Raw genomic sequence first — 72089 nt, forward strand, 5'->3', positions numbered from 1 at the left:
AACTAGTAAAGACATCCCGACAACTGGCTCCAAACCTATTCCCCTACTTCCGTATGTAGATGATGCAGTGTTGTTTGCGAGGACAGGTGTAGGTCTTCAACAACTTTTTGACATTTTCATAGATTTTATGGACTCACCCAACCTTGCAACCAATTTTTCTAATTCTCATAACATGACAATCCGCACTAAGAAGACTGTAAGTGGAAGGTCTTCTGCAGGGGGAAGAATTAACTAAAGTTTCAACCTATTCTTATTTAGGTGTGCTGTTTAAGGAGAATGAATCTTGGGTTGCACAAAGAGCACACAAGAAGAACGTCTTGACAAGGGGGGCAGTGGTGTCTACCATGGACTTTGCAAAAAGACTCGGGAAAAAACCTGCTCCTGCAATCATAAAGGTGTATAGAGAAAAATGTATCCCTATGGCCACCTATGGCTGTGATGTGTGTGGGTATAAGAACAAGAAACACTTGCAGGTAGTGTAAAGTACATTTTGGTGTAGGCTCCTTGCTGTCCCAGTGCACCCAGCCTTAACACTGCATGAAGAGCTTGGCTCGGGATACATTTCTGATCACATTGCAGTTGTGCCTTTAGTGAACTAGTTTAGAATTTCTACTTTTCCAATTTCCACTCTGAATCATCTTTTTATAGGGGACTGTATGGCTCTCGAGGGGGTTATGCGTATCCCATGTTCAACGTATATATCAGAGCAGATGAGATAGCTAGGCTGTTCGGATTTGTACACTAACCCTAGACCTTTAAGACCAACTGACATATGGAGCACTAAGCCTCTGTTTCTGCACCGGTGGCAGGGGGACAGGGAGGGCAAAGAAACTGCTAAGCCCACTGTGAGAATTTACTTCACAATTAGTCCAAGCTCACAGGTGCACCCCTACTTGTCTCTTGTCAATAATGCTCATAACCGCTTTTTGATAAGATTCATATTGAATCTTATTCACTGGTAAGTTGCCTTTCCAAAAGGCTTTGTGAAGCATGAGGATTCAATGCCATGACCATTTGACAACGTTTGTGATCCGGACACTTTCCACTTAACCTTTTTCTGTGAATTTTATCTCTCTTTCTGGAAAAGCTATATTCCTCCGCACTTGAGAACAGGTCATTTTGTTCAAGTAAGGCCAGAATTTTTACACCTATAAAGTTTTTCTTTGCCCATGGACCCATCGTCTCACCTGGGGTTGCAAGTTTTTTATCATGAGCTACATGAATTAGATGAAAGATGCTTTCTGTCTAGCTGGATTTGCACTTTATATGATATATTTTATAAGCTTAATTTTCATTGTATTTGCTTTTAATAATGAGTCATATTGTTTTTTGTAAACATGGTTTTAGGAAAATATAAATGGCTAAATTGTACCCTCTATGTATCTGTAGTCCTTTTACACTGTGTTTTTATAACTGTCTTTTGTTTGTATTCTGTGCTTTTATGGCTTCTATTGGCCGAATACAGAGTTCTAAGGTTTTATTGTCACCCAATTATGTTCTCTAGAATTTCACACAGGTTTTAACCAAAGTTAGGAAACTCCAACTGTCTTAATGTCTTTTATGTCCTTTCTTTCCTTTAGGGCCAGCCCTGGTGACGCCTCCAGCCCACATCCAAGTTTCTCCCAGAACAACAAAGAAACCCAAGGGTAAGTCACGTCTCCTTTACCCTATTGAATAAGGATAGACTAATCACCAAGCAATAGGTCACCTGTCATCCTGTACTTTCTTGACAAATAAAACAAAGAAGGGGGGTGGTTTTTCACTTCATTAAAACAAGTACTAATTTGATAAGTCAGGAAAAAAGAATTAAAGAAAGTAGGGTCCCTCTTAGGTACAAAAAAATCTGCTTCCCTTAAAAACATGAAATGTTTTTGGTGAGGGAAGAAGAGAAAGAGGAAAAAAGAATTTGAAAATGTGAGGAACTTGTGAAAGGTTAGGTTCTTCTGCCCTCCCGTGTTCCCCAAATCCAGCGCAAACCTGTCCAAGACACATTTCTCTGAAAACGTAGTGGAGCAACTAGTCATTTGGCACGCTTTGCCCTAGTCTTCCACTCTGTGTGTAACTCAGGGACGCCAATTCCAAGAAGTTGCCCTTCTTCTTTTCACAGCTGTTACCAGGGCTGGGATTTGCTATCTGGCTTCCAGCAGCTACAGGGTATGTATGGCTGAAAACCCTGAGTCCTTCTTCTCTGCCAACTTCGAGAAAGTAAGTAGGTGGGTCTCAGCTCCTTGCGTCCCTGGGAATTCTCGATCACCATGGTCCTCAATTCCGGATTCATTTCTTCTTCTTTGTCCGCCGGTTCTTGATGGCCCTTAAAATTACCACTTTGTTCCCTGATTGGCTCCAATGGGTTCTCTTTACCGAAATCATCTGGTTCAACTGATGTTATCATTTCCTCTTCCGGTGTGGTCGAAAAATGGCAGGTAGGCTGTGGAGGAATTTAAGTGGGTTCAGGTAAGTGTGTCTCATTTTGAACCTCCCAGAGAATGTTACTTTCTCCTTCATTTATCAGCCTCTAAAAAATGGCTGAGGCTCCTCGTAGTCCAAACGGTAAAACAGTAATTTCAAGAAGACCGTCTGGGGTGGGAAATGTGTTTTTTCCTCAACTTCTTTTTTAGAGGTAACTGCCAATGCCTTTTTGTCAAATCTAAATGGGTGATGTATTTAGCCTCTCCTCACTTCTCAAGGAGTTCTTTCCTGGTCACTGGGTGCTGGAGGCCTGCAGCCCCAGTGTTTCTTGTGGCATTGACCCCACACCACACTGCCGCACCATGCCTTGAGGGGCATATCATCTGTGCTCAGGCTCCTTTGGATGTCTGTAATTTCCTGGTCACTGGGAATAAGAGGAGTGCAACACCCAGAGTCTCTTGCAGCATTGGTGTCACGACATGCTGCACGCAACACGGCTTGATAGGCATATCAACTGTGTGCGTAACACGCCTGGCTCGCACCTGGGTTAGTGCCTGGGCAAAGACCTGGCCAAGAGCGGGCCCCTCTGTCCCTATCTGATCAGACAGAGGCTGGACTGGGCCATTTCTCTATTCTTTATGTAAGGATCAAGGTATTGTTTCTTTTCTTCCTTGTATACTTTATTGATACCGTGCCTGATCTCTTATACCTTGCAAGGTGTAGCTCCCTGTTGGCCATGTTAGGTAAGCCGAGCAAGTGATTTGCCTCCATTGGTCTGTTTTTTGATTCCTATATAAACCACTTTCGGGGGCAGACCATCCACCATTTAGTTAACGTAAGACTTTATGGCCGATTGTGAGGCTGTATATATTCATCTTTTTCTTGTGATATCCTAACTTTTACCATAGGCATCCAAAAATTAGGGAAGTAGAAATTAACTTCTGCAGCTACAGTGGGGGACACTGCTACTACTATAGACTCAATTTTATTTAGGGAAGCTAATGTAATCTCTGAAGAGATAGCCCTGACCGAGAAGAGGCTTTCCCTAGAAGTGGCTAGGACTAGCTAGGATTTGTTGTCATGAAACAATCATGACAATTATGAGGCAAAAAGCGCAATATCTTGTTCCGGCTCCTGGGCGGTGCCAACATTACCTACAATGGCCACTAACCTCAAGGCAAACAGTTAAAGGCAGATTCAGATGGGCCCCCCATAAAAAGGAAGAAGACTAAAGAGAAAAGAATGACACGGTCCCAATTGCAGAACAAGTCTTCCTCAACTGCTAAAACAGATACGGAGAATTCTTTAGACATGTTACTCCCCAGGCTGGAATCTTTGTTTAACATGCTGATAGCCTACTTTTTGTCATGGCAGGAAGGCATTGAATTAAACCTGGAGTCTTTCCCTTTGCTTGCATCTGGGACCCACATTTATGGCATTAAGCCCGCAGCTGTGGGGACCAGCTCTGTAGATGGCACAAACATGCTGGATTGAATAGTACCGCTGCTCCTAGGTACATATAATGTAACTTAAATCAGGTGAATCATTTGAATAAGTATTTGACCCAGAGTGAGAGCCAAAGGACTGGAAATATTCACGCCACTAATGAACCAGATACTATTATTCAGGAGGCTCATGTGCCCGGAAGATCATCATTAAAGGGGAATCAAATTCATTCATTGATTATGAACACACACCCCCAATGCCGGGAGTAGGACTTTTTTCTTTCTTAGAGCTGCACCCTGAATCAGCACCCTTGGTGGCAATTTATCTAGGAGTTCCCCCAATCACCCAAATAACTCAAGAATATACATTGGACCTCATACACAAGGAAAGCCATTTGTGTGGCAGAAATTAAGCAAATGAACAATTTTTTTCTCCCCACATTATTATGGCTACTAGAGTAGGTTGGGTGGGCCTTCGGTTGGGGAAAGATGTGGCAGGGGACTGTGTAGTAGTTAATATAAGACATCCTTCACATGTTAAAGCTCTTGTTGAGACTATTTCTATGCAAGTCACATAAACATCAATTAAGGTTGTCCCCTTCAATACTTTTATACAACTAACTTTGTTCATCATGATTGCCCCAGAAACCCCATCCTAAGGACAGCTAGGGTAGCTACTAGGGATGATACTGGTACGTTTGCACTTCCCTTAACCAATAGACTTGATCCCCCTTTGGACCATGATGGGCTAGATGGTAACAAATGACTACCATTTGCTAGAGTTCAGTTGCTGGATCCCAGGCCTGTGTGCCAGATAGGTAATACTTTCTCCCCCTTCTTAAACCAACTACCATTACTCCAGGTTCTTCTTGTATGAAGATTTTGTCCTGGAATAAAGATGGACTTAGGTCCAAAAGTGATGATGTTTTATGGCAGATGTTAATCATTAGTTGTCATCTAATTGCTATGTCGGAAACATAGGATACGACTGAGAATTATTATTGGACAGATTAACTGCATTTTTTAAATGCACAGCTCCATTTATATTGAGTAGATCCAAGGGAGTCCTCCTTTTACAATCTCACTCCAACTCACTTGTAACACCAGAATTGTAGAGCGTCATTCAGCCCATCTGTTAGCAGAAGAGCTGTCATTAATTAATCCTCCTCCTCTGCTAGTATAACATTTTTATAATTATTATTGAAGAAATTCTGCCGTTGAACACTAAGTAGCACTCGAGAGGTTTCTCTAACAATATATGAAGAGGAAACATTCCCTATAGGAGGCCTCAATTTAGGTATTTGTAACACACATCTTTGTCATTTGGGTTCTGTGATGGGTTATGCGGATGCTCTACCTCTGGCTTCCCACTTTGAACATATGAAATCCAGCCATCTTTTAGAACTGGTCTTTGCCGCAAACAATTTGCTTTGTCTAGAGCAGATGGTAATGGATGCATCCATACCCACCTTCATAGCCAGGGGTTCCTCCAGTATTATTGATTTCATAATAATCTCTGCACCATTAGCCTCAGCAGTTCACAAGCTGACTGTCTCTTAGTCCTTGTGTAATATTCAATGTTAAGGGAAAAAGAAGCTATGATCCATTCAGCTTCCAGAGGTTACAGTAATAATCAGGGGGAGAATGGACCACTTGTCCTATGAAATCAGGGTCTTTGTTGGATTAGAGCCACATAAAAACCCTCATAAAAAGTACACAGGCAAGTGGCGGTATATCTTGATTCTCAACCTTGGTGTAACGTTACAGCATCAGTTCTTAGATTGTTTGCATGCTGTCTTCCACCCGGAGGTAGACCCACTGATTTTCCAGTAGTGTCCAGATATATAAGAACAGTGAAAAATGTACATGTGCTCAGGTGCTGTGAATGAAATTTCTCTACATCACTATTGCGCAAAAATCTATTCTTAAGAAGGTGATGTGAGAAAGTAAAAACAAATTAAGTGCGATAGTAGACCCAGTTACCAGTCCACTGCACTATTGGGTCGACATGTTTCAGCCTTCTTGTAAATTCTAACAGCTTTCTTCAGGACCGAGGTTCTTAGGTGACTTATTGCAGCCCCTAATTATAGTGGTTAACTTACCACCAACATTGTTAATTCAGAACCGTAGTATCTGGAATTATAAAAAGGAAAGATAAGATATAATCATATCTTAGTTCTTGCATAGGTACCCTATGTATCCAAGGTAATCAGTTTGTACCACTAATGAATTGATAATGCTGTTGCATTTTATTATGCATGTTATTCAAAATACCTTTTTGAATACACCTTATTAGTCTCAGTTAGGACGGTGTGCTAGATAGCAGAGCTTTTTTAAAATGAGAGAATATGGCAGATTGTTGAGTGGTATATGCAAATGTGTTTTGTGCATTATCGAGTCAAGTTAACCTTAAAGTGGGATTAATCTAGTAGGATAATTTACATTCAGCGCGTGGCGTGCATTAGGTACTTGCTGTAGTGTGCGCCTTCTAGGGTTCAGCTCCATTAAGTCAAAATGTGTTTTGACCCCGTGGGCGGCCATACTAATGCAGAAACAAGTTTGATGCGTTTATCACTAAGGTGTCCGTACGGACGGAAGTGTGATTATCGAGTGCAAGCAGTTTCTATTTTCAGCCATATAGGTTTCATGCAGTTAACAAAGTATTAGTTGTGCGGAAAGAATCGGCATTATGAGTTAGCGATGTCAAATAGATGTTTCTCTTGATCATATGCTATTACTTCATTCTTCAGGATGCCGCAGAGCGGTAAAGACCTTGTTCTGAAATAGGCAAGATTTTTAAATTCATAGATCTTACCTTAGTTGCTAACCACTGGGGGATGAAAGTCAACAGCTTACCGAAACTGACAAGTCACTGATTTGTTCTAGCTCTGCGCGGCTTCCCGGTAGACTGGGGGCCGAGTAGATGGCTCATTTACATAGAGATGTCTATGGACATGGTAGTAGGACTAAAGCACCCATGTTGGTTGGCAGCTTTTTGGTTGGCATTTCGCAAGATTAGTCTATTTAAAGCAATGTGACCGCTCGAACGGTCTAAATGAGAGCTTGTGTATATAGAACAAATTGTTTCCTCAAATTTCACTACATAATTACAAGGATGAAATTAAATTAATTCATTGATGTCTATTGTAAGGAGTAACCTAATATTTCAGTTAAACACATGTTGATAACCAGGTGTATATTTTATAGAACTGATTCTGTGTCGACTTGTCATAATACTTTCTTTGATTACGCCCTGGATTTTTCAGTTAATAACGTGTTGATGACAGGGACTATTTTCTCATGGAGCTAATTCTGTGTCAGCTTGTCATAACACTTGTTTGATTGCATGCTGGATACAGATAGTAGTGGCCAAGAGACTTGCTCACGGTTTTACAGCGTGTGCCACGGGATTGTGTCGTTCAGTCCAGTGATGTCAGTCAGTGAACCCAACGTTGTTCCTTCTCAAAAAGGACACGCTCTGCATTATGGGTCTTGGTGTACAGAGTCTCCAGGCCACAGACCCCCCGCCATATTAATATGGCGGGGGAATTGGGTGGCGGACAGAGTCGGATCGCAGGCGGATCGCCACCGCCATGCGGGCGTTGGCGATCAGCCCATGATCCTAATCGGCCCCCAAATCTATTCAAGGACTCATCTTTGCTTCTTAAAAAACGTGTGGATTGCTCCATACCCTGGAGGATCTAAAACACCTTTAGTTCCTTGAAAGACATATAAACCCCCAGACAACCCTAAAGATGGAATATGTACTTTTTTGGTCCTAAAGAAGGTGATAATAATTTGGTTTCGGCGAAACGCACGTAGGCCAGTGACACGCATCTGAGAGCCCCACCCAAGAATCAAGTCAAGAAAAGAAACATCTATAATCAAAGTGATTGACTTGTGTTTGTGTTTAAATTGTGGAACTTGCTAACATGACAAACAGAACTAGGGAGTAGGACTCTTGCTCAGATGTGTTTATATTGTGAATTTGTTTGTGTGGTATGATAGTTGGTATGTATGAGAGAAATGAAAGGTGAGAATGGAAGAATGATGGAGTAATCTTTTGGGGATTACCAAAATACAAATCACTGGTTAGAAAAGTCAAGGAATGCCTTTTTCTAATTAAAAAAATAATATGAATTTGTTTTATTTAATTTTCTTGCTAATATAAATCCCAAATAAGTGTGAAAATATAAAAAATTAATATATAATTTTTTTTTGATGAATAAACATAACTTAAAAGAAAGTTAATTTCTGTGTTTCTATGATGCAAGGTAAATATTTTGATTAGAGTCACTACCATTTGAGAAATCAGACAGGCTTGATAAGAGGCTGTTCTCTTTGTGTATCCATACCCACCTTCATAGGCAGGGGTTACTCCAGTATTATTGATTTCATAATGATATCTGCACAATTAGCCTCCGCAGATCACAAGCTGACTGACTCTTCGTCCAGCCATAGCGATCACAACCCTCTAATGCTTGAATTGATTCACAGCATTGAAAAATATGGAGCTCAGGGAAGTAGTATTTCAAACTCTGTTAGTAGCTCAATATACCAAGCATGCAGGCTAAAATGAGCAACCAAAGAATTTTTTTGACAGTCGGTATGCAGAGTGTGCAGATGAGATCCTGCTTTATTTGGATATGAAAACTCAGGATAGAGCTTTTAAAGATGATTTTGATAAATTAACAAAGCATAGTATCTAATATCTAATTAACAGCAGGGCCAAAGTTGCTAAGGAGATAAGGTGGCTCGACGGTACATGTTCTAGGGCTTGCAGGAATTTAATCCATGCCCTTAAGCAATGCCAAAGGGAAGATTCAGTGGTTAGGACCTGCAGGAGGGCCTACAAATGTGCAATCCAACAGAGGAAGAAGGCCATTAGGGCCCAGGCATTAGAAGCCTTTGATCAGGTAAGCGTGCTAACAGTCATATAAAGTTCAGGGGAGCGGTCAATAGTTTTTTTTTCATATACTCTAAACCCGAGAATAGTTGGCACTATAGCAGCCGAAAGATGTATTTTCCATTTTGAAGGGATGTATAGTGGTGATGATGCAAGAGGGTCTGACGTATAGTGAAACTTTGCACAAATACTGCTCCATTGCATTTTAATATTTAAGAGGTACACAAAGCTATCTTGGACACAGATGGGGGAATGCGCTGGGTCCGAATGGGGTCCTGGCAGATCTGTATAGAGCAGACCGCATGACCTCGGCCAGGACACTGACATGAGTATTTATTGCGGCCTGTTCTTGTGACCCCCCTAATTCCTGGTCAATGGATATTAGTATACCTATTTTTAAAAAGGGTTTGAGGAACAATATAGTGCACTATTGACCAATTTTGCTCTTAGTGCCTGCTGAAAAAATTATGGGGAAAGTTGTCCTGGTACGGATAACCTTCTGGCTAGATAAGTTTAAGATCATGTAAGACCTTCAGTACAGTTTTAGACAGAGCAAAGGGTTGCCAGATCAGTGCATTATCCTATATTTGGTGGTGTGGAAATACACAATAGCCAAGAAGGGATCCTTGCATATGTATTTATGGATCTAACATCAGCATTTAACCATTTTAATAGATCCAAGTTATGGTTGATTCTTCTGAAACTGGGTCTGAAGATAGACCATGTGACTTTTTTACAGTTTGCCCATATCAACACCAAGGCCACAGTGAGATATAATGAGGATGGTTTTGTGTCAGCATCCTAGGATGTCAAGAGAGGAGTCAGGCAGGGGTGTTTTCTTGCTCTACTGATGCTCACGCTGAATATCAACAAGCTAGGGGATGTTCTCTCAGGAACTAGTAAAGACATCCCGACAACTGGCTCCAAACCTATTCCCCTACTTCCGTATGTAGATGATGCAGTGTTGTTTGCGAGGACAGGTGTAGGTCTTCAACAACTTTTTGACATTTTCACAGATTTTATGGATTCACCCAACCTTGCAACCAATTTTTCTAATTCTCATAACATGACAATCCGCACTAAGAAGACTGTAAGTGGAAGGTCTTCTGCAGGGGGAAGAATTAACTAAAGTTTCAACCTGTTCTTATTTAGGTGTGCTGTTTAAGGAGAATGAATCTTGGGTTGCACAAAGAGCACCCAAGAAGAACGTCTTGACAAGGGGGGCAGTGGTGTCTACCATGGACTTTGCAAAAAGACTCGGGAAAAAACCTGCTCCTGCAATCATAAAGGTGTATAGAGAAAAATGTATCCCTATGACCACCTATTGCTGTGATGTGTGTGGGTATAAGAACAAGAAACACTTGCAGGTAGTGTAAAGTACATTTTGGTGTAGGCTCCTTGCTGTCCCAGTGCACCCAGCCTTTACACTGCATGAAGAGCTTGGCTCGGGATACATTTCTGATCACATTGCAGTTGTGCCTTTAGTGAACTAGTTTAGAATTTCTACTTTTCCAATTTCCACTCTGAATCATCTTTTTATAGGGGACTGTATGGCTCTCGAGGGGGTTATGCGTATCCCATGGTCAACGTATATATCAGAGCAGATGAGATAGCTAGGCTGTTCGGATTTGTACACTAACCCTAGACCTTTAAGACCAACTGACATATGGAACACTAAGCCTCTGTTTCTGCACCGGTGGCAGGGGGACAGGGAGGGCAATGAAACTGCTAAGCCCACTGTGAGAATTTACTTCACAATTAGTCCAAGCTCACAGGTGCACCCCTACTTGTCTCTTGTCAATAATGCTCATAACCGCTTTTTGATAAGATTCAGATTGAATCTTATTCACTGGTAAGTTGCCTTTCCAAAAGGCTTTGTGAAGCATGAGGATTCAATGCCACGTCCATTTGACAACGTTTGTGATCTGAACACTTTGCACTTAACCTTTTTCTGTGAATTTTATCTCACTTTCTGGAAAAGCTATATTCTTCCGCTCTTGAGAACAGGTCATTTTGTTCAAGTAAGGCCAGAATTTTTACACCTGTAACGTTTTTCTTTGCCCATGGACCCATCGTCTCACCTGGGGATGCAAGTTTTTTATCATGAGCTACATGAATTAGGAGAAAGATGCTTTCTGTCTAGCTGGATTTGCACTTTATATGATATATTTTATAAGCTAAATTGTCATTGTATTTGCTTTTAATATTGAGTCATATTGTTTTTTGTAAACATGGTTTTAGGAAAATATAAATGGCTAAATTGTACCCTCTATGTATCTGTAGTCCTTTTACACTGTCTTTTTATAACTGTCTTTTGTTTGTATTCTGTGCTTTTATGGCTTCCATTGGCCGAATACAGAGTTCTAAGGTTTTATTGTCACCCAATTATTTTCTCTAGAATTTCACACAGGTTTTAACCAAAGTTAGGAAAGTCCAAATGTCTTAATGTCTTTTATGTCCTTTCTTTCCTTTAGGGCCAGCCCTGGTGACGCCTCCAGCCCACATCCAAGTTTCTCCCAGAACAACAAAGAAACCCAAGGGTAAGTCACGTCTCCTTTACCCTATTGAATAAGGATAGACTAATCACCAAGCAATAGGTCACCTGTCATCCTGTACTTTCTTGACAAATAAAACAAAGAAGGGGGGTGGTTTTTCGCTTCATTAAAACAAGTACTAATTTGATAAGTCAGGAAAAAAGAATTTAAGAAAGTAGGGTCCCTCTTATGTACAAAAAAACTGCTTCCCTTAAAAACATGAAATGTTTTTGGTGAGGGAAGAAGAGAAAGAGGAAAAAAGAATTTGAAAATGTGAGGAACTTGTGAAAGGTTAGGTTCTTCTGCCGTCCTGTGTTCCCCAAATCCAGCGCAAACCTGTCCAAGACACATTTCTCTGAAAACGTCGTGGAGCAACTAGTCATTTGGCACGCTTTGCCCTAGTCTTCCACTCTGTGTGTATCTCAGGGACGCCAATTCCAAGAAGTTGCCCTTCTTCTTTTCACAGCTGTTACCAGGGCTGGGATTTTCTATCTGGCTTCCAGCAGCTACAAGGTATGTATGGCTGAAAACCCTGAGTCCTTCTTCTCTGCCAACTTCGAGAAAGTAAGTAGGTGGGTCTCAGCTCCTTGCTTCCTTGGGAATTCTCGATCACCATGGTCCTCAATTCCGGATTCATTTCTTCTTCTTTGTCCGCCGGTTCTTGATGGCCCTTAAAATGACCACTTTATTCCCTGATTGGCTCCAATGGGTTCTCTTTACCGAAATCATCTGGTTCAACTGATGTTATCATTTCCTCTTCCGGTGTGGTCAAAATATGGCAGGTAGGCTGTGGAGGAATTTAAGTGGGTTCAGGTAAGTGTGTCTCATTTTGAACCTCCCAGAGAATGTTACTTTCTCCTTCATTTATCAGCCTCTAAAAAGTGGCTGAGGCTCCTTGTAGTCCAAACGGTAAAACAGTAATTTCAAGAAGACCGTCTGGGGTGGGAAACGTGTTTTTTCCTGAACTTCTTTTTTAGAGGTAGCTGCCAATCCCTTTTTGTCAAATCTAAATGGGTGATGTATTTAGCCTCTCCTCACTTCTCAAGGAGTTCTTTCCTGGTCACTGGGGCTGGAGGCCTGCAGCCCCAGTGTTTCTTGTGGCATTGACCCCACACCACACTGCCGCACCATGCCTTGAGGGGCATATCATCTGTGCTCAGGCTCCTTTGGATGTCTGTAATTTCCTGGTCACTGGGAATAAGAGGAGTGCAACACCCAGAGTCTCTTGCAGCATTGGTGTCACGACATGCTGCACGCAACACGGCTTGATAGGCATATCAACTGTGTGCGTAACACGCCTGGCTCGCACCTGGGTTAGTGCCTGGGCAAAGACCTGGCCAAGAGCGGGCCCATCTGTGCCTGTCTGATCAGACAGAGGCTAGGCTGGACCATGTCTGTATTCTTTATGTAAGGATCAAGGTATTTTTTCTTTTCTTCCTTGTATACTTTATTGATACCTGTCCTGATCTCTTATACCTTGCAAGGTGTAGCTCACTATTTGCCACCTTAGGTAAGCCGAGCAAGTGATTTGCCTCCTTTGGTCTGTTTTTTGATTCCTATATAAACCACTTTCGGGGGCAGACCATCCACCATTTAGTTAACGTAAGACTTTATGGCCTATTGTGAGGCTGTATATATTCATCATTTTCTTGTGATATCCTAACTTTTACCATAGGCATACAAAAATTAGGTAAGTAGAAATTAACTACTGCAGCTACAGTGGGGGACACTGCTACTACTATAGACTCAATTTTATTTAGGGAAGCTAATGTAATCTCTAAAGAGATAGCCCTGACAGAGAAGAGGCTTTCCCTAGAAGTGGATAAGACTAGCCAGGATTTGTTGTCATGAAACAATCATGACAATTATGAGGCAGAAAGCGCAATATCTTGTTCCGGCTCCTGGACGGTGCCAACATTACCTACTATAGCCACTAACCACAAGGCGGACAGTTAATGGCAGATTCAGATGGGCCCCCCATAAAAAGGAAGAAGACTAAAGAGAAAAGAATTACATGGTCCCAATTGCAGAACAAGTCTTCCTCAACTGCTAAAACAGATACGGAGAATTCTTTAGACATGTTACTCCCCAGGCTGGAATCTTTGTTTAATGTGCTGATAGCCCCCGTTTTGTGGTAGCTGGAAGGCATTGAATTAAACCTGGAGTCTTTCTCTTTGCTTGCATCTGGGACCCACATTTATGACATTAAGCCTGCAGCTGCGGGGACCAGCTCTGCAGATGTGCACATACATGCTGGATTGAACAGTACCGGAGCCCCTAGGTACATATAATGTAACATAAATCAGGTGAATCATTTGAATAAGTATTCGACCCAGAGTGAGAGCCAAAGGTCTGGAAATATTCATGCCACTAATGAACCAGATACTATCATTCAGGAGGATCATGTGCCAGGTGCATCATCATTAAAGGGGACTCAAATTCATTAATCGATTATGAACACACACCCCCAATGCCCGGAGTAGGACTTTTTTCTTCCTTAGAGCTGACCCCTGAATCAGCACCCTTGGTGGCAATTTGACTAGGAGTTCCCCCAATCAAGGGACTGTTTCTTTTCTTCCTTGTATACTTTATTAATACCTGGCCTGATCTCTTATACCTTGCAGCAAGGTGTAGCTGTCTGTTGGCCATCTTAGGTAAGCCGAGCAAGTGATTTGCCTCCATTGGTCTATTTTTTGATTCTTTTATAACACACTTTCGGGGGCAGACCATCTACCATTTAGTTAACGTAAGACTTTATGGCCTATTCTGAGTCTGTATAAATTCATCATTTTCTTGTGATATCCTAGCTTTTACCATAGGAATCTAAAAATTAGGTAAATAGAATCTAACTACTGCAGCTCCAGTAGGTAACACTGCTACTACTTTAGACTCACTTTTAATTAGAGCAGCTAATGTAATCTCTAAAGAGATAGCCCTGACCAAGAGGAGGCTTTCCCTGGAAGTTAATAAGACTAGCCAGCATTTGTTGTCATGAGACAATCATGACAATTATGAGGCAAACAACGCAATATCTTGTTCCGGCTCCTGGCCGGTGCCAACATTACCTTCTATTGCCACTTACTGCATGGCGGGCAGTTAATGGCAGAAGATAACATTGCCTCCGATGGGCCCCCCATAAAAAGGAAGAAGACTAAAGAGAAAAGAATGATCTGGTCCCAATTGCAGATCAAGTCTTCCTCAACTGCTAAAACAGATACAGAGAATGTTTTAGACATGTTACTCCCCATGCTGGAATCTTTGTTTAACGTGCTGATAGCCCGCTTTTTGTGGTGGCTGGAAGGCATTGAATTAAACCTGGATTCATTCTCTTTGCTTGCACATGGGACCCAGATTTATGACATTAGGCCCGCAGCTGTGGGGACCAGCACTGCAGATGTGCACATACATGCTGGATTGAACAGTACCGGGGCTCCTAGAGATATATGATGTAACTTAAATAGGGTGAATCATTTGAATAAGTATTCGACCCAGAGTGAGAGCCAAAGGTGTGGAAATAGTCATGCCACTAATGAACCAGATACTATCATTCAGGAGGATCATGTGCCAGGTGCATCATCATTAAAGGGGACTCAAATTCATTCATCGATTATGAACACACAGACATAATGCCCGGAGTAGGATTTTTTTCTTCCTTAGAGCTGACCCCTGAATCAGCACCCTTGGTGGCAATTTGACTAGGACTTCCCCCAATCAAGGGACTGTTTCTTTTCTTCCTTGTATACTTTATTAATACCTGGCCTGATCTCTTATACCTTGCAGCAAGGTGTAGCTCTCTGTTGGCCATCTTAGGTAAGCCGAGCAAGTGATTTGCCTCCATTGGTCTATTTTTTGATTCCTATATAACACACTTTCGGGGACAGACCATCTACCATTTAGTTAACGTAAGACTTTATGGCCTATTCTGAGTCTGTATATATTCATCATTTTCTTGTGATATCCTAGCTTTTACCGTAGGAATCTAAAAATTAGGTAAATAGAATCTAACTACTGCAGCTCCAGTAGGTAACACTGCTACTACTATAGACTCAATTTTAATTAGGGCAGCTAATGTAATCTCTAAAGAGATAGCCCTGACCAAGAGGAGGCTTTCCCTGGAAGTTAATAAGTCTAGCCAGGATTTGTTGTCATGAGACAATCATGACAATTATGAGGCAAAAAGCGCAATATCTTGTTCCGGCTCCTGGCCGGTGCCAACATTACCTACTATGGCCACTTACTGCAAGGCGGGCAGTTAATGGCAGAAGATAACATTGCCTCCGATGGGCCCCCCATAAAAAGGAAGAAGACTAAAGAGAAAAGAATGATCCGGTCCCAATTGCAGAACAAGTCTTCCTAAACTGCTGAAACAGATACAGAGAATGTTTTAGACATGTTACTCCCCAGGCTGGAATCTTTGTTTAACGTGCTGATAGCCCGCTTTTTGTGGTGGCTGGAAGGCATTGAATTAAACCTGGAGTCATTCTTTTTGCTTGCACATGGGACCCAGATTTATGACATTAGGCCCGCAGCTGTGGGGACCAGCACTGCAGATGTGCACATACATGCTGAATTGAACAGTACTGGGGCTCCTAGAGACATATGATGTAACTTAAATAGGGTGAATCATTTGAATAAGTATTCGACACAGAGTGAGAGCCAAAGGTCTGGAAATATTCACACCACTAATAAACCAGATAATATCATTAAGGAGGATCATGTGAAAGAGCATCATCATTCAAGGGGACTCAAATGTATCCATTGATTATGAACACACACCCCCAATGCCCGGAGTAGGACTTTTTTCTTCCTAAGAGCTGCCCCCTGAATCAGCACCCTTGGTTGCAATTTGACTAGGAGTTCCCCCAATCACCCAAATAACTCAACAATCTACATTGAACCTCATAAACAAGATCACTCATTGGTGTGACAGCAATGAATGAAATGGACATTGTTTTTCTCCCCATATTATTAAGGCTACTAGAGTAGCTTGGCTAGGCCATCGGTTGAGGAAATATGTGGCAGGGGACTGTGTAGTAGTCAATGTAAGACATCCTACACACTTCAAATCTCTTGTTGAGTCTATTTTTACGCAAGTCTCCTAAAGAAACCAGGTGGGTCTCGGCTCCTTGCGTCCTGGGGGATTCTCGATCACCATGGTCCTCACTTCCTGATTTGTTTCTTCTTCTTTGTCCGCTGGTTCCAGATGATGGTCTTTAAATGACCGCGTTGTTCCCTGATTGGCTCCAAGTGCGTCTTGTTACAGAAATTATCTGGTTCAACTGATGTTATCATTTCCTCTTCCGGTGTGGTCAAAAAATGGCAGCTGGGCTGTGGGGAAGAGAAGAGGGTTCAGGTATGTGTAGCTCATTTAGAACCTCACAGAGAATGTTACTTTCTCCTTCATTTATCAGCCTTTGAAAATTGGCTGGGGCACCGTTTAGTCCAAACTGTAGAACAGTAATTTCAAGAAGACCCTCTGGGGTGGCGGACGTGTTTTTTCCTGAACTTATTTTTTTAGAGGTAATTGCCAATGCCTTTTTGTCAAATCTAAAAGGGTGATGTATTTAGCCTCTCCTCACTTCTCAATGAGTTCATTCCTGGTCACTGGGGGCCAGAGGACTGCAGTCCCTTGTGGCATCGGCTCCACACCAAGCTGCCGCACCATTCCTGGAGGGGCATATCAAGTGTACTCAGGCTCCGCTGCGGGTGATATCTGTAACTTCCTGGTCACTGAGCAGGAGTACTTCAACACCTAGAGTCTCTTACGGCATCGACGTCGGCGTAACACCATGCTGAATTCACAGCTGGTTGCGCATATTAGCTGTTTGTTTGACACGTGTGGGTCTCACACAGGTGAGTGCCTGGGCATAGACCTGGCCAAGAGCAGGCCCATCTGTGCCTGTCAGCAGCTGACAGAGGCTGGGCAGGGCCATGTCTCTATTCTTTTTGTATGGATCAAGGTACTGTTTCTATTCTTCCTTTTATACTTTCCTGATAGCTGGCCAGATCTCTTATACCTTGCAGCAAGTTGTAACTTTCTGTTGGCCATCTTTGGTAAGCCGAGCAAGTGATTTGCCCCCATTTGTATGTTTTTTGATTCCTATTGAACCCATTTTAGGGGGCAGACCATCTATCATTTAGTTACCGTAAGACTTTATGACCCATAGGGAGGCTGTATATATTCATCAATTTCTTGTGATATCCTAGCCTTTACCGTAGGCATCCAAAAAGTAGGTAAAATGAAATCAACTGCTGCAGCTACAGGGCGTGACACTGCTACTACTATATACTCATTTTTAATTAGAGCAGTTAATGTAATCTATAAAGCGATAGACCTGATCGAGAGGATGCTTTCCTTGGAAGTAATATGACTATCCAGGATTTGTTGTCATCAGACAGTTATGACAATTACGAGGTAGAAAACGCAAAATCTGGTTCCGGCTCCTGCCCGGTACCAACATTACCTACTATGGCCACTAACCTAAAGGTGGGCAGTTAATTGCAGAAGATAACATTGCCCCAGATGGGCCCCCCACAAAAAGGCAGAAGACTGGAGGGAAAAGAGCGACCCAGTCCCAATTACAGAACAAGACTTCCTCACCTGTTAATCCAGATACAGAGCAATATTTAGACATTTTACTCCCTAGGCTGGAATCTTTGTTTAACGTGCTGATAGCCCTCATTTTGTCGTGGCTGGAAGGCATTGAGGTGAAGGTGTATTCCTTCTCTTTGTTTGCACCTGGGAATCAAACCCATGGTATGAAGCCTGCAGCTGTGGGGACCAGACCTGTCGATGTGTACGTACATGCGGGATTGAACAGTACTGGAGCTCTTAGGGACATATCCTACAACTCAAATCAGGTGAATCATTTGAATAAGTAATAAACCCAGAGGGAGATCCAAGGGTCTGGAAATATTTATGCCACTAATAAACCAGATACTGTATTTCAGGAGGTTCATGTGCCTGCAGCTTTTTTATTTATCTAAGAATTTATAGAACGCACAGCTACGTAGCAGGATTTCCCGGTGCTGAAAAGCAGGAGAAGTGAGGTTGATGGAGGTCAGTTGGCCATTAAGCCTGACTAAAAAGAAAGGTATTTTGCTTTTTTCGGAAAGCAAGGAGAGATTGACAGGTTCTAAGTTCCAGCGGAAGAGAATTCCACAATTTTGGGCATAGGAAGGAAAACGAGTGACCACTCATATGGGTCAGCCACAATCTGGGAACTTAAAAGAGGGATAGGTTGGCTGATCTTAGATTGTGACAGGGTTGATAAGGCTTGACAAGCTTGCCTATATACACAGGGGCCAAGCAGTGCTGTACTCTAAACATATAGCAAAGGGCCTTGAAATCAATTTGCTTACTAACCCTGAGCCAGTGGAGTTGATGAAGCAAAGGAGAAAGAGAAGTGTAGTGAGGCAACCGAAAAGACAGGCGAGTTGCGTCATTCTGAATGAGCTGGAGACGGTGGACAGAGGTCTTGTCCGCCCCCAGATACAGTACATTATCGTAGTCAAGTCTGGAGATCACAAAGGCCTGCAAGACAGTTCTCTGAGCAGCTGATGGAATGAGCCAGAGGAATTTCTTTAGCTACTTGAGAGCTGCAAAGCAGGCAGAGTTGACTCCTGAGACTTGGGCAGCGAGAGAAAGCTTGCAGTTGATGGTAAAGCCTGAGTTTCTTAATCTTGGGGACCGGAGCCAGCAAAGGTCCCAGAGAGACAGGCCAATGGCAAGCTCCCCGGAACTCGGTATTTTTCCCAGGATGAGAACCTATGTCTTAGAAGAAGAGAAGGAGGAGAAGCGTCGCTCAGTGGTTAGAGGCGGCAGACCCGGAAGCTGAGATCGACCGTGGACCAGGGTTCGATTCCCCGGCTCGGCGGGTCTCGGGCTCAAAATTCCACGGACTCGACAATTCTCGCTCTGGTGCCTACTAAACTCACGGAGTCACACTCTGCGACTCTGGGCAATAGCTTGCTTAATCTCCACTACGGCCCCTCGCGGCGGGATGCCTGGCTTTCACCTTGTGGACACCCTGCCGGGCTTTCTCACAGGGGAATACCAGGACGGGTTCCCTAAGCAAGCGCCGGGACGCTTACGGGCAGCTGTGCGCTTTACAAGTCCAGCACATTTACATTTACATTTACATAGAACCATTCAGTCTTAAATCATTTCTAGATATCCATACAGAGATGTTCCGCAGGCCAAGTTTGAGTAGTGAAGGATCCTGGTGTTGAGCAAGTGACAGAGAAAAAATAATCTGTGTATCATCTGCATATGAAAGAAATGTTAACCCAGATTTTTCTGCAATGTTCGTCAAGAGACTAACATAAAGATGAAAAAACAGAGGACTCAAGATCCTTTAAGAAAGAGATCAGCATCATCAAAAATGGGGACTCAAATTCATTCATCGATTATGAACACCCCCCCCGGAGCAGGGCTTTTTACTTCCTTAGAGGTACCCCTGAATCAGCACCCTTAGTGGTAATTTTACTAGGAGTTCCCCCATCACCCAAAGAACTCAAGAATCTACATTGCACCTCATGCACAAGTTCACACATTGGTGTGACAGAAATGTAGAAAATGGACATTGTTTGTCTCCCACATTATTATGGCTAGGAGAGTGGGGTTAGTGGGCCATAGGTTGAGGAAAAATGTGACAGAGGACTATGTATTAGTCAATGTAAGTCATCCTGCACACTCCAAAGCACTTGTTGGGACTATATTTATGCAAGTCTCCAAAACATCAATTAAGGTCGTCCTCCTTCAATACTTTTATCCAACTAACTTTTTCCATCCTAATTGCCCCAGTCACCCTGTCCTAAGGCCAACTAGGACAGCCCAGGCTGATACTGGTAGATTTGTACTTCCCGTAACCAATAGATTTGATCTCCAGTTAGACCAAGATGGGCTAAATGGTAACGATTTACTACCATCTGGTAGGGATGAGTAGCTGGGTCCAAGGCCAACATGCCAGATAGGTAATACTTTCTCCCCCATCCTCAAACCAACTCTCATTACTTTTCCTGGAAAATAGCTGGACTGAGGTCCAAAAGAGATGATGTATTATGGCAGTATGTTAATCGATTGTTGTCATATAATTGCTATGCAGGAAACATAGGATACCAATGAGAATTATTTTTGGTCAGTTTCACTTCATTTTTTAAATGCACTGCTCCATTTATAATGTGTAGATCTAAGGGAGGCCTACTTTTACCGGTCTCACTCCAACTCACTTGTATCACCAGAATTGTAGAGCGTCAATCAGCCCATCTGTTAGCAGAAGAGCTGTCATTGATTAATCCTCCTCCTCTGCTAATATTACATTTTTATAATTATTATTGCAGAAATTCCGCCATTGAACACTGATTAGCACTGGAGAGGTTACTCTAATGATATGGTAAGAGGAAACATTCCCTGTGTGAGGCCATAATTTTAGGTGATTTTAATACACATCTTTGTCATAAGGGCTGTACTTCTCTGATGGGTCATGCAGATGCTCTACCTCTGGCTACCCACTTTAAACATATGAATCTGGCCATCTTTTAGAACAGCTCTTTGCCACTAACAATTTGCTTTGTCTCGAGCAGTTGGTAATGGATGTATGGATACCCACCTTCATAGGCTGGGGTTCCTCCAGTATTATTGATTTCATAATGATCTCTGCACCATTAGCCTCCACAGTTCACAAGCTGACTGTCTCTTGGTCCAGCCATAGCGATCACAATCCGATACTCAGATGAACTAGGTATGGGAAATTCATCGGCACCCGTAGTATTAACAGACCAGCATGAGGAGTTTGAGGTCACTCTGGAGGAGGTGTGTCATGCAATAGGGAACCTTCCAGCAGGAAAAGCCCTGGGTCTTGACAAACTCCCGGGAGATCTTTTTAGGCACAACCCAAGATCTTGGGCCCTTACCTATACATTGTTTTTAATGCAGTTTTGAGAGGTATGGAGGTACCCTGTAATTGGCTGGGAGCAGGGATAATCCCGATCTATAAGAAGGGCTCTCCTCTGCTCCGGGCCAACTACAGGCCCATCAGCCTCATCGATGTCTTGCAAAAAATCTTTGATCGTCTGGTCAAGGACCACCTGCTGGCATGGATGGATGAACATGAGGTTCTTAGCCCATTTCAGGCGGGGTGCAGGAGGAATACTTCCACCATAGACCAGATTTTTTACCTTATTCTACTATATTGGAAAACGCAAAGATTGAGGGCGGAAGTCTATACATGGTGTTTGTGTACCTCTGGTCCGTGTTTGATTTTGTCCCCCTGGGGAAGTTGTGGTTGGTGCTTCAGGAACAGGGCGTTACGTCCCATCTCCTGAATATCTTGATGAGGTTACACACCGGGAACTATGCGCAGGTAAGATGTGGGAGTAACGGGGCCCTGTCATCTAGGTTCCCTGTTGGTAGAGGGGTGAGACAGGGGTGCGTTCTGGCACCAACCCTGTTTTGCCTCTACGTAAATGGTGTAATCTCCCACTTAGATGATGTCCCTAACAATGACGCGCCAAGGTTGGCAGGCAGGAGGGTGCCGGCGATCATGTTCGCTGATGACACCCTCCAGCTTTCCAAGTCCCCAATGGGGATTCAACTAATATTGGACGGCTTCGGGGATTTCTGACGATGCAGAGGATTGGAGATAAATGTTGATAAAACAAAATTTATGATATTCAATCCTCCGGTATCCTCCCGTCCTAATCCCATTTTGGGTACTGTAAGATTGGAAAGGGTTACGACCTTCCAGTATTTAGGGGTCACACTCCATGGAAATCTGTCATTGGGACCCCAACAGGTAAAATCGCAATTGAAATTGTCTCAGCTGGCGGGGGGCATTCTGAAAGTATCCAATGCATCGACATTTAAGCCAGTGAGCCCTGCATTGGAGATTTATAAGACTCAAGCGAGGGCTGCGGTTTTATATGGTGGGGAGCTATGGGGGCACTTATGTAGGTCTGACTTCCCTAAAACGGAAAGTAAATGTATTAGACAACTACTGACACTACCGCAAAGCACCCTGCTTCTCCCCCTTAGGTTAGACTTGGGGCTGAGTAGCATAGAAGATGAGCTTGCACTCAAACTCCTTAGGTTTTGGCTTAGGCTCTGGACAACGCAAGATCTCCTGAATTATAGGCAAGAGCTTTAGCAAATACTAAGCTATAACAGCACAGTAAAAATCCCTTGGTTGGCATTCATAAAAAATGAATTTGAGAGATTGGGATTACCTGTCCTGTGGCACGACCCGGAAAGTGGCTGTTGCGAGGTTTCACATAAATCCCTCACTAGGATTTAAAAGGACAAAAAACTTAACTGTGTCTTCCACGACTCCCATGCGGGCACATTGACTAATTCTTTTTTATCACTAAAACCTTTTTATTTCTTCGAGATTTTTATGGATGTTGTTTACCCAGTTTTAGCCAGGAAACTTTTTATACAATGGAGATATGGTACTTTACCCTTAAGAGCTTTTACAAGCAAATGGTCACCCTGCACAAATAAGTCCTTCCCAGGATGTAGCTGTGATGTGGAGGATGAATTACATGTCCTCTTTTTTTGTCCAGCGTACAGCAAATAAAGGAAACATTGGTTAGTACCTCTATGTAAAAATCTGGGTTTCTCACAGAGCTTTAATGCTTTTAGAATTCTAAAATCTGATACTTCTGGACACATTGTATTTGCACTCTAAGTATCTGTTAGCAATGTGGTTTAAGCGACGGCATTTAACTGCAAATGACTGTTAAGTTGTAAATACTCATAAGATTGTTTTACTGCCAATACGTGTATTATACGTTGCATGAATTTTGTTATTTATTGTGTCCATCCAAATGAATTCTATCCATAATCTCCGTTCAAATCATGTTTTATTGTACACTCTTTTATGGCGAATACAGCCGAAATAAAGAATTTATGAATGAATGAATGAATGATCACAATCCTCTAATGCTTGAATTGATTCGCCTCATTGACACACACGGAGGAGAGGGAAGGAGTATTCCAAACTCTGTTAGTAGCTCAAAATATCAAGCATGCAGGTTAAAATGGGCAAAGATGATACCAGAGACTTTTTTAGACATCCTGTATGCAGAGTGTGCAGATAAGATCCTGCTTTATTTCGATATGGTATCACAGGACTAGCAGAGTTCGTTCATTCCTGAGGCGGAAGCCGGGAATGTAGCATAGCGGTATGCTTTTAAAAATTGTGTTTTTACTTCTTTTTTGGCACTGACCTGCATTATTGCCTTCCCACCGCAGCCGATTAGGTGCTGTCGGGACGTTCTCATCAGCCGCCATTTTCGGGGAGGATTTGGGATGTCGGACCAGTTGCTCGGCCCTCCCACCCTCATTAAGATAAAAGACGTGCTCCTGCCCACGCGCGCAGACTAGCGGAGTTTGTTCGTTCCTGAGGCGGAAGCCGAGAATGTAGCATAGAGGTATGCTTTACAAAATTGTGTTTTTACTTCTTTTTTGGCATTGACCTGCATTATTGCCATCCCACTGCAGCCGATTAGGTGCTGTCGGGGGGTTCTCCTCAGCCGCCATCTTAGGGGAGGATTTGGGTTGTCGGACCAGTTGCTCGGCCCTCCCGCCATCATTAGGATATAATGGCCACACCCTCTCGGACGCGCAGCAGGCGCACCGCCAAAGGAAAGCCCGTCTGCGCCCGTCCGTGCCAGGACGGGCCCAGGGGCCAGTGCCCCTGCCCAAATGATCACTTATTCCTCTGAAGATTTAAGAACACTATATCAGGCTAAATTTTCGCTCTGTCCCACCACTATTGACCATTTAAAACATCTCGATATCTTCCGAGACCCCCCAAATACATTAGACTCTCTGTCCACTATTCCCTGCCTGAGCCAGAGGTCCACTTCAACCTCAGTCACTAACTTAAAACTCCATATCTCTTATCTTAATCCCTCGCTGACAAACCTGACTTTTTTTTTTATTTCCGAACCATGGCTTAATATTGACTTCTCCCTGGACATCCTGGCAGCCCTTCCAGAGTCATAATATATCTTACAAGCCGATCGGGCTCCAGGAAAGACGGGAGGTGGAGTAGCAGCAATTACTAAGAAAGACCATGTCTTTACTTCTATGTCCGCCTTGAATCTCACTGCAGCAGACAACCTAATTATCAAACTTGAATCTAAGGTTGGCCCACTAATTTGCCTTTTAATCTACAGACCCCCTCAATATATGTCCTCATTCCCTCTCTCCCTGTGTGAACAACTAGCCACTGTGGTTACAGAGTATACGAAAATTCTCCTACTCAGATATCTTACTTACTGGTGTAATGATGAGCTAGGTGGCCCTCAGGCCACTGAACTCATGGAACTTCTCTCTGGTCTCAATTTTTGCCACCACGTTACTTCTGCTACGCACGTTAAAGGACATATTCTCAATCAGGTGTGGAGTAATAATCTCACCATCTCTACTCCCACCATATGCCCCTGCATATGGTCTGATAATTTTTTGATCAAATTTACTATATCTATTGCGATTGATAGTAAACCCCGACAATGGAAGGAGGCCTTATCAGAAAATGGAGCACTCTTGACAAACAAGCCTTTTTGGACAGCTTAGCGAGCTCCATTCCAGCCGACAACATGGACCTTGAGGAGGCCGAAATGAATATTTCTCATTGGCTGCTAGCAGCGAGCAATACACATGCCCCTTTGAAAAAATTCAAAAACGCCCACCGTCCAGAAGCCCAGAAGTGTTTTTCTCATGACTTAAGGGCAAAAAAACTAGATATCCGCCAAAAGGAACAAAAATGGAGGAGAGACTATGATCCACACGCAAAATCCCCCTATCTAGCTGCTCGTACAGCTTATAAGCAAGCCATCACCCAAGCCCAGGCCTCGTATTTTTTGAACATAATTATTCATTCCGAAAACAAGTCCAAGGACATTTTTGCCGTTGTAAATAAGTTGTCAAACATGGAGAGAGTTCTTCTAAAACCGACCGTTACCCAAAACCTGTGTAACTCTCTCAATCAATATTACCTTGATAAAATCTCCATGATTAAAGCTAGTATCTCGTTTACTGCCCCTATACAGAACACCCCCCCACAGATTTCCAGTGATCATTCCTTCGATCAGTTTCCACCTCTTAATGCAGACTCCCTACAAGCCCTTTTAACAAGGGTGAAATCCGGTTCCCCCAGGGACTGCTGTCCTCCTTATATTTTAAAGGAAATCTTTTCGGCCCTCTCTGCCCCCATTCTGACCTTTCTCAATGCCTCTCTATCACAGGACATGGTCCCCAAAGCCTTTAAAGAGGCAGTAGTCGTACCCCTCCTAAAAAAAACGGGTGTGGGTTCTTCAATCCTTTCTAATTATTGGCCTTACCTGGCTAAAATCCTTGAAGCACATGTAACCACCCATCTCTCTATTTTATTGAACACTCTTACCACCTGGATCCTCATGAAGTGGGGTTTCGGCCCACTCATTCCACCGAGTCTGTTATCACTGCTGTCGTGGATTCTCTCGGCGACAATGCAGACAAGGGAATACCTCAGGCTCTGGTTTTATTGGATCTCTCGGCCGCGTTCGACACGGTCGATCATGCCATCTTATTGGACCGTGTCGAACAGGCCGGCATCCGTAACTCAGTCTACAGCTGGATTAGATCCTTCCTTAGTGACCGCACTCAAGCGGTCCGTCTTACTCCCTTAACTGCTCCTAAACTCCGGACCACCTGTGGGAATCCTCAGGGTTCTTCGTTGTCCCCCCTTTTGTTCAACCTGTACCTTGTTCCTTAGATCCAGTCACTGGAAAAGTTCAAGGCCGTCACATTCAACTATGCAGACGACCTTCAACTTATTTTTACAATAGACAACTCTCCCAATTCTGTCAGGGAATTCCAGGACACCATGCTGCATGTTCGTTATTGGATGGACTCTAATCATTTAAAATTGAACCCCCGGCAAGACCGAATTAATCCTTAACGGCAAAAGCCAAATATTTTTGGGCCCACACTAGTGACCCCCTGAATTCGGTCCCCCGCCCACCCAGTCTATCTCAGTAAAGAGCCTGGGAGTGGTCATCGATAGGGATCTGTCACTGAAAACCCAAGTAGGCACGGTGGTATCTTCCTGCTTTTACCAGCTCCGCAGGATCAAGAAAATTAGTCGGATGCTAACCCAGTCGGCTTTGATCCAGGTGGTGATAGCGTTGGTACTATCACACCTGGATTATGCCAATTCCATCTACCTGGGCCTCCCTCTTTATCTCAGCAAACACCTTCAAGTGGTGCAGAATCAAGCAGCCAGATTGATCCACCGGCAGCCTCGTTGGCAATCAGCCAGGCCCCTGCTAAAACAACTCCATTGGCTCCCTTTTTCTCAATGAGTAGAATTTAAAACAGCATGTATCATTTTTAAATCTCTCCATGCTCGTAGTCCCCAATTCATTAATACTCTCCTGCCCAGGTACACCCCCTCCAGTAATCTTCAATCTGCTAATCTTCAACTTTTGGTTACTCCCACTTTCAAACTGCAACGTCAGGGAGGACGCAGGTTTGCGACCCTTGCTTCCACACTCTGGAATTCCCTTCCTTTGGGGATCCGCTCCTGCACCGACCTCTTAATGTTCAGGAAATAGGTTAAGACCTGGCTTTACCCCTTGGCCTATGTAGAAGCCCTTTGCCCATCTGGGTTCCTGCTAGTCAGCGCCATGAAACCTCTGGGTGTTCGTGCGCTATATAAAAGGCTATTAACATAACATAACAGGATAGAGCTGTGTTAGATGCTTTAGATGAACTAACAGAGCATATATATATATAATAGCTTAACTATTAACAGCTGGTCCAAAGGTGCTAAGGAGATAAGGTGGCTCAACGGTACATGTTCTAGGGCTTATAATATTTTAATCCATGCCCTTAAGTAATGCCCAAGGGATGAGGCAGTGGTTAGGACCTGCAGGAGGGCATATCAACGTGCAATCCAACAGAGGAAGAAGGCCATTAGCGCCCAGGCATAGGAGGCCTTTGATCAGGTAAGCCTGCTGACAGACAGAATACATTTCTGGGAAGCGGTCAATAGTCCCTTTTATTCAGATAGGGTAAACACCAGAACAGACTGCACTATAGCCGCCGAAAGACGCGTTCTCCATTTTAAATGGATGTATAGTGGTGATGACGCAGGGGGGTCTGACTTACAGTGGGACATCAGCACAGATAGTATCTCATTGCATTCTAATATTGAAGAGGTACACCAAGCTATCTTGGCCTTTTATGGGCTCGCTCAACCATGCTACCAATTTTTTTAAATCTCAACCCATGACAATCGGCACTAAGAAGGCTGTTAGGTGTAAGTTTTGTTTGCAGGGGGGGTAGAATTACCTAAAGCCTCTTCGCAAGGGCAGTGGGTGCTACCATGGAATTTGTAAAAAGACTAGGGACAAAGCCAGTGCCTGCACTGTTAAAGGCATATAGAGAAAAATGTATCCCTAAGGCCACCTATGGCTGTGATGTGTTTGGGTATAAGGATGTGAAAGACTTGCAGGTAGTGGAATATAAATGTTTGTGTAGGCTCCTCGCTGTCCTTCGTACACCACTGCTTTTTACTCTGCATGAGGAGCTTGGCTTTGGATACATTTCTGATTACATTGCAGTTGCGCATTTATTAAGCTAGTTTAGAATTTGGTCTTTTCCAGTTTCCCCCCTGAATCAACTTGTTATAGGGGCCCATATGGCTCTCGATGGGGCTTTGCGTAGTCCCATAGTTAACCAAAATATCAGAGCTGATGAGATAGCTAGGCTGTTCCAATTTGTATACTAACCCCAGACCTTTACGCCCAACTGACATCAGGAGCACTAAACATCTGTTTCTGCCTAGGTGGGAGGGGAACAGGGACGGTAAAGAAACTGCTAAGCTCACTGTGAGAAATTACATCCAAATTAGTCCAAGCTCATAGATGCTCTCCTATTTATTTCTTGTCAATAACGGTCATCACTGCTTTTTGCTTACCAGATTCAGATTGCATCTTATTCACTGGTAACTAACCTTTTTAAAAGCCTTTGTGAAGCCTTAGGAGTTAAAGTCATGTCCATGTGACAACTTTTCTGACCAAGACACTTTGCACTTTACCTTTTTCTGTGAACTTTTTGTAATTCTGAGGAAAACATATATTCTTCCGATCTTGTGATCAGGTCATTTTGTTCAAGTAAGGCCAGCATTATTATACCTACAGAGGCTTTCTTCACCCTTGGTTTTGTGTGGGGTTGCAAGTTTTTTCTCAGGAGCTACAAGAATTAGGAGAAAGATGCTTTCTCTCCAGCTGAATTTGCACTTTATCTGATGAATTTTATGAGCTGAATTGTCATTGTATTTGCTTTAATTAATGAGTAATATTTTTTATTGTAAACATGGTTTTAGGAAAATTGATATGGCCAATTTGACCTGCTATGTATCAAAGTCTTTTTACTTCTTGTTTTTATGACTGCCTTTTGGGTTTTTTGGGGGGGGGGGGTTATTGCTTTTATTGGCCGATTAAAGAGGTCTAAGGTTTTATTGTCACCTAATTATTCTCCAGAATTTCACACAGGTTTTAACTAAAGTTAGGAAAGTCCAATTGTTTTAATGTCTTTTATCTCCTTTCTTTCTTTTAGGGTCAGTCCTGGTGACGTCTCCGCCCCACATCCAAGTGTCCCTCGGAAAAATGAACAAACCCCAGGGTAGGTCACGTCTCTTTTACCCTATTGAATAAGGATAGACTAATCACCAAGGAATAAGTCACCCGTCTTCCTGTACTTTCTTTACAAAAAAAACAAAGGAGAGGTGATTTGTCACTTTATTAAAAACAAGTACTAATGTGATAACCCACGAGAGAATAAAGAAAGAAATAAGAGTGCCTCTTAGGTACATAAAAAATGGCTTCCCTTAAGAACCTGAAATGGTTTTGCTGAGGGAAGAAGAGAAAGAGAAAAGAAAGAATTGGAAAATGTGAGGAACTTGTGGAGGTTAGGTTCTCCTCCCCTCCCATGTTCCCCAGATCTAGCCTGTACCTGGCTAAGACATGTTTCTCTGGAAATCTGGTGGGACAACACATCATTTGGCAGTCTCAGTCACAGACTTTCACTCCATGTGGGACTCAAGGACACCGATTCCAAGAAGTTGCTGATCTTCTCTTCACAGTTGTTGCCAGGGCTGGGATTCAATATCTGGCTTCGAGCATATGCAGGGTTTGTTCCTCCCTCTCTGCCATCTTCGAGAAAAGAACCAGGTGGGTCTCTGCTCATGGTGGCCTGGGGTTTCTTGATTGGCATGGTCCTCACTGCCAGATTATGTTCTACTAATTCGTCCTCTGATTTTGGATGATGGTCCAAATAACAACTACATTGTTCCCTGATTGGCTCCAAGGGGGTCTTGTGACTGAAATCATCTGCTTAAACCAATGTTAGCATTTCCTCTTCCTGTGTGGTTGAAGAATGGCAGCTGGGCTGTGGGGGAAGAGAAGAGGGTTCAGGTAAGTCTGTCTCATATAGAACCTCCCAGGGAATTTTACTTTTTCTATCTGATTAACTTTCCTGTTCACAGCAGGCTTGTAAAATATTGGCCAGGTGGCAATCATAGTCACCAGGGAATCACATTCATGAGTTGAAAGAAGGGAAAGTCTGAGGTTGTAGAGACAAAAACAAACATGGACAAAGCAAACGTTGTGCCATGTATAGTGAAGAGGTATTGTCAAGTTTCACTGACACATACGCAACAGGTATAGCACTACAGCAGCAGTGTGGACAGGAAGAAAAAAGGGGGCACTGGTGGGGCACTGTATCTATCCCAGGTTAATGGCCAATGTAATAGTTCTCATTCAATTAAACATGTAAGAATAGATGACTATGCCTGCACTGGAGACATTCTAACTTGTGACTTGAAGATTGCAAGCAAGTGCTTAACCCACTGACCTGTGTTAGTGGCTTGTCTATCCCCGATCTCTACAAAGTCTGTACTAGGTCGTCCCACAGTGCACTGGCACTTGAGTAGGTGTTACATGCTTTTGTGGTCCTACTCCCTATCTCTTTAAACCGGCTTTTTTTTGTCTAGTGCAGAGAAAGGCTTGCTCTCTCTCTTTCTCACTCTCTCTCTCTCTCTCTCTTTCTCCTTTGCTCTCTCTCTTTCACTCCTTCTTTCTCTCTTTTTCTGTCTCTCTCTATGTCTGTCTCTGTGAGTTAAGTTAATCAATCACTACAAAATTCAGGCCACACACCCTGTAGTGTAGTTCCTATATTCCCACCAGGCTCTGCGCATTTGAATAATATATCCTATAGATGTGACATAGGACTTAAGTCGACTAGGTCTCTATCAAATATATTAGACTTAATTGTGAGTGCCAGCTAGCTCAGAGGTCACAAGAAACTTTCTCGAATACACAAGAAGGGATTCGTTTCTGACAACCACATAAACATGACAACTTTGTTTCCCCAAGAATAAAACTGATCTTCAGAGTCGTGGAAACAATAGATAGATATTTTTTTCAGTCAATCGTGCATGCTTGGACTCATCAGAGGTGCAGAGAAATAGAGAGACGGGCGTTTTCAATAAAAAGATTTATTGAACAGTCTTCTTTCTCATGCAAGTAAAGTGAACTGCTACAATCGTAATACTGGTTGCGTACAGTAAGAAGAGTATTATAAAATAATACTGTAAAAGCATTGTATGGTTCCTAGACCATAGATAAAAACATACATAAATAACAAGGCTAAAAAGTACTCAACTGGATCTTCTAAAATACGCCTACCCCAAATGTACCTAACCTAAGTCTAGTACAAGGGAGGAAGTAAGTGAGGTGTAGCATAGGTTTAGTCTGTTTTTGCCAAGAATCTAACCAAGATTTCTCTTAGGGTCTAATCAGCTCCGTACCTTGGTTTTATAATGAAGGAGGTCTGGTATCTCTGTCTCGGGACTCGATTTCCCAACACCCCGTGAGGGGAGCTTGGAAATACTGGAGCTGGATTCTCAGCGAGAGAAGGGCAGCCTCTCTGTCAGTACGTCAGCTGGAGGGTCGTCTTCCTTCGGCACTTGCTGTAGCAAGCTGCGTCGAGCAAGTAGATAGTCGAACTGCTCCAAACCACTGTGTCCTTGCTAGGGCAAGTGTGGGCATATTTATACCTTGAAGGTGCCTGGTTTGACGTAAAGTCGGACATAATAACATCACCAAAGAACCCCAAGGGAATGATAGTTCTTTGAAAACGCCATGATTTCTAGGACAAATCAATATTCAAGAACGGGGATGTCCCTGACTGCTGAAGCCGAGTTTTCCAAGAAATCGTTGTGGCTTTTTGGAAGTAGTGGACGTAGCCATGCCTTATTTGGAGTGGATTGGTTATGTCTATATATGGGTATGATTTCTATGCCTATATAAGGGTAATGTGATGTATACCTATATAAGGGAATGAATCGGGAAAATTACACTAGGGTCGTAAAAAGCTATACAACACCCACTCCACTTTAATATGTTTGATATTACTAAATACTAAGCAAAAACAAATCTAAAGCATGCGGTTACAATCCCACCCAAAATACATAAAATGCAATCGAAATGGTTGCACACGAAAATGAGCATGTGTGCTGTACGCATTTTAAAAAAGTAAAATTTGCATTCAAAGCATGTAGTGTAACATTGGAAAAATGCTTATCAGAATGAATCATGACATTACATTCATGAAATGGCTCTTAAATACAGAAAAAAGGTTGAGACCATTCCATGGCAGAATATAAAAACTGTTTTGGTTGTGAGCGAGGTCAAATATTGACTCTTGGAAGTGTTCAAAGAATTCTTGTTCTCTAAGAATAGTTCTACTTTAAGCAGATTACTTTGTGCCAAAAAAAAGTTCAATTTGGAAAAGTTAAATTGAAGAAAAATAGAGTTTTAAAGTTACAAGTTTTTGTTTTAAAAAGTGAAAGTCGAATTCAGAGTACATCTGAACGCTGTGTGCCAACTCAGAAATCACTATCATTGTTTGGAGAACACATCAAAGATTCTAAGTTTGAAAAGAATTTGTCTACTACTGTAGGTGAAAGTTGGACTACCTCGTTAAGCAGATCAATTGTAAACAAATGAGAAGCATCGCCATCAGCACCAGTCGCATTTGCAATGTTCGCAGTAGATGGTACCTGTGCGCTTGTTGGTCCACGTATCTCACCATCAGCTGGTTGTCCCAGTGAGACCTCCGCTCGACCCCCAATTCTAACATGTGCCTTGTGCAGATCTTCCTTTCTAGGCAGGACTTCTGTCAGCTGCGCCTTGTGTAGTTTGTTTTGCATCATACCGACTTACCTGCATTATTTCACCCAGACTGAAGGCGTAAACAAAACATGTCGAGGAAGCACATTTTCACCGAGAGAAACCCACTTTCTAGGCAATTTCAATAAAGGTTTTAATCACTGGCGTAATTTAAGGACTTCGCTCAAAGATATTCAACAACTACTGACACAATGTGCCCCTTTTGAGCCTGGAGTGTGTAGTCCTTCCTGGACAATAAAGAAGTTAAAGAGAACAGCTTAACACCAGTGAATGTTTGGTATTGTCCCGAAAACAAAGCAAATTTCTCTGTGATCCTGCATAAATTGTGCAGTCGCCTCCTCCCCCACCCCTTCCGACACGTCTCTCTGGGCTGCAGAAGGCTGTAGATGAGGACTTGTAGGCGCTTTGCACTCATACTAATACCAGAGCATCTGCTCGTAGCCATGAAGTTAACTGCAACTGGGCAGAGCATGCATCCAGAGCCTGAGAGAGACGCAAGCTGAGCATTAAGTATGTGTGTGGCTTAAAGGGAGGGTGGTGATGGGTGAGGGTAGAGGGCATTGTATGGGTAGGCAGAGGGGGTATTCTGAACCAGAGAACACTGGGGGTCCCTCCTCCAGAGAAGCATGGGAGGAAAACAAATGCTCCCTATTTTACCAAATGGTGTGATCCTCGACAAGCCGCTTCATTTCTCTATGTCCATTGGTTCAATTACTTGTCAGCCGCTTGTCGTGCTTTTAAAGAGAATAATCTCTTTCTGAAGAGTTCTGAGTGTATGGTCTCTGGCAATGAGCTTGTGAGTCCCCGCAAGCTGCGTGACAAGTGCACAGTACATAGAAGAGCAGACAGCGGCACAAGGACCCTTATGTAATGTTGCAAGTGACTGTCATGTTATTGCACTGGGGTTAGTGGGAACAATGTCTGTTTGTAGTGTAGATGCAAAGCTGAATTGAAGTTGTAAACCCTCTTGTCCTCAGTTTAGATCTCAGGGTGGACTGCATCATCTGCCATCATGATTGAAGTAGAAGATAGAACATATATGCAGAATACATTTTATTATTCAACTAAATCTATAAGTGATATAAAATAAGTTTTTCAAGGAAACATAATAAAGGGATATTGTGTAGGGATTGATAGGTGTTATACTTAGTTTGGTTTCCACTGAGTTAGTGGTATCTAAAACAACAAGGTTCTGTGGAGCCTGCGATGATGAATGGTCTGGGCCGGCCGTACTGATAGTAATGGTTTTTGTGTTGTGAATGCTGCCTTAGTAAGGCCACGTGATAATCAATTTTGGGGCACTGAGTTACTAGTACCTTTGGTGCTTAGCGTTTACATATTCTGCGATGATGCGTGGTCTATGGGGAGGAGGGGGCACAGTGATAAGAGTAATGTATTTTGTCGATTGGATTCTGCATGAATTCCACTTAAAAGTGATAGCAGTGGTATAATGTCCCTTGTCTACTGGAATGCGTCATGAACAATCGTCATTCTATCTGAAAAAATCTGAACACATGCAGTACAATTGTCTCTGCATTAAATTAATCAAGGTTGAATACCTTACTGTCCGTAGTATACATGCAAAGGTGACTTCAAGTTGTGAACCCTGCTGTCCACAGAGTATATCGAAGGCTGTAGTTGACACAGACATCGAGGAATGCTTTTTTTGTCACATACTTTAACAAAATCTGACGACACAGTACTATTTTTCTGCCTTAAATGAATCAAGACTGAATTTTATATTGTCTGGACTGCTTATGCCCCACTGGTATCAAGTGGTAGACTCTTTTGATCGCAGTGTACATTTGACAACAGGACTCAGTACAGTCATTGAGGAACGTTTTTTGTGGCATCCGTTAACAAAATAGTCTTTGCCTTACATAAATAAAGGATAACTTGAATGCTGTCCGTAGTGTAGATGGAAAGCTGAATTGAAGTTGTGAACCCTGCTGTCCGCAGTGTAGATCGAAGGCATTAGTCGACACAAACATTGATGAATGCTATTTTGTCACAGTTAACATGATCTGAGGACACAGTACAGACTGAATTAAATGTTGTTTGTAGTGCTTCTGCGCTTCTGATATCAAGTAGCGAACTCAGTTGATCGCAGTGTACATTTGAAGGCAGTACTCAGTACAGACATTGAGGCATGTTTTTTGTTGCTTCATTTACCAAAATTGTCTGTCTTACATAAATCAAAGCTAATTTCAATGCTGTCCGTAGTGTTGATGCAAAGCTGAATTCAAGTTGTGAAGCCTGATGTCCGCAGTGTAGATTGAAGGCTGTAGTCAGCACAGTCTAATGCTTTTTATCGCATCCTTTTACCTTAAATAAAGCAAGGCTGGATTCAATGCTGTCTGTAGTGCAGATGCCAAGCTGAATTCAAGTTGTGAACCCTGCTGGACGCAGTGGAGATCAGACCTCCGCTTTGGCGGTGTCTCTTCTCTTTGCAGAAATTAACCACACCCAATGCGTAGGCTAATTTTTTATAGTTTTACACTGACGTTGCGTACATTAGAGCAGCCCACTCCACTTCAGCTACAAGGGAGGGGGGAGACAACACAGCTACATTTCTGAAATATTCCCCAGTGTCTGAGATAAAATGGTTGCGTCCACTGTGCAGTACACTACACGTATCACTAGCATATCTACACACAGAACAGTTTTTGGTTTCTATAGTGTGTTGTATATAGCATATCATCGGTAGTATTAGCAGTGTGTACATTATTGTTGATGTGTGAGATCTTCCCTTACACATAGTTGATTGCCACATCTCTGAACATTGAGCTAGTGTGGAACTATAACGCCCCTAAAACATATGGTTTTTTCAGTATATATATATATATATATATATATATACTGTGAAGGCTTTCTGGTTTTTAAATAAACCCTGATGATGACTACACAGACGGAGTAGTGATCCTTATTTTCCTGTGCAGAGTGGGTGGTACGTGTGAAGTACGTGGATTAGCATTGGTGTCGGGGACCTCCAACCCGAGACGCACCGCCGAAAAATGTGTCCCGGTCTTTTTGGAGGAAGGAGGACTTTGTATATATATATATATATATATATATATATATATATTCCTGTTTTTCTCCGTAGAGAAGTTTGCCCTTGCACTCCGGAATTGTTTTTTTCTTCAACACAGTGATTACTCCCAATTCAGTGGTTTAAGTTTGTTTAATCATCACAGCTCAGCCAGCAGCAACTCTACGCGTTTCAGTCTTAACCAAGACCTTGCTCACGAGACTGACATGTCAGTCTCGTGAGCAAGGTCTTGGTTAAGACTGAAACGCATAGAGTTGCTGCTGGCTGAGCTGTGATGATTAAACAAACTTAAACCACTGAATTGGGAGTAATCACTGTGTTGAAGAAAAAAACGATTCCGGAGTGCAAGGGCAAACTTCTCTACGGAGAAAAACAGGAATGTATTTTGACGGCGGGGCCCTGCCGTGGCTCGATTGCACCGTCGAAGAGCGCCTAACATAACCTGAACCCGGGCTAAAGGAGAAAAAAAAAAAATATATATATATATATATATATATATATATATTCACTGACATCATCAGCAGTGCATTGCGGGCGAGCGAGTTATAGTTAGCTGAACTAACTATAACGGGGGAATTTCAATGGTTTTGTATGAGTGAAATGTCCAGCTAACTATAAAGTGTGTGAAACCTATGTTTTTTTCAGCGAATTTGAAACGTTTTGTAAATGCTAATTCCTAACTATAACGTGGCTGAAACCTATGGCTTTTTCAGGGAATTTCAAAGGTTATGTAAATGATAATTCTTAAATGAATTAATTATTATATTTCTTTCTCTTTACACTAATTTCTTACATTTTTATTACAAATATTTATATTTGTTTTATTTTTTAAGTTATATTTCATATTCTTAATGTAAAATAACAACAAAAATACATTTACATTTTTTTAATAATTAATTTTTTTTACAATATATTAAAATTACATTCTATATAATTCCATTCTCATTTTTTTTGGGGTAATCGCACCGTACACGTACGGTGATCGCACAATACTTTGTCCGGTAAATCGTCCTCTGCGCGTACCCGCGTATACGTTACCGGTACGCTTTGACGTTGCGCGTCGCATCAACGCTTCCACGTGACGTCATGTACGGCGCCCCGTACGTGCACGCCGCAAAAGTTTCTAATTGTTCAAAGACATATATTTATGTATTTAATGTACATATTAAGGGAAGACATCTGGGATAATCGTGAAACAAGTTTTTTTAACTTTTAGTAAGCGTATATTACTTTTAAAAGTAATTACGCAAATCGCGGCGGTACCTCGTTTGTACTCACATTGTAAGAGCACCGTAAGCGCAACGTAAGAGCTCCATAAGCGCACCGTGAGCGTACGCAAAGCCATGTGACTTTCAAGGAAGAGATTTGATTAGTTCATAACACTTCCTATTCCAACTGTTGAAAGACCCCTCCCATTTTAATCATTCTTCTTTGACTTTCTCAGGAGAAGAATATCTTCTGTGGAGCTCCAGTCAATTTAGAAACAACCTTCACCATGGCTGCATTTCTGGAATCATCTTCTGACCGCTCTTTAGAGTAAGAATTTATTGCTGAGCAGCCTCAACCAAAACAAAAAGAAGCTGTAATTTGGAAGTTCTTTACCTTCCCTGAAGGTGAAAAAAAAATCAATGCCCCAAAAGTCACTTGCAAGATATGTGACACAACTCTGTCCAGGGGCGACCCCACAAAAAAATATTCATTCGGTACAGCAAGCATTGTGCGCCATGTGAAGACTCTGCACTGTAATGTTTATGCAAGAGCTTGCACCCAACGACTGCAGGACAACCCTCCACCTACTGCTCCAAGTACTTTAACTGCACCACCACCTCAGGCAACCAGTCCGCACCCAAATATTCAACCTGATTTTGCGGATCTCACCATACATTGCAAATTTTGCAATGAATTGTTGTGTTATGGTGAGCAATCAATTGATCTTATTATCCGGAGGAAACGGGAGCATCGTTGTCCACGAGTTTAATTTTTTTCTTTCATTGTTTTGTTCCTGTTGAACACTTTTTGGGTTGCAGTTTAGTTTTTTTCTTTAAAGCAAAACAACAAAAAAAGAAAACTTGTTTATAAAATACAAAAAAATTACAAAACTAAAAAGACAAAAAAAAACAGTTCTTTTCAGAACTACCTCCACTTGTCAAAGAAAACTATGTTTCTATGATAGTGTGTAAAACTTTGTCTGAATTAATGTATAGTGCATAAATGAATGAATGAATACATTAGTAGTGTTTGGTGAATGTGATAGTGCACAACTATAAGGAAGTGCTAGAGCATAAATCTATAAGGTTTTTACCTATAGTATACTACAGTACTTCTGAAGCACTTGGATGTAACATATGCACATACATATGTTACAAGTCTATGCTTCAATTTGCACTGCTGGCGAAACTGCATGGGTGAATTTATATGTGTTCTGGGTGGATTTACAACCCCCTTGTGCCTCTTTTCCACCGCCATTGCACCACTTTTCGGATGCAGCTGTGGTGCAAAAGATGTGTCATTCTCTGTGGTATTTACAATGTGATGCATCTGGGAGATGCGTCACTTTATAAATTCCTGTATCAGAAGGAGACATTCCTACACGGAGGGGGGGGGGCGTTCTGGCACAGGAACACCTCCTAAAAGTGGCTGAGTGAAATCTACAAGATTTCACTTTGTCACTTTTTGAGTCATGCTGCGTCAAAACCCTGCACCTGCTTCAAGCAGGCATAAGGATTGACACCGCATTTTGAGCATAGGGTCCCCAGAGTATTATTGGAGATGCGTTGCACTTGCAATGCGCCACCTTCACAGCACAGAAACATCACATATCTGTGCCATTTTTGCCCCATGGTGCACCACATTGTAAATAGGGTGCATCCATGGTGGTGGTGTCACAGTGCACAATTACTATCATATCATTACATCCAAAAAGTAACACAATAGAACAACAAAAAGGTGCAAGGGGCTTGTAAATCTGCCCAAGAGTGTATGCAGCAGTCTATGTATACTGACTGGGGAATTGTTAAGAGGGAGGTATGAGGAGAGAGGGAGGATTAAGAGGACAGAAGAGGGAGTATAAAAAGAAGGGGGAGTATTAGGAGACAAAGGAGACAATGAGGACAGAGGGGGACTAAGAGGACAGGAGGGACTATGAGAACAAGCAGCACTATGTGGAAAGACAAGTGAGAATAAGGAAAGAGGAAAAATATCAGAAGAGAGGGGACAGTATGAGCAGAGAGAGGTAGACTTTTAGGAGAGACAGGAGAGATTATTGAAAAAGGAGCAAGTATAATTCCTTAATGTACACAGACGCTCAGTGTGATTCTAGACAAGAAATGTAAAACCATACATTTTACCGAAACACAATTACTACACTAAAACGTTTAAGTGACTGAACTCATTCCATGTAAATAACTACTATATTTCAGTGGACAGCCCTGACTCACTTGCAAATACATTTCCAATTTGATGCATTATTTTTTGCCAACATTACATCCAAAAACGTTACACAATAGAACAAGAAAGAGGCCCGACGGGCTTGTAAATCTGCCCAAGCGTGTATGCAGCAGTCTATGTATAATGACTGGGGAATTGATAAGAGGGAGGTATGAGGAGAGAGGGAGGATTAAGAGGACAGAGGAGGGAGTATAAAAAGAAGGGGGAGTATTCGGAGAGAGGTGACAATGAGGACGGAGGGGGACTAAGAGGACAGGAGGGACTATGAGAACAAGCAGCACTATGAGGAAATATCAGTGAGAATAAGGAAAGAGGGGAAATATCAGAAGAGAGGGGACAATATAAGCAGAGAGAGGTAGACTGTGAGGAGAGACAGGAGAGATTATTGAAAAAGGGGCAAGTATAATACCTTAATGTACACAGACGCTCAGTGTGATTCTAGATAAAAAATGTAAAACCATACATTTTACTAAAACACATTTACTACACTAAAACGTTTAATTGACTGAACACATTCCATGTTTATAACTAGTACACTTCAGTGGACAACCCTGACTCATTTAGCAAATACATTTCCAATTTCTTGCATTATTGTTGCCAACATTACATCCAAAAATGTGACACAATAGAACAAGAAAGAGGCCCAAGGGGCTTGTATATCTGCCCAAGGGTGTATGCAACACTGTATGTATGCTGACTATAAAATTGTAGATTTAGAACACAAGCCTAATTCTAAAAAAGCAACACTATTAACTACTCTACAACTAAAAAAGAGACTGCACACATTCTAAATTTTTTAGTACTGCACTTTATTGCACAAAAGTGACTCACTAAACACATTAACTTACCAAATGATTTTATCACAATAGTTATCCAAATGCAGACAACCTCAGAATATGATTCTACAAACTTTACACGATAAACACATTACTCTTATTAAAAATAAAATGCACCACATTCATTCCCTTACAAGTTATCAACTCACCTCTCAAACTGATTGGTAGATTAAGAAGAATGTCACTCACACAGCAGATAGTCTTATACAAAATCTCTCTGCTTCAGTGCTTACAGCACAGCCAAGAAAAGGCACATTTTCCCTCCCAATTTACACATATATACACGTTAAAAACAAATCAAATTCCTTCACACAATAATTCAAAACCAAACAAACATTTCTATTGGTTTAACATTTCAAACCTTTCCAACTGACATAACTTTCCACCCTACCCCCTACAGATCATGCAAAAGTCAACTGTCAACAGAGGTCAAAAGTTCAACACTCTATAAAACACTGCTCCTCAACAAGTTTAGACAATGCATAAGTACTTACTTATAAGTACCAATAAAGAGAAAAGGTCTCATTAAAACCAACAAACACATAAACACATAAACTTGATAGATATCTGTAAAATATATTTTGTAATTGATTTTTTTCTTGCTTAGGTACGCTTACTGGACAACTTACAGACTTTGCACCGTACGTCGTACCTACGTGCATGGTACGCGCACGGTAAATCTATTATAAAAAACAAATAGCCTCTATTACAAATTTTATATAATCCCGGGGACCCATCCCCCGGGGCTGAAATATAACATTGGGGACCGTGGGGGGAGCCCCAAAGCCCCCAATGTCCCAGCCGGCTCCCCACATCCTTCGGGAAGTGGCGCTTCTTTTTGTCAGAGAGAGCAGCTTACATGCTGCTGTCTTTCAAATACAAAAGCAGTTTGCTATGATAGGGCGGGAGCCGCGAGGCTCCCACCCTACCATAGCAAACAGCAGTGTCCCGAGGGTAGGCACCCCGGGACACTGCAGAGCCAGCCCTGGGAGGTGGCGGTCCCCAGGGCTATCAAAGGCTCCAGGAGGGGTGGGCCCCCTCCCAATATTCAAAAGCTCTGGGGGTGGTGGTCCCCAGGGCTGGGGGGTCCATCACGGACCCCCCTATTTTAAATATTAGGGCCCCGGGGAGGTGGGGGTCCCCGGGGTGTGTGGGGGTACTTCAGCCCCCCCACACACAGGTGTTTTTTAAATATTTGTTTTAAAAGAAGCCCCGGGGGTGGTGGTCCTTGGGGCTGCGGGGGGGCCATAAGCCCCCCTCAAACATATAGTTAAAGCCCCGGGGGATGGGGTCCCCGGGGATTATAAAAAATTAGTAATAGAGGCAATTTTTTTTTTTTCCGTAGTTTTACCGTGTGTGTACCATGCACGTAAGGAGGACATATGGTGCAAAGTCTGTAAGTCATCCCGTAAGCGTACATAAGCAAGAAAAAAAAGATTTGGACATTGGAGATCAAATTCAAATTCAAATTTAAAAAGCTTTATTCGATTTTCAGAGTTAAAATCATAAAAGCATACGTTAAAAGTGCCATAAACATTGATTGTACATTGTGCAATTGTAACATTTGCCGAGATAAAAAATCTTATTATGCAGTACCTGTCATATGTAATTCCATGTAAGTTTTTAAAAGCCTAATATTCCAATAAAAACAGGGAAATCTAAAAATAGGGTTAGTTCTCATGGTTATTACATTGAATTCCGAAACTTGATTGCTAGTTTTAAAAAGCGAGATACAGCATGGATGACGGGATCGTTTTCTAGCTGTTGTAGCCTGATAAAAGCTAGTCTGCAGGTGCGAATCCCCCATGCCCTTAAAATTGGTTTCAGAAAAGCCCCTCTCGGTGCCAGGTAAAATTTGCAAAATAATATACAATGGATATCAGATTGAACAGAAATATCATCGCATGGGCATGTTAGGTTTTCCCTTGACCAGTTGTTACAATCTGGAAAGGTGGTCAAGCGGAAAAATGTACCAAACCTTAAGCGGGTTAATAGCATGCGAGCATAGCAGCTTGGTTGAGTTAGAAGATACCGTTGGGGCCCTTCATAGGTGGTAATTTGTTGGTATCCAATAACTGTGGTTTTAGCTTTTTCCAAGCCCCCACCTCTTGTTAGCTAGATGGTCAAGGGCCATCTTTTTTAGTGACTTTCTGGCCACCACTTCCATGCTTAATGGCCTCATGAAGTATTCCGAGTGACCAATCTCAGTCAGCATGTTCTTTACATAAGTGAGCCATTTGATGTTACTTGCTCCATCGAGTTTGAGGCAATCGGTGATTAAGTCTCTATTTTGTGGTGTCTTGGGGGTAACCCATACCTTGTGCCACAGTAGTATGGCACAATTTTTATGACATCTGAGATATATGGTAGGCCCAGTGCGATGTGTGCGATGTAAGTGGCTGTTGATTTGGAGGCCCCTAATAAATATCGGAGGTACTGCTTTTCACAGTGTTGAATCAGTTGTGCATTTTCAATCCCCCAAAGACCGGAGCCGTATGTGGCTGTGGTAATGCATTTCGTCTTATAGATTGAAATCAGTTCTTTCACAGGTCTGCCCCCTAATTTAGCCGCAAAATTATTCAGAGCGCCTATTGCCCGGGAAAAGGCTAAATGTCTGGCACTCAGTGCTGCATGCCAGTTTCCCTTCCTGTCAAAATTTATACCTAGGTAGGAAAATCGATCCGTGGTCTCAATCCTCCTGCTATCAAGGAAAATTGGACAGGGTGCCCTCTTTGTCCCGGGGCCACGTGTCATGGTACATGTTTTTGTGATGTTAACTTTTAGCCCTCTATCTCGCATGAAGTTAGTACATTTCTGAACAGCCCTCTGTAGGCCGACCCTTGTTCGAGACATAATAGCGGCATCATCAGCATATAAGAATAATGGCGCTGGCGTTCCCAGGATGATTGGATAATCGTACTGTGATTCCCTAAGGTGTTGGCCGATGGAGTTTATATATAGGGTGAAGAGAAGGGGTGCTAATATGCACCCCTGTCTCACACCCCTCCTGATGGGGAACTTGCCTGAGCACTCACCCGTTCTGCCATAACGTACCCTAGCGTCGGCACCCCTATATAATTCTTTATTAAATAGAAGGATTTGGCCGCCTATACCCATGTCAGTTATTGTGGACCATAGTTTCTCATGGTCCACACAGTCAAAAGCGGAACTCAGGTCCACGAAGGTGACGCAAAGGTTTCCCTTTTTGGCCTGAGCATATTTGGATATAACTAGGGCCAGGTTTAATCCCTGCTCTATTGTGCCTTTGCCCGTTCTGAATCCACACTGTAAATTTGAGATAGCATCGTTCTCTTCTACCCATGTTTGAATCCTGTTTAAAATTATGCGGCCCGCTACCTTCATTAGTGCATCCAGTAGCGAAATTGGCCGGTAGCAAGTGGGGTCATTTCTGTCCTCTTTTTTAAAAATTGGGACAACTATTGCTTCGGTCCAGGACGGTATGAACCCATGATGATTTGCATTGTTTAGAACATTTGTTAACATGGGAGCCCAAAGATCGATCTCAGTTTTGTAAACATCTATTGGGACTCCATCCAGGCCCGGAGCTTTGCCTGAGAGGCTTTCTTTGATTGCCTTAATGACCTCCTCACAGTTAAAAGTAATAGCTAGCGGGAATACACTAGGTGGATTGTTATCGTATTCAGTACCCAATTTCTCAGTCCTAGAATTCACAGGGTCAGGAGGATTAACTTTGTCATAAAGAGGTTTAAAGTGATTCACCCAGGTTTCCCCATTGATAGCTATATCTATGACATCTGTCTCTTTATTCTGCACATAGGGAGCGTTAACTGCTTTCCAAAAAGCGGTGTTATGCTTACTTTTTGAGGCTTCATACAGAGCCGACCAGGCCTCTTTCTTCAGTGATAATTTCCTAGTTTTAATAGCCATTTGATACAGCTTTCTGGCTTAACGAATCTCCACGGGGGATCTTGGTGATGCGTGCAATGTCTTTTTCAGAGCTGTGAGTGCTTTTGTACAGCTGTTGTCAAACCATCCATGAGGTCTATTTAAATCTCATCGGTATTCCCTGGTTAATAGTTTTTTCAACTCTGCTTGAATTTTTAAAAACAAGCCCAAAACTTTTGATGGCTCCTCAGTTTGTGACAGACAAATGTGCATATCTTCGTGGGTTGTTAGAACTAACTTTTGTATAAGTCCCACAGGTTCCACCTTGTCCCATTTGATAGAATATCCATTTCTGGTTGCTAGGTTAATCACAGGTTGATATAAAAATGTATCCTCTGAGGTCTGTTGGCACCCTTTGATTTTTACATTGAAAGAAATTGGGTAGTGGTCGCTAAAGGCGGCGTCAAGTGTTTCCCATGATGATGCTAACCCTGCATGGGTTATGGATAAAAGTGTAAAGTCAATCATTGAGTTGCACCCCCTCCTGTGGAAAGTTGGCTGAAACGGGATGATTGGGGTGCATAGCTTGTTAACATAGGACAAATTAAAATGGAAGATCATGTTATTCAGCATGTTACCAAGTTTCGTGTGAATGAAGTGAGTGGGGTTGTCATCCTTCTGCTTGCCTAGGCCGCAAATGCCCGACGAACCATAGGGACATATAGTACAATTGAAATCACCCACCCAAATCAGAACCATCTCCCCTGCTATCTGGTCTTTAAGAGTAGTAACATTGTGCATAAGTTTGTTAATTACTTTTTCATGATGTTTATTGGCAAATTATTATAAAAATGTATTAAACTCATGTTCTTTACATGGCCCCAGCTAATTGTTAAGATCTGATAAAAGTCAGTGGTCGTGTACCTAAGTACTTTGATCCCCCCTGTGGTAGAGATGTATATACACAGGCCCCCTTTATTTCTCCGCTGGTGGCTTACTAGTGCAGGTGTGTGGAGGGTCTGGAACCCGAATATGTGTAATTCCTCTATGGTCCAAGTTTCCGGAAGGCAGAGTATGTTATACTCTAACCATGATTGATTGGTCCCTTTGTTTATCAGTCCTGCGACATTCCAGGATAGGATATTATGGCTGTTTTTTTTTCCCCTTAGCGGGTATTTTATCAATGTTATTTCTGGCTGCTGCAACCCCGGTTGACGGAGAGACTATCTTAATTTGGTGTTCAACTTGAGGGCTAGGATCCATGGGTGATTTGTCTATTTCATTCTGGCCCCGGTGATGTGTTGCCCCTTCCGCAACTTTTTCCTTGTCCCTGTTTTTAGTCCCAGCCCTACCTAGAAATACGTTACTCTTTGGGCTATTTAGATCCATTGGAAGCAAGGGGACAGTTATTTGAAATTTCCCCTCCATATTGTTGATCTTCTGTCAGTCTAAGTTGTCCAGACCTGTTAATGCCTCATATCGATTGCCTAAAGGGATAGACCATTGTGGGGTATAAACTGCGTGTTGTTGTCTGCAATGTAGGAAATAGGAGGGCCTATCTGCATATGGTTGTAGTGGGTAGAAGGCCACTCATCTACTGGAAAGCCTAGGGGTTTGAGCTAAAGGGATACCTCTGGAACTCTTAAGTGACTCACAAGTAGATATGGTGTCACCTGAGGTTAATAGAGATTGGGGGCAGAAGTAACTCAAATCACGAGTTGATATTCCTCCACCTCCTCTCTCTAGGTACCAATCTACTATGAGGGTGACTACCCTTCATTCCCTAAATTTAATGATTAGGACGTCCCCCTCTATATCTTTGGGTCTATGCCCCACCCAAGCTAGTCTTCTCACAAATACAATTTCGCCATTTATATTGGGGGGCAAGGGTCTGTTATTTCTTAACCAGTAGATTGCTTTGTTTTTGAGTTGTATGTAACCTTCCGTCTTCCCTGCTGCCAGCTCTGGGACCCCGGTGAGTACTATGACTTATGGAGCCACCTCGGGTGGCAAATCTATATGCTGCCCGGTTCCTTTTGTATTCGTATTCCTATCCGGGGAATGTGCCCTCGTAGTGTTTGCATTGTTGATTTCTGGCATGTTCGCGTATCCTACTGGACTCACTTCCCTGGTTGACGTTGGGGCACTGTCTTTATTAGCGGGCACCGGTATAATCTCTTTGGGTGACTGTGGAATATCCCCGATGATGTTAAAGTTGGTAGATTTCTGTCCACAAGTAATGTGAAGCTGATTGTGTGCTACCAATTCCTTTAGTAGTTTACTGTTGGAAGTGGTTGCTTCGGCTATGGTACACATTTGTTCACTCAACCTCTTTACTCTCTCAGTGAGGGGCAGAAGTAGGGATTCTACTAGGTGTTCTATGCTCTCTAGTAGGCCTTGGGTGGAGACTGACACGGGGATTGTACTTTGTGCGTAATCTTTGGTGCTAGAGTACCTTGGCCCTTTAAGGGGCTGGTACGAGTCCTAAGTGTTTTAGCACGTCTACCCCTATGGCAATCACCGCCCCGCTTGCTCTTTAATGTAACCCCTTGCCCTGGGAGTTTGTGTTGTATATAATTTTTCTTATTCCTAGGGTTTGGATTAGATGCCAGAATTGGTGAGGGCTCCTCCAGAGTAGATTCTAAGGAAGGGTACAAGTTAACAGTATTGGTGCCTGCCCCCCTAGGAGGTTCTAGTATTGTCAGGCGGTCTTGTAGAAGTAAAGGAATACCGGGGTCGCTATTTAAGTTTTCTTCTGTAAGTTGTGTAGTTGGGGAAATTACTGTTTGGATAGAACCCAAGGACGAACATTTATTGTGGTGGAGTTCTAGGGACATGCGGTGTTCAGTAATAGCTTTCTCGTGGTCTAATTTTGAGGCAGCCCTAGTTAGAAAGTGGTCTAATGTCCCTCTAATGTTCCCTCCCAACATCCCTGCCTTTACTTAAGCGTGTAGTCATCTTATTATGGATTATGACCAAACAACTTACGATGTACAAGGTAAGCAAGTAATAACGTAATCCGTGGGCACTATAAATTCAGTGACAAATCCTAATCATGAGCCAAGTCTCTTACTTTGTGTCCCGTTTGATGGAACCAAGAGGTATACCCCAGCCCGGCCACAGTGGGCCCGCCCTTTGACTGGGCTTAGCCCGGCGCTGCCCGCTCGCGTCCCGCAGCGCGGAGGGAGCACCGGTGTTATCAGCGCCTCGAGGTGCGGAAGTGGGCGTGGGTGGGTGTGGCAATCCCGCAGGGTGTTCTGGGGGCTGTGGTCCCCCCCTGACAGCAGCCGCTTGGTGGTGGAATGTGCGGTGGCAGGGGGGAGCAAGAACAGCCGGTAATGACCACGCGTTGGACCGCGTGAAGAAAGCAACTGGGCAGAAGTTCCAACAAAAAAGGCTCCAGGTGAGTGTTAGAAGAAGCGTCACCCGCTCCACCGAGGGAGCGGCGATGTTATCAGCGCCTCCGGGCACGGAAATGGGCATGGGTGGGCGTGGCAATCCCGCAGGGTGTTCTGGGGGCTGTAGTCCGCCCCCCCGACAGCGGCTGCTTGTTGGTGGAATGTGCGGCGGCAGGGGGGAGCAAGAACAGCCGGTAATGACCACGCGCTGAACCGCGTGAAGAAAGCAGCTGGGCAGAAGTTCCAACAAAAAAGGCTCCAGGCGAATGTTAGAAGAAGTGTCACCATTGGAGATCATTGTAAAACCCCCTAAGCAACCCTAGGGTGTCAGGAAGTCCTATAGCAAGCAAGAAACATTTCCTGTCAATCTACACAGTCAATCTACACACATATACAAATAAATTACAAATCACATTTATTCCCACATTAAATCAAAATGAAACACACTTTTCTATTGCTTGAACTTTTTAACCCTTTCCAACTGACAAAACTTTCAACCCTTTCCCCATTCTACATTCTGCCAGTTACCATAGAAACACTTCAGGGAACACCTAATGACAACACAGGTGAAAAGTTAATCATACATTGTTGCAAATCAAAACATTGACTTGTCTATATTCCAGCTTATCTTAAGTAATGTTCTTTTTAGTAATGTACGCTTAGGGGGCGACTTACAGACTTTGCACCGTACGTCGTCTGTACGTGAATGGTACGCATACGGTCAATCTATCGTAAAACCAAAATAGCCTCTATCAAAATTTTTTATAATTCACCGGGGACCCCATCCCCTGGGACTCAAATATAACGTTGGGGGGAGCCTCAATGCCCCCACGGTCCCAGCCGGCTCCCAGCATCCTTCTGGAGCCGACATTGCTTTTCGTCAGAGAGAGCAGCTTACATGCTGCTCTCTCTGACAAAAAGCAATCTGCTTTCCTACTTGAAAGAGAGAGCAGGTTTCCTGCTCTCTCTTTCAAATACAAAAGCCGTTCGCTATGGTAGAGCGGGAGCCGCGAGGCTCCCGCCCTACCATAGCAAACAGCAGTGTCCCGGGATAGGCACTCCGTGACACTGCAGGAGCCGGCCCTGGGAGTTGGCAGTCCCAGGGGCCATCAAAGGCTCCAGAAGGGGGGCTACGCGGCCCTCCTCCCAACATTGAAACGCTCCGTGGGTGGTGGTCCTCCCCAGGGCTCTAATATTGAACATAGGGGGTCCGTGGGGAGGTGGCAGTCCCCATGCAATTTCCCATAGGACCTTTAGCCACGGCTACAGACCGAATGGCTGAATGGAATTACGCAGGGGGGCTCAGGGGCCCCCCTGCAGCCCTGGGGATCGCCACCCCCTGGGCTTTAAAATGTTAACTGGGGGGGCTCTGAGGCCCCCCCAGCCCCAGGGACCGCCACCACCGGGGGCAAGAATTAAATGTATGTGGGGGCTCACGGGCTCTCCCGCTGCCCCGTATACCGCCATCCCCTAGGGCTTTAAACAAATGGGTGGGGGAGTCTCAGGCCCCCCCAGCCCTGGGGACCGCAACCCCCCAGGGTCTTAAGAAAATTGGATGGGGGCTCTGAACCCCCCCACCCCCTGGGACCGTCACCCCCTCAGGGCTTCTGATAAATGTGAGAGGGGGCCTCGTGGCCCCATCCTGGAGCCTTGTACAGGCCCTGTGGACCACCACCCCCCAGGGCCGGCTCCTGCAGTGTCCCAGGGTGCTCAGTCCCAGGACACTGCTCCGTCCATCACCACCCCCTCCCAAACCCATACCGGTTTGAAATGGTAGGGTGGGAACCACAGCTCCCACCTTGCCATTGCAAACTGCTTTGCTTCATAGAAGCGAGAGCAAAGCAAATTGCTTTTCCATATGGGGAGCAGCATGTTAGCTGCTCCCCATATGGAAAAGCAATGCCGGCTCACGCAGTAGGCAGGGAGGCGGTGGGACCAGGAGGGTATTAGGTACCCCCCCACTGTCCCCAACAAAGAGGGCCATCCCCGGGAGATAGTAGTGGCCCGGGAGGGAAGCCACGTGGCCCCCTCAAAAAATGTTTTTTTAAAAGAAACGGCCTGGGGAATGGGGTCCCCAGGCCATAACTGGCCATAGGAGGGGGCAATGCAGCCATGCCCTGGAGGATGGGGTCCCCTGAGCAAATTATGGCCTCGGAGGCACACGACCCCCTTCCTGATTACTTTTTTAAATGAAAAATAGGGGGCAGGCCTATAAATTAGAAAAAGAAGAGGGGCTACACCCCCTTCTTTAAAAAAATTAACATAAAATAAAAAAACGTGATGGGGCCGGAGCCCACGCGCCCTACCAGCATCACTCTGCAAACATGCCCCCTGGTGTGTTTGAAGAGGGGCAACAAATTCCCCTTGAATACTGGGAGTCCCTGGGGGAAACTAGCCCACCAGAAAACTCCAGTATGTGCCAGGGACCTGCGTTACAGAGAGGTGTTCTGAGGCCATGCCCCTTTTTACACCTCTCTGCAACACAGAGTCCTTGCGCTTAGTGGAGGTACCTGGGGGGCTAGTTGGGTGCCAGGGGACCGCAGGATTCAAGGGGACTTAATCCCCTAACTTAAAATGCGCCACGGGGTACGTCTGCACAATGGTGAAGGTAGGGGGTGGGACCTAAGGTGATATGTGTTTTTTAGCCCAGCACTGACCCTGAAAAGTAATTCTAAGCGTACTTACAGTAACTTGTATTTCCTTCTATAGGAAACCATTGTGTGGTTTCAGCAGAAAAGTTTCTGAGTGTTGATTTTTGAAATGTACAAATATTCCTCTAAAATCAGCCGAACTACGAATTCCAATTTACTCACCTGTTATCAGGAGTGACCTCAGTGCTGCTTCTTTTAGCCCAGCACTAACCCTGAAAAGTAACTCTAACCATATTTACCAGTAATTTGTATTTCCTTCCATAGGAATCCATTGTCTGGTTTTCAGCAGAAAAGTTTCTAAGTGTCTATTTACCCAAACTACAAACATTCCTAAAAAATCGCCTCTATGACTTAACGCATTCTTTCAACTGTTTACAGGAGATGCACCAGTGCTGGATCCAGGATCCGCCGCTGAGTAAGAAAAAGTGACAATAGCACTACTTACCTGCTAAAGGAATTTCCTGCTATAGGATAACATTGGTAATTTTATGAGAAAAAATGTCTGTCAACTTTTAAAATACAATAATATTCCTTAAAAATCACTACTGTAACTAAAACACTTTTACTCAACCGTTTACAGGAGATGTCCATGGACTGAATCTAGGATCCAGTCCTGTGGTTAGAAAAGTAATTCATAAAGTAACTAATTGGATTTAACTAGAAATTCAAGAGGTCAATGTTGTATTGTGTTTGAAATTGTGCTGCCCATTGCAATAACTGTAACTACTGTACTTAAAAGTCTATTGCCTATTTGCAAAGTATTTAAACTAAAGTAATTAATTCTAAGAAAGTATATTTTGTAATGTAATGTTTAATGTAATTATAATGTAATTTAAAACATAAAATATTTAAAAATAAATATTTTAAAAAATGTAGTAAATCAGTATCATAAAAATAAATATAACAAATAATACAATTAAAAATTGTCATTTACAAAACCTTCGAAATTCACTGAAAAAAACATTGGTTTCAGGCCTGATATAGTTAGGAACTAGCATTTAAAAAACCTTTGAAATTCACTGAAAAAAACATAGGTTTCAGGGATGTTATAGTTAGCTGGACATTTCACTCATACAAAACCATTAAAATTCCTCCAATATAGTTAGTTGTACTCACTATATCTCGTGCACCCGCAATCCACTGCTGATGATGTCACATATTACATCATTCATGACATCACTGATGACATCTCAAATTACATCACTGGTGACATTTGAGAGACATCTTATTTCCTACAAGAACCCCTTTTGCTTGTTTTTTTGGTGTTTTTCAAAAAATATCAAACAAAATGGCAGCAGCAGCAGGAGGAAATATCTTCTGAAGAAGAATTCTTGCAGGAGGCATCACGTCCACAGAGGCCAGAATCTGTTGTGTGGAAATTCTTCACTTTTCCACCTGGAGAGAAAAAAATAAATGCGAGAAAGGTGATGTGCAAAATTTTTGACCGAGTCCTGTCAACAGGCAGTGAAAAAAAATACTCTTGTGGCACTGCTTCTATGTACAAGCATCTCCGGATCACACATCCTCTCAATCTTGTTCAGGAGGAAATGAGGTGAGCTGCTTTGAACCCCTCACCTGCTGTGGCAAGTACGTCTGGAGTGTCCTCAGGAACACCTGCAATGGACATTAGGCCAGAATTCGCCTTTCTCGAGCAACACTGCATGAAGTGTAAGGAACTTATATACTTCAGTGAGCAGTTGGTGGATGCAGTTAGTGCTGCGCAACACAACCATTGCTGTAATTTTTATATTTTTTAGGATAAGTAATTCCAAAAGTTTCCTGTTTTGTATCGTTCTTTGTTTGTGTTCATTTTTTGAAAAAACACAAAAAAAATACAAAATTGTTCAAAAAGGGGTCGTATTTACAAGGAGAGGAAAAACCACCCAGGGTGGCTTTTCCTCTTCTTGTAAATATGAAGGAGTGCCTGGCGCCATCCCTATGTTACAAAAAGTGACGTACTGGTGGTTCAGGGTGCTTGTAAATCTGCACACATAAGTGCTTAGGTATTAGCAGACTGATACAATAAGAACATAGTGTTGGATGGGTGAAGAATTGCATGAGACTGACAGGAGGTATCCTACGCTGCATGGCTACTACTTCAGTATTAATGGAGTGGACCAATAGTATGTATCTGCTTAGAGATTTGTAGGGATTATGCACAGATTATGTTACGTGACCTTGTGTTGGTGCCTAGGTCATTTTATTAGAATACTACTAGTAACTGGAATGATGACAGTGCTACAAACAGAGTGAACACTTAATGTATAAGTGCTAATGTATTGGTGGAGTGATAGGATAAGTAGATAGTGGTAGATAAGTGATTAAAGAAGTGCATGGGACACATTGGACGATTCCTACTATGCATGAGTACTAACTGGGTATTTAGAAGAGTGTATCAATAGTATGTGGCTATTTGGAGGTCTGCTTGTATGGTGCACAAAATATTATAGCTGTACTTGTGTTAGCTAGGCCATGCCATAGGTTCATGACTAGTAACTAGAATAATGACAGTATTATAAACAGAGTGTATAGTAAATTTATAAGTGCTTAGGTATTGGTGGAGTAATAGGATAGGTAGATAGTGCTGGATGTGTGATTGGAGAAATGCATGGGTCAGACAGGAAGATTCCTACACTGCATAGGTACTAACTGGGTATTTATAAGAGAGTATCAATAGTTTATAGCTGGTTAGAGGTGTGCATGCATAGTGTACAAAATGTTGTACCTGCACTTGTGTTAGTGACTACGCCATTCCTTAAGTATACAACTAATAATTGAAGTAATTTCAGTGTTGCAAAGAAAGTGCGTGCTTAATTTATAAGTGCTTAGGTATTAGTGGAATGATATGATATGTAGATAGTGCTGAATGGGTGAATGGAGCAGTGCATGGGACAGACAGAAGGATTCCTAGACTGCATAGGTACTAACTGGGTATTTAGAAGAGTGTATCAATAGAACGTAGCTGGTAAGAGGTCTGCATGCATAGTGTACAAAATATTGTATCAGTACTTGTGTTAGTGGATAGGCCATTCCTTAAGTATATGACTAATAACTGGAGTAATTTCAGTGCCGCAAAGAGAGTGCATGCTAAATTTATAAGTGCTTATGTATTGGCAGAGTGATAGGATATGTACATAGTGCTGGATGGGTAAATGGACAAGTGCATGGGACAGACAGAAGGATTCTTAGACTGCATAGGTACTAACTGAGTATGTAAAAGACTGTTTCAATGCTATATAGCTGATTAGAGGTCTGCATGCATATTGTACAGAATATTGTAGCTGTACTAGTATTGGTGTGTCTATTGTTTCGAGCAAGGTAGTCTGTATTTTATGGTGTGAGGAGGTGCATCAGATGATCATATGGATGATGTTATCAGTGATGTCATTTGAGATGTCATTAGTGATGTCATCAGTGATGTCACTGACCATGTCATGAGTGATGTAATATGTGACGTCATCAGCACTGCATTGCGGGGGCGTGAGTTATAGTTAGCACAACTAACTATAACGTCCAAATTTCTCTTGTTTTATACAAGTGAACTGTCCACCTAACTATGACTCCATGAAACCTGTTGTTTTTTCAGTGAATTTCCGAGGTTTTTAAATGCTAATTTCTAACTATAATGTCCCTGAAACTTGTGAATTTTTTTTCAGTGAATTTCATATTTATGTATTTACTCTCCTCTCACTCTTACAAGGAAGGAATCAGCACTCAGGTTGTAGTTAGGAAGTATTTAATCTGCAAAGGAGGTGATCCATGAGTATCGGCTTGTCCGAACCTTGACAACGATACAAGACGTCATTGTAGCATCCTTATTTAAATGTACAAATGCCTCCAGTTGCCAACATTAACAAAGGACTAGATATTACTTTAATCCAAAAAGCTGGCGGCCATATTGGCCTGGTCAGGATGTAAAAATTCAGGAATTGATACAATAAAGAAAAGAAATCAAGTGTTAAGATGCACACCTTGCATATGGCTGGGTTCAAACTGGAATGGCATGGTGAGCTTAAAAAAAGATGGATTTAGGCCTAGATCTCTGTAATGGGGTGAATGTATTACATTGTTCTGCATTCAGTCCATCAAATGTTGTTTTTGCATTTGTCACCCCAAGTGGGACGGGTATGCTCAGACGTGAGTCCAAAGCTCTCCATGCCACTGGAATCAAGCTATCCTGGCTGATGAGGGCTGAAAGCCCGAAACCGGTCCTAGGATGCTTGTTTCCAGTCCAGGGAGGACCTGGCGTGGCACTTTGTGCTGGACTGTTCCCATGGGTCACAGGGTCAAGACTGATTTGCATATGGCTGAGTTCAAACTGGAATGGCATGGTGAGCAAAAAAACATGGATTTAGGCCCAGATCTCTGTACTTGGGTGAATGTATGACATTGTTCTGCATTCTGTCCATCAAATGTTGTTTTTGCGTTTGTAACCCTAAGTGGGACGGGTATGCTCAGATGTGAGTCCTGTGCTCTCCTTGTTACTGGAATCAAGCTATCCTGGCTGATGAGGGCTGAAAGTCCGAAACGGTCCTCGGATGCTTGTTTCGAGTCCAGGGAGGACCTGGATTGGCAGTTCATGCTGGACTGTTTCCATGGGGCACAGGGTAAAGACTGATTTGCATATGGCTGGGATCAAACTGGAAAGGCATGGTGAGCAAAAAATCAATGGGTCTCTGTACTGGGGTGAATGTATGACATTGTTCCGCATTCTGTCTATCAACTGTTGTTTTAGCATTTGTTACCCGGAGTGGGACGGGTATGCTCAGACCTGAGTACTACGCTCTCCATGCCACTGGAATCAAGCTATTCTCGCTGATGAGGTCTGAAAGCCCAAAACCGGTCCTAGGATCCTTGTTTCCAGTCGAGGGACGACCTGGCTTGGCAGTTCAGGTTGGACTGTTCCCATGAGGCACAGGGTCAAGACTGATTTGCATGTGGCTGGGTTCAAACTGGAATGCATGGTGAGCAAAAAGACGATAGATTTAGGGCCAGATCTCTGTACTGGGGTGAATGTATGACATTGTTCTGCATTCTGTCCATCAACTGTTCTTTTTGCATTTGTCACCCTGAGTGGGACAGGTATGTTCCGACTTGAGTCCCGTGCTCCACATGCTACTGAAATCACGTTATCCTGGTTAATAAGGGTTGAAAGCCCAAAACCGGTCCTAGGATGCTTGTTTTCAGTCCAGGGACGACCTGGCTTGGCAGTTCAGGTTGGACTGTTCCCATGAGGCACAGGGTCAAGACTGATTTGTATATTGCAGGGTTCAAACTGGACTGGCATGGTGAGCACAAAAACGATGGATTTAGGCCCAGATCTCTGTACTGGGGTGAATGTATGACATTTGTCTGCATTCTGTCCATCAATTCTTGCTTTTGCATTTGTAACCCCAAGTGGGACGGGTATGGTCAGACGTGAGTTCTGTGCTCTCTATGCCACGGGAATCAAGCTACCCTGGCTGATGAGGGCTGAAAGCCCGAAACTGGTCCTAGGATTCTTGTTTCAAGTCCAGGGAGGACCTGGCTTGGCAGTACGGGGTGTACTGTTCCCATTGGGCACAGGGTCAAGACTGATTTGCATATGGCAGGGTTCAAACTGGACCGGCATGGTGAGCAAAAACACGATGGATTTAGGACCAGTACTCTGTACTGGGGTGAATGTATGACATTTTTCTACATTCTGTCCATCAATTCTTGTTTTTGCATTTGTCTCCCCAAGTGGGACGGGTGTGCTCAGATGTGAGTCCCATGCTCTTCATGCCCTGGGAATCAAGCTATCCTGGCTGATGAGGGCTGAAAGACTGGACCCGGTCCTAGGATTGTTGTTTCCAGTCCAGGGAGGACCTGGCTGAGCAGTACGGGCTGTACTGTTCCCATGGGGCACAGGGTCAAGACTGATATGCATATGGCAGGGTTCAAACTGGAGAGGCATAGTGAGCAAAAAACAATGGATTTAGGCTCAGTACTCTGTACTGGGGTGAATGTATGACTATTTTCTGCAATCTGTCCATCAACCGTTGTTTTTGCACTTTTCACCCCGAGTGGGACGGGTATGCTCAGATGTCAGTCCCTTGCTCACCCTGCACTGTAATCCAGCTATCCTGGCTGATGAGGGCTGAAAGACCGGAACCGGTCCTAGGATTGGTGTTTCCAGTCCAGGGAGGACCTGGCTGAGCAGTACGGGCTGTACATTTCCCATGGGGCACAGGGTCAAGACTGATAGGCATATGGCCCGGTTCAAACTGGAGAGGCATAGTGAGCAAAAAAACTATGGATTTAGGCCCAGTACTCTGTACTGGGGTGAATGTATGATTATTTTCTGCAATCTGCCCATCAACTGTTGTTTTTGCATTCGTCACCCCGAGTGGGACGGGTATGCTCAGATGTGAGTCCCTTGCTCGCCCTGCACTGGAATCAAGCTAACCTGGCTGATGAGAGCTGAAAGACCGGAACCGGTCCTAGGATTCTTGTTTCCAGTCCCGGGGTACCTGGCTTGACATGTCGGGCTGGACTCTTCCCATGGGGAACAGGGTCAAGACTGATTTGCATATGGCTGGGTTCAAGCTGGAATGGCATGGTGAGCAAAAAAAGGATAGAATCAGGCCCAGATCTCTGTACTGGGGTGAATGTATGACATTGTTCTGCATTCTGTCCATCAACTGTTGTTTTTACATTTGTCATCCTAAGTGGGAAACGTCTATGCCTAGACTTGAACCCAGTGCTCTCCATGCCACTGGAATCAATCTATCCTGCCTGATGAGGGCTGAAAGCCCGAAATCAGTCCTAGGATGCTTTTTTCCAGTCCAGGGAAGACCTGGATTGGCAGTTCAGGCTATACTGTTCCCATAGGGCACAGGGTCAAGACTGATTTGCATATGGCTGGGTTATACTGGAATGGCATGGTGATCAAAAAATTGATGTATTGAGGCCCAGATCTCTGTACTGGGGTAAATGTATTACATTGTTCTGCATTCTGTCCATCAACTGATGTTTTTGCATTTGTTATCCCGAGTGGGATGGGTATGCTCAGACGTGAGTCCTGTGCTCTCCATATCACTGGAATCAACTTATCCTGGCTGATGAGGTCTGAAAGCCCGAAACTGATCCTAGGATGCTTGTTTTCAGTCCAGAGAGGACCTGGCTTGGCAGTTCGGGCTGGACTGTTCCCATGGGGCACAGGGTCAAGACTGATTTGTATATGTCTGGGTTCCAACTGCTATGGCATGGTGAGCAAAAGAAGATGGATTTAGGCCCAGATCTCTGAACTGGGGTGAATGTATGACATTGTTATGCATTCTGTCCATCAACTGTTGATTTTGCATTTGTTACCCCGAGTGAGATGGGTATGCTCAGACGTGAGTCCTGTGCTCTCCATGCCACTGGAATCAAGCTATCTTGGCTGATGAGGGCAGAAAGGACTAAACCAGTCCAAGGATGCTTGTTTCCAGTCCAGGGAGGATATGGCTTGAAAGTTCGGGCTGGACTGTTCCCATGGGGCACAGGGTCAAGACTGATTTGTATATGGCTGGGTTCAAACTGGAATGGCATGGTGAGCAAATCAACGATGGATTTAGGCTCAGATCTCTGTACTGGGGTGAATGTATGACATTGTTCTGCATTCCGTCCATCAACTGTTGTTTTTGCATTTTTAACCCCTAGTGGGATGGGTATGCTAAGACGTGAGTCCCATGCTCTCCATGCCACTGGGAACAAGCTTTTCCCATTGATGAGGGCTGAAAGCCTGAAACCAGTCCTAGGATGCTTGGTTCCAGTCCAGGGAGGACCTGGCTTGACAGTTCGGGCTGGACCGTTCCCATGGTGCACAGGGTCAAGACTGATTTGCATATGGCTGGGTTCAAACTGGAATGGCATGGTGAGCAAAAAAATGATGGATTTAGGCTTTGACCTCTGTACTGGGGTGAATGTATGACATTGTTCTACATTCTGCCCATCATCTGTTGTTTTTGCATTTGTCACCCTGAGTGGGACGGGTATGCTCAGACGTGAGTCCCCTGCTCTCCCTGCCACTGGAATCAAGCTATGCTGGCTGATGAGGGCTGAAAGCCGTAACCGGTCCTAGGATGCTTAATTCCAGTCCAGGGGGGACCTGGCTTGGCAGTTTGGGTTGGACTGTTCCCATGGGGCAGAGGATCAAGACTGATTTGCATATGGTTTCGTTCAAACTGGAATGGCATGGTGAGAAAAAAAAATATCGATTTAGGCCCAGATCTCTGTACTGTGGTGAATGTATGACATTGTTCTGCATTCTGTCCTTCAACTGTTATTTTTGCATGTGTCACCCCGAGTGGGACGGGTATACTCAGACGTGAGTCCCGTGCTTTCCGTGCCACTGGAATCAAGCTATCCTGGCTGATGAGGGCTGAAAGCCTGAAACCAATCCTATGATGATTGTTTTCAGCACAGGAAGGACCTGGCTTGGTGCTTCGTGCTGGACTGTTACCATGGGGCACAGGGTCAAGACTGATTTGCATATGGCTGGGTACAAACTGGAATGGCATGGCAAGCAAAAAAAAGATGGATTTAAGCCCAGATCTCTGAACTGGGGTGATCGTATGATATTGTTCTGCATTCTGTCCTTCAACTGTTATTTTTGCATTTGTCACCCCGAGTGGGACGGGTATGCTCACGTGTGAGTCCTGTGCTCTCCATGCTACTGGAATCAAGCTATCCTGGCTGATGAGGGCTGAAAGCCCAAAACCGGTCCTAAGATTCTTGCTTCCAGTCCAGAAGGACCTGGATTGGCTCTTCAGGCTGGACTGTTCCCATTGGGCACAGGGTCAAGACTGATTTGCATATGACTGGGTTCCAACTGCTATGGCACGGTGAGCAAAAGAAGATGGATTTAGGCCCAGATCTCTGAACTGGGGTGAATGTATGACATTGTTATGCATTCTGTCCATCAACTGTTGATTTTGCATTTGTTACCCCGAATGAGATGGGTATGCTCAGACGTGAGTCTTGTGCTCTCCATGCCACTAGAATCAAGCTATCCTGGCTGATGAGGGCAGAAAGGACTAAACCAGTCCAAGGATGCTTGTTTCCAGTCCAGGGAGGATATGGCTTGAAAGTTCGGGCTGGACTGTTCCCATGGGGCACAGGGTCAAGACTGATTTGTATATGGCTGGGTTCAAACTGGAATGGCATGGTGAGCAAATCAACGATGGATTTAGGCTCAGATCTCTGTACTGGGGTGAATGTATGACATTGTTCTGCATTCCGTCCATCAACTGTTGTTTTTGCATTTTTAACCCCTAGTGGGATGGGTATGCTAAGACGTGAGTCCCATGCTCTCCATGCCACTGGGAACAAGCTTTCCTCATTGATGAGGGCTGAAAGCCTGAAACCAGTCCTTGGATGCTTGGTTCCAGTCCAGGGAGGACCTGGCTTGACAGTTCGGGCTGGACTGTTCCCATGGTGCACAGGGTCAAGACTGATTTGCATATGGCTGGGTTCAAACTGGAATGGCATGGTGAGCAAAAAAATGATGGATTTAGGCTTTGACCTCTGTACTGGGGTGAATGTATGACATTGTTCTACATTCTGCCCATCAACTGTTGTTTTTGCATTTGTCACCCTGAGTGGGACGGGTATGCTCAGACGTGAGTCCCTTGCTCTCCCTGCCACTGGAATCAAGCTATGCTGGCTGATGAGGGCTGAAAGCCGTAACCGGTCCTAGGATGCTTAATTCCAGTCCAGGGAGGACCTGGCTTGGCAGTTTGGGTTGGACTGTTGCCATGGGGCAGAGGATCAAGACTGATTTGCATATGGTTTCGTTCAAACTGGAATGGCATGGTGAGAAAAAAAATATCGATTTAGGCCCAGATCTCTGTACTGTGGTGAATGTATGACAATGTTCTACATTCTGTCCATCAACTGTTGTTGTTGCATTTGTCACCCCGAGTGGGACATGTATATGCTCAGACTTGAGTCCTGTGCTCTCCATGCCACTGGAATCAAGCAATCCTGGCTGATGAGGGCTGAAAGCCTGAAACCGGTCCTAGGATGCTTGTTTCCAGGCCACGAAGGACCTGGCTTGGCCGTTCGGGCTGGACTGTTCCCTCTGGGCACAGGGTCCGGACTGATTTGCATATAGCTGGGTTCAAACTGGAATGGCATGGTGAGCAAAAAAACGATGGATTTAGGCCCAGATCTCTGTACTGGGGTGAATGTATGACATTGTTCTGCATTCTGTCCTTCAACTGTTGTTTTTGCACAATGTCATTTTAGCATATATTGCCCCATGACCGCCATACCTGTATTTATGTCAACGTGACTTATTCACATTAAACATACTTAGAATTGCAAACATCAACATAAACAATGGACTACACATTGCTTTAAAGTGAAAGGCTATCACCCATATTAATTTGGACAGGTTGAGTATTATAATGGTTCTTACACGAAAGAAAAGAAAAAAAGGGTTGTAAATATACACACACTATACCTAAAGAACATTCTAGCGATTATAGTTCCATTCCAATCACAGCTCATTTGAGATGTCATGATTGATGTCCTGAGTGATGTATCTGACCATGTCATGAATGATGTAATGTCTGAGGTCATTACCAGTACATTGCGGGGCTTAAGTTATAGTTAGCTCAGGTAACTATAACTTCTGAATTTCACTGTTGTGTATGAGTGAAATCGGAGTCTAAGTATACCGTCCCTGTAATCTTTGTTTTTTTCAGAACATTTCTAGTTTTTTTTAACTTTAAGTAAGATTCATATCACAATGGATGGTGGGGGGTTGGAAGCAGGGCCTGGCCTTGTGCTGCCCCCATCCAAGCTTGCTGCTCCTGCCTTCCCTCCTCCTAGCCATCCATTGTCCAAGTCCATGTCCCTGCTCCCTTATTACATCCCTATGTGGCTGTTATTCTACAACTGGCCTTCCTGCCTTCTCTGAACAGTTAGCTTGCTGCCCCATCCACCTCCTCCGTATCCTCTGTTGTCTGAATCCATGGGCTAGCCTCCTCCCTCCTGCCATGCATGGGCTGATGTACTGCCACCGCCCTCCATTTAGCATGATGTACCAGTCTACTCCTCCTGCCCTCCATTGCCCAATTCAATGCCCCATCATTGCCCTCCTGCTTAGACTCTGTGCTTAGCTTGCTGCCCTCTTATTTCAGTATGCATGCCCCTGCTCCATCCTTTTTGTCCACCATGTTCCATGGACCTGCCACTCCAATCTACTCTGAGTGTTCTGTTGAGCTGCCACTCCCCGCCCACCTGCCTAGCATTGTCAGATGACTGTAACCTGTCCCTGACACCTACACCCTGCCTGTCCACATGCCATGCCTCTATCCCCTTCCTCCTGTCCTCCATGGTCCATTTTATTGCCACTCCCTTCTGCCCTCCTGGTCTGTTGTGCTCAAACTGCTCCTCCTGCCTGCCCCATGTGGTCTGTTTGAGGCCCCTTCCCCTGAACTCTCTTGTCTGTGCCCAGGTCCAGACCCTCCTTTCCATCCTCCATGGTCCTTTGTGCATGTCTGTGCACCCTCCTTCTTGCCCTTCATAGCCATTCTACTGCCACTAACCCTCCCGCTTGCCATGCATGATCTTCTGTGCTGCCACAGCCGCTCACACCTTCCCTGGGTGGTCAGCTTGCTGCCCCTGACCCCCTTCCACCTTCCCTCCATGGTCTGTGTATATGCCATTATAGTCTCACTGTTGCTCTCCATGGTGTGTCTTTCTTCTAGTGCCCATCCTGCCCAACTTCCATGGTCATCTTGCTGCTCCTGCCCTGCCCCCATGCCCCCAGCCCTTTGTTTCCATGTGCAGATCCTTATTCCCTCCCTCCTGGCTTGTCTGTTCCATTGTAATGCCCCTGATCCTTCCCTCCTGCCCTTTATGGTCCGTTATGCTCCCGCTTTCTCTCCTGTCTGTCTATTATGGTCAGCTATCTAGCATTGCCGCTTTGCCTTCTGTTGTCTATTGTCCATGTGCACGGTCCTATCCCCTACCTATTGCTTTCTATGGATTGTTGTACTGCACTCCTGTCCCGCATGTCCAGTGTGGTGTATTGTGCTGCTTCAAACCCTGATGCCTGCCCTGTAGGTTCAGTTAGGTGCACCTCTCCATGTCCCCACTGTCCTCTGTTATCCAAGTCCATATCCCTACCCCAATTCCTCCTGTCTACCATGATCCAATGTACCATACTTGCTAACATTTTGAACTTGGTAAGAGGGAGATTAAAAAATAAAAACTGGGGTATTGATTTTCCCCTTTGACTTACATTGAAAAAGAGGAGATTGTAGACAGGAGACAGATCAAATAAAGCCCATTTGGGCTTTAAAACATTAGATGTTGCCTGGCTGAATCGGGTCTGTTGGAAATATGGTTGTACTACCACTGCCTCTTCCTTCTGGCCACAATGGTCTATTATATGTCCACAGCTTCTCTTGCCAGTCCTGTATTGTTGGTTTGTTGCCCCTGCCTCCCTTTCCACTGCCCTCCACAGTCTATTGTGCTGCCACTGTCCTTCCTGCCTGCCGATTGTGGTCAAATTGTTGCCTCTGCACCCCCCTACCTGCCTTCAATTTTCAGAGACGTGCCCCTGGCCTCTGCCTCTCAACAGTATCCTAATGAATAACTAGATTGCTTTCATTCTGTATTTATCACAGAAGTGTGGAACGCCTGACGTCATCTTGATGTATTCAAAACTGTAATACCTAGAGCATTTCCTTTAGACATTACATATATGAGAGGGTCTTAATCGCTTCAAAATTATGGTTAGTGCTCTAAAAAAACTAAAATGAAGACATATTTTATGAGTTTTCAAACAGCGACAAATCACTTTTAAATAATTGTTAACTTTATGTTTTTTTTTCCAGTTGACCACTTGATTAAATGTTGCACTTAGGGGAGTAGATGTGGTAAAACTTTCAGAGCTGCAGACTTTGCAACTGGGGAACCAGGTTTGAGTTTCTGCTTCAGCTCGACAGTCTGTGATTCTGGTGAAATCACTTTATCTTCCCATGTCTACAACCAAAATGAATTTGTTCCTCTGTGATGTAACCAATGCTCATGTAAAGCACTCCAATTCCGGACAAGTCTGCACTATATAAAACTGCAAAAACACAAACAATAAAAAGTGTTTTGCACACTTCTGTCATTGGGCTACATGTAGGTGATATTTGTGCTACAGTTGGGCTCTTTTTTCTCTGATGGGCATCTTGGGAGACTTATTTGTTATGAAGTTTCCTAATTTCCTCATTTACTACAGTCTCCTCAGTAGGAAATACTTTCAGTCTGCTGCTGGTATTCAAAGTGCATGTTTCAGTCTGCATGTTAGATTTTTGTAATGAAATAGAAGAGGATTTGAGAAGTCAAAATGTGCCCTAATTTTTCTTTCTGCAGCACTAATCATACTTTTTATGGTAAAATGAAGCCCCTCATTTTGTTCCTTTACAAATTAAAAGTTTTAAGTGTTACCACTTTATTCCAATCAAGATGGCTTCAGGTGTTCCACACTTTTGTTATAAGTAAGACTGTTAGCGCTCTAGTTGTTGTTTAGAACACTCTGGGACATTCTATCATTGGGCTATACTTGGGCTATATCTGGGTCATAAGTGTGCTACATTTGGGCTCTTTTGTCTCTGGTGGCCATCTTGGGAGACTTATTTGTTATGAAGTTTCCTAATTTCCTCATTTACTACAGTCTCCTCAGTAGGAAATACTTTCAGTTTTTTTACTTTGGTTCAATCAACAAGTCATTCAGATGCGTCACACATTTGCTATACATTCTGAATGTTAGCACTCTAGTTGCTCATTAGATCACTGTAGTAATGCTACTGCTAACCAGGGAAGTCTGCTGCTGGTATTGAAAGTACATGTGTCAGTCTCCAGGTCTCAATTTTAATGAAATTAAAGAGGATTTGAGAAGTCACTCAAATGTGCCCTTTTTGTTCTTGCTGCAGCACTAATCACACTTTCTATGGCAAATTGAACCCCCTCATTTTGATCCTTTTTAAATTAAATGTTTTAAGAGTTACCACTTTATTCCAATCAAGATGGATTCAGGTGTGCTATACAATTGTCACAAGTAAGGCTGTTAGCACTCTAGTTGTTCTTTAGAACACTCTGGGAAGCTGCAGTAGAACACAAAGGAATCGACCGACAGTCTCTGCCCTTGGTGGATGTACATGTTTTACTGAGAAAGTCAGACTCCATTCTCACATGACTGAGAAAGATATTGTGAATTTACAGAAAATATGCTCTCAGCTTAGCTTAAAGATCACCTTACAAACCTCTGTGGGAAAAGCATGAGCAATTAGTTTTCTCTCAAACATGATTCATGATATCCCAGCAGAAGGCTTTTTCACATGGTAAAATCACCTTAGAACACACCAAAACTCCTAAAATGAGTATGTTACCATCAACAAAGGATTTATAATGTAACTAAAGTCTTAAAACCTTCTATTAACTGCAATGCTTTTTAATGTGGTGCTATTTATTTATTTTATTTATTTATTTATTTTGCAATTTGTTAAGCGCGAACGAATACCCGTAGGTGTCTCGGCGCTAGATAATTCACCTAATTCTCCCCAAAAGGCTCATAGGGGTTGGTTGTCATAATTAGTGATTAAAAAGCCAGGTCTTCAATCTTTTGCGAAACTGCAAAAGTGAGGGGCATGTCCTGATGTGCTGCGGCAAGGTGTTCCATAATTTAGGTGCCGCGACTGAAAAGCGGCGATCACCCCATGAAACTGTTTTAGATCGTGGGACCACTAGTTGGTTAAGAGTGGCAGATCGGAGCTGTCTAGCCGGTTTATAGGGTATCAACTGATCCTTGAAATAATGTGGTCCTTGGTCGTGAAGTGTCTTATATACTATGCACAGTGATTTAAATTTGATCCGATTACGGATTGTCAGCCAATGGTATTTCTTGATGGTGTCTGATATAGGTGAAAACTTGGGTGTTCCCGAAAGCAGACGTACTGCTGCATTCTGTATTGTCTGAAGCTTATTGGTTACCCTGACCTGGGCGTTTAAAAATAGGCCATTACAGTAGTCAAGGGACGATAACACTAAGGAGCTAACCAGTGTTTTGGCGGCCGCATCTGGCAGAAACGGGATGATTTTTCTGATCAATCTTAATTTGTGATGGGCTATTGCCGCTACTCTGTTCGCATGTGCCACAAAGTTGAGGTCTGCATCAAAAATGACTCCCAGGTTCCTAACCTTGAGGGCTGGACTAGGGGGGGCTCCAAAGGCAGATGGCCACCAGGTTGCTGACCAGGCTGGTAAAAGGGGTCCAAAGATAAGCACCTCTGTCTTTTCGGAGTTGAGTTTAAGGCAGTTGGATGCCATCCACTCTCCGATTGCTAGCATTCCGCGTTGGAAACGCTCTGCCACCTCAAGTCCGTCGTCTTTAATGGCCAAATTGTGTGTCATCAGCGTAAGAGGTTATGCTCATCCCATATGCTTTGATGACATTAGCAAGGTCCGACACATAGATATTAAATAGTGTCGGACTTAGGGATGAGCCTTAAGGAACCCCACACGGTAGTGACAACTTGACAGATTGGTATGGCCCCAAGGTGACAGCCTGTGATCTGTCAACCAGGAAGGATGCAATCAGATGTCTCGCTGTATGGTGAATGCCTATTTTATGACACGGTCGACCAGGATCTTATGGTCGACCGTGTCGAAGGGTGCCGATAAGTCCAACAGTACAAGTACTGCTGTCCCTCCTTGGTCTCGAATTGCCCTGATGTCATCTGCAGCCTTGATTAAGGCGGTTTCCGTGCCATGATATCTTCGAAAACCAAATTGTGATTCATCCAGTAGAAGATGTTTCTCTACGCGCTTGACCAGCTGTTGATTCATGGCCTTTTCGATCACTTTGGCTAAGAATGGGAGGCTTGCAATGGGCCTATAATTCTTTAGTTCAGCCTTATCAAGACTTGCTTTCTTCAACAAGGGTTTCACCAGCGTATTCTTTAAGGAATCCGGGAATATCCCAGATCCCAATATAGAATTACAAACTAAAGTGATTACCGGGATGAGTATGTCCATCACCGGTAGGAGAACTGAGAATGGACAAGGATCTAATGTCGATCCAGATTTGATAGAGGAGACAATAATCTGTATTTGATCGATAGTAAGCGCCTTGAAGCTGGTCAGAGCCTTGTCCAAAGGCATATCAGAAGGAGCTATTATTATGGGGTTCGGGGTAAAAGCCTGGTAAATATCATTAACTTTAGAAAAAAAGAAATTGGCCAATGCATCACAAAGTAATTGTGAGGGGGTGGGGTAAGATCAGGGGCATTAGTGTTCTAGTGATGTCGTATAATTGCCTACTTGAGTTTTTGGCTTTTTCTATTTGATCCGAAAAGAACGTTTTTTTTTTGCTTCTGTGATCATAGCTTTATAAACAGTCAATGACTCTATATTTGGCCGTACCCTCTGTATCATAGTTTTTTCGCCACTGCCTTTCCCTGTTTCTACTCAGTTGTTTTTGCCTCCTTAGTTCCTCTGTGTACCATGGGGCAGAAGGTGTGGTTCTGTTCCTAGATAAAGTTTTAATTGGTACCAAGATATTGGTGGCATGGCCTAGCCAGTCATGAAATTGTTGGGTAGCAATGTTAGGATCAGCTATAGCTATCATGTATATTGGTCCCAAGATGGCTGCCAACACTTCTTGATGAAGTGCTGACAGCCAATCAGATCTCATGATGAGATGTGTGATCAGGCTCTGCCCATATATATATATATATGTTTTTTTCCTTTAATATCTAAAAAATTACTCAACAGAAATACACCATTTATCAAAAAGGCACGAGTCTGAACCAAAGACTACCTCTTTGCCAAATTTGGTGTAATTCCGTTCAGCAGTTCGGGCTATAGCTGCGACCAAAAGTTCCTATGGGAAATTGCATGGGGAAAACACGTTTTGGGACCCCTTTTTTTCTCAGCCCCCGCTAGACAATCACCCCCAAACTTTCAGGATAGGAGCGGACCGGAGCGCCACACAAGTTTTAAAAAATTTCACAAAGATTTGTCAACCGGCGGCAAAGTTATTGCAAACAGAATGTTGCAGATTTCCTATGAAAAATAGGTAATAACTATAACTACCGACTGGTGACCGCCAGTAGTTAATATATATATATATATATATATATATATATATATATATATATATATATATATCACCAAGGAACATCGTTTCACTCACGAAAAGATGGGAAGGACACGACGGAGCAAGGTAGGCAGCTTTATTCACTGGTGTAGCATGACGCGTTTCGGAAGTAACATCTTCCTTTATCAAATGCCCAGCGTTTACAAAAGTTAGTGCAGACTGCTTCGGTGCTTTTCAACAGTCCAGCCCCTCCTTTGTAGGAATTGCGCACACCTGGCCCTCGTGTGCTCACTCATATCCACTGCAGCCGAGGTAGAAAGACTGCAATATCCACAATGCAGCACGTTGTCTTGCTGGGGCAGGAAATGAGAATGGCCTGGATTTTCAAGTCCACATAGTGTCACGGCCAATAATGAGCATAGGTCAAATGTGGCGGGCGACCCAGATGTAAACCACACTGCCTTGCTTGCCCCTACTTCCAGCCACACATACCCACGTCGGGCATCACCGGAGGCACCGGCACAGTGTCCATGCCTCTCCCAACAGTGCAGGACTGTCACAAACAGCAGCGAAATTCCTCTTGTGGGTCGGGCGGCGGTCTGCAGTAGCCGATCACTCGGAAAAAAAAAAATAATAAATAGTGTTGCCACTGGTGCCTATGAATCTGCAGACGCCTTGTGGAAGGGTCCCTCCTGCGCGCTATAGGCAAGACGCGCTAAATATCACCAAGGAACATCGTTTCACTCACGAAAGGATGGGAAGGACACAACGGAGCAAGGTAGGCAGCTTTATTCACTGGTGTAGCATGACGCGTTTCGGAAGTAACATCTTCCTTTATCAAATGCCCAGCGTTTACAAAAGTTAGTGCAGACTGCTTCGGTGCTTTTCAACAGTCCAGCCCCTCCTTTGTAGGAATTGCGCACACCTGGCCCTCGTGTGCTCACTCATATCCACTGCAGCCGAGGTAGAAAGACTGCAATATCCACAATGCAGCACGTTGTCTTGCTGGGGCAGGAAATGAGAATGGCCTGGATTTTCAAGTCCACATAGTGTCACGGCCAATAATGAGCATAGGTCAAATGTGGCGGGCGACCCAGATGTAAACCACACTGCCTTGCTTGCCCCTACTTCCAGCCACACATACCCACGTCGGGCATCACCGGAGGCACCGGCACAGTGTCCATGCCTCTCCCAACAGTGCAGGACTGTCACAAACAGCAGCGAAATTCCTCTTGTGGGTCGGGCGGCGGTCTGCAGTAGCCGATCACTAGAAAAAAAAAAAAAAAATAGTGTTGCCACTGGTGCCTATGAATCTGCAGACGCCTTGTGGAAGGGTCCCTCCTGCGCGCTATAGGCAAGACGCGCTAAATATCACCAAGGAACATCGTTTCACTCACGAAAAGATGGGAAGGACACGACGGAGCAAGGTAGGCAGCTTTATTCACTGGTGTAGCATGACGCGTTTCGGAAGTAACATCTTCCTTTATCAAATGCCCAGCGTTTACAAAAGTTAGTGCAGACTGCTTCGGTGCTTTTCAACAGTCCAGCCCCTCCTTTGTAGGAATTGCGCACACCTGGCCCTCGTGTGCTCACTCATATCCACTGCAGCCGAGGTAGAAAGACTGCAATATCCACAATGCAGCACGTTGTCTTGCTGGGGCAGGAAATGAGAATGGCCTGGATTTTCAAGTCCACATAGTGTCACGGCCAATAATGAGCATAGGTCAAATGTGGCGGGCGACCCAGATGTAAACCACACTGCCTTGCTTGCCCCTACTTCCAGCCACACATACCCACGTCGGGCATCACCGGAGGCACCGGCACAGTGTCCATGCCTCTCCCAACAGTGCAGGACTGTCACAAACAGCAGCGAAATTCCTCTTGTGGGTCGGGCGGCGGTCTGCAGTAGCCGATCACTCGAAAAAAAAAAAAAAAAAATAGTGTTGCCACTGGTGCCTATGAATCTGCAGACGCCTTGTGGAAGGGTCCCTCCTGCGCGCTATAGGCAATACGCGCTAAATATCACCAAGGAACATCGTTTCACTCACGAAAAGATGGGAAGGACACGACGGAGCAAGGTAGGCAGCTTTATTCACTGGTGTAGCATGACGCGTTTCGGAAGTGACATCTTCCTTTATCAAATGCCCAGCGTTTACAAAAGTTAGTGAGACTGCTTCGGTGCTTTTCAACAGTCCAGCCCCTCCTTTGTAGGAATTGCGCACACCTGGCCCTCGTGTGCTCACTCATATCCACTGCAGCCGAGGTAGAAAGACTGCAATATCCACAATGCAGCACGTTGTCTTGCTGGGGCAGGAAATGAGAATGGCCTGGATTTTCAAGTCCACATAGTGTCACGGCCAATAATGAGCGTAGGTCAAATGTGGCGGGCGACCCAGATGTAAACCACACTGCCTTGCTTGCCCCTACTTCCAGCCACACATACCCACGTCGGGCATCACCGGAGGCACCGGCACAGTGTCCATGCCTCTCCCAACAGTGCAGGACTGTCACAAACAGCAGCGAAATTCCTCTTGTGGGTTGGGCGGCGGTCTGCAGTAGCCGATCACTCGGAAAAAAAAAAAAATAGTGTTGCCACTGGTGCCTATGAATCTGCAGACGCCTTGTGGAAGGGTCCCTCCTGCGCGCTATAGGCAAGACGCGCTAAATATCACCAAGGAACATCGTTTCACTCACGAAAAGATGGGAAGGACACGACGGAGCAAGGTAGGCAGCTTTATTCACTGGTGTAGCATGACGCGTTTCGGAAGTAACATCTTCCTTTATCAAATGCCCAGCGTTTACAAAAGTTAGTGCAGACTGCTTCGGTGCTTTTCAACAGTCCAGCCCCTCCTTTGTAGGAATTGCGCACACCTGGCCCTCGTGTGCTCACTCATATCCACTGCAGCCGAGGTAGAAAGACTGCAATATCCACAATGCAGCACGTTGTCTTGCTGGGGCAGGAAATGAGAATGGCCTGGATTTTCAAGTCCACATAGTGTCACGGCCAATAATGAGCATAGGTCAAATGTGGCGGGCGACCCAGATGTAAACCACACTGCCTTGCTTGCCCCTACTTCCAGCCACACATACCCACGTCGGGCATCACCGGAGGCACCGGCACAGTGTCCATGCCTCTCCCAACAGTGCAGGACTGTCACAAACAGCAGCGAAATTCCTCTTGTGGGTCGGGCGGCGGTCTGCAGTAGCCGATCACTCGGAAAAAAAAAAAAAAAAAATAGTGTTGCCACTGGTGCCTATGAATCTGCAGACGCCTTGTGGAAGGGTCCCTCCTGCGCGCTATAGGCAATACGCGCTAAATATCACCAAGGAACATCGTTTCACTCACGAAAAGATGGGAAGGACACGACGGAGCAAGGTAGGCAGCTTTATTCACTGGTGTAGCATGACGCGTTTCGGAAGTGACATCTTCCTTTATCAAATGCCCAGCGTTTACAAAAGTTAGTGAGACTGCTTCGGTGCTTTTCAACAATCCAGCCCCTCCTTTGTAGGAATTGCGCACACCTGGCCCTCGTGTGCTCACTCATATCCACTGCAGCCGAGGTAGAAAGACTGCAATATCCACAATGCAGCACGTTGTCTTGCTGGGGCAGGAAATGAGAATGGCCTGGATTTTCAAGTCCACATAGTGTCACGGCCAATAATGAGCGTAGGTCAAATGTGGCGGGCGACCCAGATGTAAACCACACTGCCTTGCTTGCCCCTACTTCCAGCCACACATACCCACGTCGGGCATCACCGGAGGCAACGGCACAGTGTCCATGCCTCTCCCAACAGTGCAGGACTGTCACAAACAGCAGCGAAATTCCTCTTGTGGGTTGGGCGGCGGTCTGCAGTAGCCGATCACTCGGAAAAAAAAAAAAATAGTGTTGCCACTGGTATATATATATTCCACAAGAACAACCAACTCCTTCTGGATCTCCTTCGACCCGTGAGAGGTGGCGTGCGCGTCGGCGGAGTAAAGCTGACAAATTTCTGCTTTCTAACCAAAGTTCGTAAAGCACGCTCTCAGGACACAAAGCAAGGTATCAAACAATCTCCAAAGTGCTGTTTATTCTGTGGTAAATAAATAAATAATACCTCTATTTTTGAATGGATAAATGAATAACAGATAGCTCAATAAATAAGAGTCAAGATTCGAGGTAGTAGGAGTTTTGCAGGTTTAATACAGCATAAGGACAGGAACAGGATAACCTGCACAGGAATAGGATGGCAGCGCTGCCGGGGGCAGGGTCGGAATCGGCGTAACATTAAATAACAAGACATGATCATATATACTAAAACAGTTGCATTACAATACATACGATAGGCGGAGCAGTGGGTGTGGTCAATCGCAGTCGCGAAAGATAAGGGTGAAAGTAGGTGTAACAGAGGCGTATACATAGACATGTGATGCAAACGTAACAGAATATGTCATAAATGGGGCGGAAACATGGAGGGGGCTACCTAAGGAGCCGGGACCTCTGACCTAATGGTGCGCGCAAACTGGCAATGACGTGTTACTAGGAGAAACTGGGGGCTACGAACTCTGTGCTAGGAGCAGAGACTGAAGTCTGGAGAGTCAGGGCGACATGTACCTAAGCAGTATCTAGTATCTGATGTTTAGAGAACATGTTGATAGAATCCAAAAGTTATCGGGGTAAAGGCGAACAGACTCTAAGACTCTAAGAATGGTGCATGCATTATTCTACATGTAGTGCGTGATGAAGAATATTAAATGACCATTAAATGCAGTATTTCTCTTACATGGAGACGTAAAGGCTAGACAATGACGGAAACTATTGATGCGATTCAGTAGCTTTGGAATGCAGAGAGGGAGGGCTGGACTGATAACTGGAATCATAACATACTCTTGGCAGACTCAGAGGCAGAGCTAGGCTGAGCCGGGCACTGCGAGGCAGGAAGTAAGTGAAGGGTCGAGGATACAGGTGGGGGCTGTATCGCTCCTCAGCGAGGCTTCAGGAGACAGGAGCTGAATCTGGTGTCCGGGCCCTTTTGAGGCCTAGAAACGGGGACTTTACAATGGAATAACGTGCACACTGAGAAACGTGGCAACGTAGCTTTACATAGGCCTGATATTCGTAGTATTCACGAGAACTGGAAACTGACATACTAGAGGTGGACACAACTATAATTGCGTCTTTAATCGAACATGGGGAATACATAGGCATATTAATCA

The sequence above is a fragment of the Lissotriton helveticus genome, chromosome 8 (assembly GCF_964261635.1).
Source record: "Lissotriton helveticus chromosome 8, aLisHel1.1, whole genome shotgun sequence".
Taxonomy (NCBI): domain Eukaryota; kingdom Metazoa; phylum Chordata; class Amphibia; order Caudata; family Salamandridae; genus Lissotriton; species Lissotriton helveticus.